Source organism: Silene latifolia, chromosome 8 (assembly GCF_048544455.1).
Source record: "Silene latifolia isolate original U9 population chromosome 8, ASM4854445v1, whole genome shotgun sequence".
NCBI classification, from domain to species: Eukaryota; Viridiplantae; Streptophyta; class Magnoliopsida; order Caryophyllales; family Caryophyllaceae; genus Silene; species Silene latifolia.
Genome location: NC_133533.1, coordinates 68,011,001 through 68,083,089, shown reverse-complemented (window position 1 = coordinate 68,083,089; position 72,089 = coordinate 68,011,001). Strand labels below are relative to the sequence as shown.

Sequence of the window (72,089 nt, the reverse complement as noted above, 5' to 3'; positions counted from 1 at the left end):
ATTCCTATGGGAATAAAACCATGCTGCTCAAAATTCAATACAACGCCACCACCATCTAAACCATATTGAACCATATGTACACAAAATCTAATTACCAAAACGATGTCGCAAATAAGGAAACCATCCCAAACTTTCAAGTAACAAACGTCCCACCTCACAGATAATAAGTTATTAACATAAAATATAGAAATTTTAATATAAGTAATAACGTCCAACACAATTTATCACGAATTAAATTAAAACGCAGGTAGAATAACATAGCACGAAATCAAACAACCTCGAACGATAATAATAATATTAGGATTGGTAGAATCGTGTTACCTTAAACGCCCCTTATTCTTCGAATAAATGGTCCACAAGGCACGAGCCTCACCCCGGGTCTTCGAATCCTTCATAAAAGGGCAAGAAAACGGAATAAAGAAGCTAAAAGACGACACTTTTATAAGACGGCGAAAGACGAAACCACTACAAAAAGGAGATTTTCTTACCTTAAAAGGAGGAGGAAGGAAAGGGGAAGAGAATGGTACAAAAATTACGGAATTTGGTCGAGAAATGGGCCGGGATCTGGGTTTTGAGTTGACGGAAAAATTGGTGATGGAGCTGTTGATTGTTGTTGCTGCTGTTGATTGAAAAAGAGAAAAAAAAAAAATAAAAAAAATGGAAGGGGGAAAGTGACGGGTAGGTTAGTAATAATAATAATAATAATGAAACACCAGCTAGCTTGCTAGCTACTAATTATACGTACGTTTCTTCATCGTTAAGTAATTTCGCTCGTTTTTAAAACCGTCTTGAGTTAATAAAATCGGTTTTTAGTAAAAGTTTCAGTAATAAAACGGAATCAATAATAAATAAATTTAATGAGTGAAAATAAAATAAACTCAACCAGCTAACGGAAATAATAGGAATTTGATTCGAATCGGAGTTATTAACGATTTTTACGAAACTAACGGATAATAATAAAAATTGCTAATTTAGTGAAATAAGCTCAAAATAGCTAATTGGACGGTTTTGTTCCCAAAATCCATCTCGGGTTCACTTAAAACAACTTTCATAAGGACTCGTAAAGAAACGGAAATTATTAAATAAATAAACTCGAACTAACTTCAATAAACTCGAACTAACTTTAAATAAACTTATTAATGATTATTAAAATTAACGTATCGAATTATGATGAAATTAATTAATTAGCTAAGCATATATATATAAATCGTTAAATGATGTAATTAAATTCAAAATAGCAATTAAAAGAATTTTATCCAACTTAATAAAATACGGGGTGTTACAAATTGGGCATGGAATATGAGAAAATACATGCTTGTCCCAATGACTGCATATTGTACCGTAAAGATTATGAGAAATTATCATATTGTCCGTACTGCTCTGTATGGCGTTATAAGACTAAGGAAGGGATCCCAGCTAAGGTGTTGTGGTATTTTCCAATAATACCAAGATTCATAAGGATTTATTTGAATGAAGAAGATGCAAAAATATTAACTTGGCATAATAGTGGAAGGATGGAAGATGGAAAGTTAAGACACCCAGCTGATGGTCAACAGTGGAAAGAGTTTGACGCTAAATATCCTGACTTCGCCAAAGAAGTAAGAAACTTGCGTCTAGCGCTCTCCACATATGGAATGAACCCTCATGGAAACATGAGTACCCAACACAGTACTTGGCAAGTTGTGTTGACCATCTATAATTTGCGCTTATGGGTTTGCATGAAAAAAGAAGTATCTGATGTTGTCTTTGTTGATATCTGGCCCTCGACAAACTGGAAATGACATCGATGTGTATTTGAAACAACTTCTAGATGATCTGAACATTATGTGGGAAAGAGGGATACCAATGTTCGATGGTTATAAGAAGTAAAGTTTTAATCTGAGAGCTATGTTATTGTGTATAATAACTGACTTTCCGGCGTACGGTGATCTTTCTGGACGTATTGTACATGAAAAAAAGGCTTACCCATTATGTGTGTGTGGGGGGGGGGGGGTGGGGGGAGTTTAATCCGAATATATGAAGCATTCTCGCAAGTATGTGTACAGGGGAAATCGTCGATGGTTATGCCCTAATCATTTTTATCGTAAGCTTCACAAGGCGTTTAATGGGTGTCCTGAGCAACGTGGGAGTCCTCAGATTTTGAATAGTCATGAAGTGTATGAGAAAGTGAAAGATATTGAGATAACGTATGGGAAGAAGGGACCTAAGTCAACTCGTGGTTATAAAAAAAACCATATTTTTTTACCAAACTTCCATATTGGCGTGATCTTCCGGTTAGACATTGCCTAGATTTTATGCACATTGAAAAGAACGTTAGTGATAATATAATCAATACTCTGCTGAAAGTTCCGGGTAGGACAAAAGACAACAAGGAAGCTAGGGATGATATGGTTGAGATGGGTATTAGGCCCGAGCTGGCAGCTAAAATAAAAGGAAATCGGACTTTTTTGCCGCCTGTAGATCATACTCTTTCAAAAAAGGGGAAAAAAGAATTTTGTGAATGCTTGCATGGTATTAAGGTGCCAGAGGGCTATTCGTCTAATATTATAAGCCTTGTTTCATTGCAGGACCTAAAACTTACTGGTTTAAAATCACCTGACTGTCATATATTGATGCAACAACTACTAGCTATGACCGCTCGTTCCATTCTACCTCCAAAGGTTCGACATGCTATAATTAGATTTTGCTATTTCTTCAAATCAATCAACAGTAAAGTCATTGATTCCGATGAAGCGAAAACTTTGCAGGATATCCTCGTCACCAATCTTTATCAGTTTGAAATGTATTTTCCTCCCTCGTTTTTCACTATCATGGTTCATTTGACTGTCCACCTAGTCCAGGAGGTTTTGTATCTCGGGCTAGTGTATTTGAGATATCAGTACCCATTCGAACGATTGATGAAAGTTTACAAGGATTACACATCTAATAGGTATCGTCCAGAGGGGTGTATTGCTGAGCGAGCAATTATCAATGAAGCTCTTTCGTATTGTTACGCGTACCTCTCCTTGGATGAGTTAATTGGAGCTCCTACAAATCGTCATAGTGACTGGATGAATGGAAAAGGTATAAGGGGTCGTGTTTCCAAGGATATGTCATCTGACATGCGACATAGAGCTCATACATACGTTCTTTTTAATGATGATCATGTCCAGCCTTACAGTATGGAACACCAGACTTAACTTAAGGGAAAACACCCTCATAAAAACGAAAGGAGGTATGCAAATGAGCATTACAAGCAATTTAGTGACTGGTTTAAGGATACTATTTACGATGATGACAACCCAATTGATGATTGCGCAACCAGCCTATGACATCTCGCTTTCGGTCCTGATGCTCGTGCAACTTTTTATAGCGAGCATGCGATCAATGGGTACACTTTCTACACCCGCATTCAAGATGAGGCGAGCACAATGCAAAACAGTGGAGTTTGCGTAGATTTTGAGGCAATATACTTTGCTAGTTCAAAGGATAAAAATCATATTTTGGGTACAATGCAATATTATGGAGTTATTCAAGAAATATTGATTTTAGACTACATGAATTTTGAGATACCTCTATTTCGGTGCAAGTGGGTTGACAACAACAATGATGTTAGAAAGGATGATTTAGGATTCACATTAGTAAATTTTGACAAGGTTGGAAACAAGGACGAACCCTTTATATTAGCGTCACAAGCAAAACAAGTGTTTTATGTTACCGATCCTAAGGATAAGAAGTGGTCAGTTGTTCTATGTTGCCATCACCGAATTCCAGATGATGAAGACGTCAAATTTGAAGGACTTGATCAAAGTGCTATATTGAAAATTGGTAATGATGTTGAAAATGTTAACATTCCAAACATATATACATGGGATGATCATGATGAAGGTATTTGGGTTAATGAAGAGACTAGCAAATCCAAAAAACGTTCCTGGCAGCCGTGAAAATATCAGCAATCCAATCAAGATATCTTACGTCATGTGTAATTATTGTCTTGCTGTTATATATCAAACTGCTATTGTAAACTTTTTCTGCTATTGCAGCGGCCGAGCTAGGGAAAAATCATACCAAATGGTGCTTTATTTCTTGGCGGTAAAATCAAACAAAATGCATTATTAATACAACGATTATACCTATACCGTTGTTCAGAACGTGTACAGTTATAATGGTTCAGGCCGTTGTTATCCTATATAAAAATGATGCTTCATTTCATGGTGGTAAAATCAAACAAAATAAAATATAAAATAAAATGGTTCGGGCCGTTGACACGGCTGTCGCAACCCTATCAAAAATAAAACCAACCGGCTCTAACTAATGCAATAGAGGCAAGTCGGGTATTGTATCCACAGGGAGGCGGTCACTATCTACTCATTATCTAGTCTGTCTATGGTCAAGAAATAGAGGGGTTTGAGTTGTTTAAACTAAACTAATGAACTAAATTAAAAGCAAGAATTGAGAGAAAATAGAAAGAGAGATGCTAGGATGTCTGTTCACCATGATATTACACAAATCAGATAAAGGTAGGTCAGTCGGTCTGATGTAAAAAGGGCAATGGAAAGGTTCTCTCGGTCCGCTATCTGCCCTAAAATACCACTAACTTAGCTTACACCCTGATTAGTGTAGTCTATTGTTCATAGTAGGTCTATTCATTCTAATATCTCGATCTAGGTCTGAATTTAACCAGTTTAATTAAATCAGTAGCATGCATTCAACCTAATAATTACAGTTATAATGCTAATAAATCAATTCTCACAACAAAACCTCATAAACCAAATTATCGCGTCATTGCTATACTATCGTGGTTCCCCTAATCCTAACACTAGAGAATTAGCTACGCATAACAATGAATAAAACAAGAACGAAAGATGGAACAATAGTAAGCATGGTATAAAGATGATAAAAGAGGAATAAAAGTTAGAGTAAAAGGGAAGAAAGAATTAAAAAAGTTTGAGATCCGGGAAAGAGAAGCAAGCCACATTCAACAAGACAAATGGTTCAAGATATATAAAAGAGATCCCCTAAACCTAATTATGTCTATCCTATTTATAGGAAAGGCAATTATTAAACCTAAGATATGATAACAAGATATAAAAATCTTGCGTCAGATAGAAAATTACTCGATCGAGGACTTTAGAACTCCTCGATCGAGTAACTCCTAGCAAAAACCTCTCGATCGAGGACATTAAGTACTCGATCGAGCACTATAGTACTCGATCAAGTGGTTTTCAGGGCACAATTTCTGCTTCGCTCACTGAACGTCAAACGGCCGATGGCTCTTCGTTACTTGGGCAAACAGAGCGTTTTCGGTGGCATTGCTAACAGGATAAGCTTTCATCTCTAACTTGAATCACTTGAGTATCAGTTTTAGAACTCGAGATATGGCTCTTCAAATTAGGCACTAGTTATATGAAGCTCTTCCTTTGCTCGCCTAGCTTCTTTACTTCTACGCGCATCACCAAATAGTAGTTTCCAAGCTCCGACTCACTTCATCTCCTAAATGCATTCATGGGACATGTTCTAAGCCTGATTCTGCTTCTCTTTGGTTCATTCCTGCAAATAGGACAAGAGAAACCAAAGTAGACAATTCGGGGGGCATTTGTAGCTTAATACTACGAAATATGCATAGAAATGCGTGCAAATACGGTACAAAAAGTCTATATAAAATGCACGCATCAAATCTTCCAAACCAAACCTTTGCTTGTCCCCGAGAAAACTATATGCAAAACTAATGGAACAAAAAAGAAAACTCAGAGCTAGCTACAAATTGTCCACTTAAACCGATTTAATGAAAGCACTAATACTTATAGCAAAACAGTCAATTGCAAACGACTTATGAGATGTTTATAATAAAGCTGGACCATTAACCTTGTAAGACCTTTGATAATGGACTCTCACGGGTCACTCTTCTCTCATGAAGCAAAGGGTAAGCATATGAATTGTCAGAGAAAAAGAAAAATAGTCGCTCACCTAAACTACGACCGACATAAACATGCATGCAGCGAATATGATAGACAATTCTAGCTACCATACATACATTCCAACCAAACAAGGTCTGTCACAGCCGAGGGCTTACAAACGTATGGTAAAGTGAGGTAATGGGTAAGAAGAGCAAAACATTTTTGGGAATGTGAGTTAATGAGCCAAAATAGTAACCTAACACAACCAAATAAAACCGCATCCGCTTCTAAACCATCTCAAAATTTGAACAAAATGCCCTTGAATCGGCATATCAGCTCACTCAACCAAAAACATACTCCTCATAAGATCAAAATAAAACATAGGAGCAAAACCGAAATTAACCAAACTCGTTTTTTTTTTTTCATTTTCATTTCCTTTCTTTTTCTCACGGTTGGTTCTTCTTTTCCTTTTTTCTTTTTCAGATTTTCTTCTTTTTTCATCATTTCATCCTCCTTCTTCTTCATAAATTACCAACTCCGATAATCAAATACAGACCAAATTCGGATCAATAGACAAAACACCGCAAAAAACATACACTAAACTAGCTTGAAAGGGCAAGCTAAATTTGGATGTAGTTAAGGGTCAGAAGGCAAATTTGACTAAATGTGGAGTTTAATGGGTAAAAATGAAAGAAAAGGGAATGTAAGCACCTCCCTGCATGTAACCAACCACTAACCCGAACGTATGTAGGCAAAAAGTAATTGAATTTCATATACGTGCAAATTGATGATACATGTTATGCAAGGAGTGACTACTCACAATTCTACATGAATTGGTCATAAATGACACCAGTTTATAAGGCTCTAAAACTTAGAATTTATAAGTAGGTTGGCAAAATTTCAGGTCAAGTCTATTCGTTCAGCTAAATTTTAACATAAACTCGTAGATATGCAATAAGACAATGCTAAAAGAACATTTGTTATTGCAAGGCTTAAGGAAAAAGTCTAAATGTAGTGCAATTTCATCATCAAAAACTACCGTTCCGACTCAACCTATATGTAAAAATAAACGTGGAAGTTTTTTTATTTTTCCGAATATTCTATTTTTATGAGATTTTTGAATGGAAATTAAAAAAACAACAATGCATTCGAAAATAAAACGTGCAAACTGAAATGCAATAAAAACAGTATGGAGACACAGATATGGATGCATATACCCTCCCCAAACCAAACCGTACAATGCCCTCATTGTACTTCAAAAATAGGGAAAGGAAATGCAAACTGGAAAGAAGAATGAAGCTCGGAAAACTTACAAGATAACGCGAAGTAGGGACCTCCCCAAACAAGCCAGCAACAAGGGAGGTCGCTAACAGCTCCATAACAGCGTCACAGGAAGCGAATCAAAACAAGCCTACTCTATCGAGAGGTCATGGTACTCGATCGAGTAAAATGGGCTACAAAAATGTTCGATCGAGAAGCTCAGGCACTCGATCCAGTGAAACGAGTACTCGATCGAGAGGTACCTGCAGAAAATCCAAAAAACTGACAAAACAAATCCAAACGTTCAAGTCTATCGTCTGAAAACCAATTATTACATGTCCAACAAAAACTTAAATGTTTGAAAATCAACTAAAAAGTTTTAAACTCCGGGTTGCCTTCCGGACAGCACTAGCTTCAGATAGGTCCCAGCTCGACCTTCTTTTTGTCTTTACCTCAGTTGATCACAATCAAAGCAACTCAAAGCTCTTAGCAACCGATCATAAATCTGCGCATGTGCTACACAAAAGCATAAGTAGCACCAAAATATAAAAAGAGCATATAAAAGCAACCTGAAGTACCGCCTCAACTTAACAAATTTCCGATGACAAGTACGCTGAAATATTATTAAAGTATTCGTCCAACCGGGAAAGGGTGGAGCATCAAAACAGAAAGCAGAAGTCACGTGAGGTGGTTTACTATCAGCCATACCAATAATAATGAAGTTATCGTTAACTACCTCAGGTCGGTCGTTCCTAACGTCGGAATCATTGACAAACGAGTATATTACCTCTACCGTGCTAGGAACATTCACTGACTCAGCTACCTTCTCGTTCCCCTCCTTTTTGGGTTTTGTCCCATATATTGCAGCCTCTAAAGCATCCAGCTCGGCATTCCAAATGGGAGATTCACCATAACCATTGTCTTCTTTCATATCATTATCCGAAACGAACCTAAATGACATAGCACAGCTCTTCATGACCAGTGTACTCGATCGAGCAAAAATGGTAATCGATCAAGAACTTTGGTGGTGAATAGTGCTCGATCGATCACATATAACTGCTCGATCGTGTGACTCCTTGTGCAAAGTGGTCGATCGAATGTTGAATTTTGTTTGATCGAGCTCTCCCTCATAAAATTCATTCGATTGAACACTGTAGCCAGTTCGATCGAATTTTTGTTGTTGTACAGTGCATAAGTCTTCGTATGATGCTTTGTTTTCAGATAAATCTTCGGAGTCCAAGTCATACATATCATCATCGTCAATAGGCAACTTAGGTCCTTCGTAGGAAAGACCACTTTCGGTATAGGTAACGTATGTTGTCTCTGAGTGCCTAAAGTCCAACTCGGCAGCTAATTGAGCTAGTTGAGACTCAAATTCCTTGATATGAGCCTCTCTATATTTATCATTTTCTTGCATTTGAAGTGCAAGTGTCTTCACCAAAGACTTCAATTCAACAAGCTCTTCTGTCTTTTTATCAGGAGGAGGAGCTTGTTGTTGCGGTGGCCAAACAAATAGAGGCTTTTGATAGCCTCGTTGCTGAAGCGGATGTGGTGGCACATATGCAGAGAAATAACTAGGTTGTCTACACTGCCTAAACGCATAGACTTCGTCGTTCTCCGCCAAGAAAATAACAGCACTGTGCCCAGCAGCAGCACATCTCTCACAGTAAACCACCTATTGTGCCATAGGATGGAACATAGGTGGAAGATCAAAGGTACTCAAGCCTTCCCTTTGATGATCTTTTACCTAGACCTGTCTAGGGAAGACCTGTAGGACTTATCAAAACAAAACTGGGAGAAAATATAAGAACTGCCTCAAGGAATAAATTCCTCGAGGCTAAAGACAGACTAAAATAGACAAGTAAATAAAATAGTTACCTCCCCGACAACGGCGCCAAAAATTGACACGGTTGTCGCAACCCTATCAAAATAAAACCAACCGGCTCTAACTAATGCAGTAGAGGCAAGTCGGGTATCGTATCCACATAGAGGCGGTCACTATCTACTCATTATCTAGTTTGTCTATGGTCACGAAACAGGGGAGTTTGAATTGTTTAAATTAAACTAATGAACTAAATTAAAAGCAAGGATTGAGAGAAAATAGAAAGAGAGATGCTAGGATGTCAGTTCACCATGATATTATACAAATCAGCTAAAGGTAGTTCAGTTGGTCTGATGTGAGAAGGGTAACGGAAAGGTCCTCTCGGTCTGCTATCCACCCTAAAATACCACTAACTTAACTTTCACCCTCATTAGTGTAGTCTATTGTTCATAGCAGGTCTATTCATTTTAATCTCTCGAACTAGGTCTGAATTTAACCAGTTTAATTACTTCAGTTGCATGCATTCAACCTAGTAATTACAGTTATAATGCTAATAAATCAATTCTCACAACAAAACCTCCTAAACCAAATCATCGCGTCATTGCTATACTATCATGGTTTCCCTAATCCTAGCATTAGAGAATTAGCTACGCATAACAATGAATAAAACAAGAACGAAATATGGAACAATAGTAAGCATGGTATAAAGATGATAAAAGAGGAATAAAACTTAGAGTAAAAGGGAAAAAAGAATTACAAAAGTCTGACATCCGGGAAAGAGAAGCAAGCCACGTTCATCAGGACAAAGAGTTCAAGCTATATAAAAGAGATCCTCTAAACCTAATTATGTTTATCCTATTTATAGGAAAGACAATTGTTAAACCTAAGATACGATAGCAAGATATTAAAATCTTGCGTCAGAGAGAAATGTACTTGATCGAGGACTTTATAACTCCTCGATCGAGTAACTCCTAGCAAAAACCTCTCGATCGAGGACATTAGGTACTCAATCAAAGACATTAAGTACTCGATCGAGCATTATAGTACTCGATCGGGTGGTTTCAAGCGCACAATTCCTGCTTCGCGCACTGAACTTCAAATGACCGCCATTTCTTCGTTACTTGGGAAAACAGAGCGTTTTTGGTGGCGTTGGAAAGATAACAGGACAGGCTTTCATCTCCAATTTGAATCATTTGAGTATCACTTGTAGAACTCGATATATGGCTCTTCAATGTAGGCATTAGTTATATAAAGCTCTTCCTTTACTCGCCTAGCTTCTTTACTTCTACGTGCATCACCAGATAGTAGTTTCCAAACTCCAACTCAACTCATCTTCTAAATGAATGCATAGGGACATGTTCTAAGCTTGATTCCGCTTTTCTTTGGTTCATTCCTGCAAATAAAATAAGAGAAACCAAAGTAGACAATTTGGGTGGCATTTGTACCTTAATACTATGAAATATGCATAGAAATGCGTGCAAATACGGTACAAAAAGTCTTTATAAAATACACGCATCAGCCATTGTTATGTATATAAATATGATGCTTTATTTCTTGGCGGCAAAATCAAACAAAATGAAAATATTTAAGACAACGGTTATTTCTAACCCGTTGTAGATAGTACTAGTCAATTACGGTTTCAAACAAAACCGTAGTCTGTTTGGAAACAAAATATAATGGTTTTTCTTATACCGTGTTTATTATTCCAATAAACAAGGTCTTGTAAGTGTTGTATTATTCACACATATATACTCTGAGCTTTCCCTCCCCCACATAATATCCTCAAACATTGAGTTTCCCCTCAACCACCAGCCTACCCCATCGTCGTCGCAATCATCGTCATCATCGCCATTGTCGCTGCCAGATCAATCTGGATTCTTCTCTTTAAAGAAGTAATAAACCATCCTCTCTAGAGATTTGTTTGTTATTTTAAGTATGCATTGTTATTATTTATTTATTAATTTCTGCTTTAGATATTGTCGAAAAGTAGAAAAGAAATGGTGGAAATGCGTCAGGCGACGACTCAGGTAATGAGAATAATTTGCAATACACCGCGGGTCGAATGCGCCACAGGGTTTCCCTAGAAGCAATAAATTCAAAGATACCTAATCCTTTACAGTGGGATAATGATACGGGGCTGCCATATGGTGAGAATATCGGGTATTTTGCGAGTTGGATTGGTTATTGTGTAAGACAGTATGTGCCTCTCGGTACGTCACGTATCAGTGAACCGAGTAAAATATGGAACGCCATGCTAATAAACAGAATAAAGGTATGTACATACAATAATAAATGTTTAGCTGAAATTCAGTTACTACTTGATATGTATTAGCCGAAACACTTGTACCAACTATGCTCATCATATATGCAGTTAGCTTACGTTGTCCCCGAAAAGTATGATAAGTACCTATAAAAAAGACAAGAGAAGCCCTCAGATCTAGGAAGTTAAAGATTGCTGAGAACCACTTGTTCAACAAGGAAACCGGGGAGATGAACAAGAAACCACCAAAAAAGAAGTATCTGTATGTCAGTCAGGACCATTGGGATAGCTATATCGCTTATAGACAATCTGACAAGTTTAAGGTAACTTAATAATAATAAGTAAAGAAGTATACTTAGTTTAGTGTTTGATCATGCTTACGTTTCTTGATACAATTTATTTGATTAAGGCTATGAGTGAGAGGAACAAGACGAACATTTCAAAGAAAAAGACCATCTTTTATGGCTCCCGAGGTGGTTATAGATTGATTAAGACGAAACTTGTAAGTACAAAATTCTTATAGTATTAGACTCTTAGGTGTTTTAGTCGGATGTTATATATGTTCATAGTAATCATACATATTTTGAGAGGATATCAATGCGATGAATGAATTGTAGGAAAAGCTTGAAAAATTCAGTCGTCACGACGTTTGGGTGAAAGGTCACACTCCTAAGAATGGAAGACGGAAACTGAATATGATAAGGACATCAAAGAGAAAATTGTAAGTTTGAATAAATATGTCACTCCTACCACTAGTGGTCGGAGTTATATAATTGTGAGTTGTTTAATGGTTTTATGTGTATGTAGAGGATCTGTAAGAAGGAGGTACATGAAGGAAAATGGAAGCCTGAAGGACGTGATGACATTCTTGCTAGGGCAATCGGCAAAGCAGAACATCCAGGTCGTGTGAGAGGGGTATCGACGCATATTAGTATCATTAAGTATTTTGGGAAAAATACTCGAAGGAAATTGAGTGGTGATGATTCCAAGAAGGTAACCGTATAAATATTTTATTTGAACTAACGTAATAAATAACTATATATGCTGACATTAATTTCTACTACACAGGTACGAAAAATAGCCAGGTTGATGTTGAGAATGTTGGAAACTGGGGAAAAGCCATCAGAAAAAGAGTTGGATATGGTTCAAGAAGTCATAAAGGAAGCAGAGGAGTAGTAGTAGTAGTAGTAGTAGTAGTAGTAGTAGTAGTAGTAGTAGTAGTAGTAGTAGTAGTAGTAGTAGTAGTAGTAGTAGGAGGAGGAGGAGGAGGAGGAGGAGGAGGAGGAGGAAAAAGAGGTAATATTATTTATTTCTTATATACAGTGTGTTATATGATTTGGAAAATCAGTATGTGTTATATGGACAAGTGTTAATGTACAGAAGGAAGCCGAGGATGACATGTCAAGGGAGAAGGAAATGGCAAAGGAGACTGGGGTGGGAGCTGAGGATCGATGTCAGGCAGTTGAAGAGGAAGCCAGGAAGGTCGTGACACAGAATGAGGTGGAGGTAGTTGATGATCAGATGTTCTTCTCAACACCGGAAAAGGTAATAGCTGCTAGTTTATAATTATTCATATCATACATGTTTTTTACTTATGAAATTTATTAAAGGTAGTGAATGTAGTATGTGTACTAATTGATTAAAGCTGACGTAAAGGGCCATTGCAAGGTGGTTTGTCGTCTGTTCTATTTACAGGGTAAACAGAAAGTTGTTGTTGTCAGGGGATACGTGTTCAATTACGACCGGTTTCAGCAAGTTAAGGTTCATGGTATACCCCTTTGTGACAAATGCAGGAAAGTGGAAGTGTCCCAATTATATAAAGACGAGTATGGGGAAGTAAAAGTACCATTTCCTAATGAGGAGGTCACTTACTTGAAAGAATCCCTAAGCTCTTATGTGCAATGGCCTGATAACCTCATCAATGTTGTCATCCCCGAGGTACCTATATGCAGACATTAATTATTACTTGTTCTATAAATATATTAGGGTACGAATATTAACATATCGTAAGTAATTTAATCTTTATATTTGTAGAAGTTAGGCAATGCGATGATGGCAGCTAAAGCAATTACTACTGCATCAACGAAAGTTGTTGCAGTCAAGCTTGCTTATGATTCTTATTATGAATCTTGTGAATATAAGAAAAAAATGAAAACTGCTTGGCTGAAGGCTTTGCACAACCTAGCTGTAAAGAGGTCACTTAGAGGGGATGTAGTCATAATTAACATTGAAAAGGAAATTATGGGCACAACTGATATAGCTATACTGGACCCGAAGCAACTGATGGAATTTGTCGACCTTGACAATTTAGATGTTGTTCACATTTTGATTTGGATGAAGTAAGTTTTATTTATAAAACTATTTAGTCATTTCCATTTACGAATAATGATGTTTGTTTAAATTATCAATTACAATAACAATCTTCGTTCCATGTGGCGTAATAGGTACCTCAATAATCAGTTCGTTGAGTTGAAGGTCCCAATTCACACCTTCGTATTCTTGAGTCCTAAGGCGTTCTCTGTGCACAGAATTTCATACGAAGAACAAATCAATAGTATTGCTCGTCAGTTGATGTCGTCCAACAAACTATGGTTTGCCCCCTACAATGAGAATATGTATGTATAGTACGTGATTATTGTAATGAATCATGGGTATGTATAGTATGTGATTATTGTAATGAATCACGGGTCTATAAATTTATTATTAACATGCTTAAATGCGTGTAAATCAACTAACAGTTCAATATCCCAAATTGAATAGAAAGCATTGGATGCTACTGGCAATCCAAGTGGAAACAAAAACACTATACTGGATTGACTCTCGCGAAGGCAAACTCTCTGATAGTTGTGTAAGGATGATAACTGAGTAAGTTTACAACCTTCAATAATGTCATTTGTTATTGTATGACTTGAGGCATATATATGCAAATAATATTGGCATGTGTGCATATTTATAAATTAGTGTTTTTGAAGCAAAAAAAAAAAGATTATGTCCACTTGGGAAATATGAAAGTAACACTGTTCCCAATTTTATCACGCCATTAGTAAGTGTATTATCTAATTCAGCTGATTTTTGTGTGATTTATACAATAGTCTCATAAAGCACCAGACGACAAATAATGCGCCTTTTACGTTTGTCAGTCCATGTGGAAGGTTATCAATGGAAAACTTTCTGCCATTCCGATATTGGTTGGTGTGATTTAAAAACTATTTCAGACGTAAATTGAGTTCAATTCTGTATACTTCCATGTATTATATCTATTTTGATTATGTATATTTCGAATTGTAGTTTCCACTAATACTCAACAAAGCCCTGGAATATTCGTCAGAGGACATCAACCAGATGAGAAATGTGTGGGCCAGTTATGTTGTTTCATTAGCGGAGTCTCAATAGTTTGCTCATGCTTTATGTACGTGTGTGTGTATATATAGAGCCATTGTGTATTGACTTCTTTTGTTTTTTTGAGGAAGTTGTGTTTTGGCTTTTGATCATCCTGTTTGTACTGTTTTAAAACCAGGTTTAATTAATCACGGGGTGTAATATTTTGATGCAAGGTTAAATTTTTGCAGTGCACGGCTGCTGGAATGCTATTTTCAGCAGCAGTTGAAAAATAGCATTCCAGCAGCTGCTACAAACGCTGCTAAAAAAATAGCATTTCAGCAGCTGCTAGAACAAGCTAAAATCATGTTTTAAAAAAAAAATTAAAAACGATAACGGTTAAAAACAACCCGTTGCAAACAATTATTTGACAACGGTTTAGCACGCAATAAAACCGTTGTCAAAGTTTCATCAATAAAAATAGAAAATGGTTAAATACCGTTGTCAATTGATAAATATAAAAACGGTTTAGCACGCAATAAAACCGTTGTTAAATATTGACTTTAATTAAATAAGATAACGAAATGAACCGTTATCATATAATATTTAACAACGGTTTTGGAACCACTAAACTGTTGTCAATAGTAAACTAGGACAACGAGTTTGAAACCGTTATTAATATTTAATAACGTATCTTAAAAGTATACCCGTTGCCATAAACACATTTAACAGTTTTATAACGGGTCTTGAGTTGTGATAATGGTATTATATATCGTTATTGGTGTTATATAACTGTAACACCCCCATATTCTGAGGAGCTTTAACTAGGCCTTCCTTAGCATATAAGGGCGTTACCATCTCGATTGCCCGAGGTAAGTAATCATCAAAAGTCGATAAAAGAACAATTATAGTTATATTACAAGCATTACAACCAACTTAACAAAATAAAGATACAACTCGTCAGCTACACACTATCTCTATCAAAACTCGTGAGGACTCATCCCTGCCAGGACTCCAGCTATCAATGATATCAACACCTGCTAAGACTGACTGCTCACCATAAGGGATCACGGGCTCACGGCAGACACATAAACAAACAAGACAACCACACAAGGTCAGTAACCGAGGCAAGACTCAACCTGAATCAACAACAATTATCAACACATTACAAACATAACCAGTCACATACAATCACACCCACCCCAATCAATCTCTATCACCGACTGTCCACTGGACCAGCCCTGCCAGTGGGGGACCGCAACCGTACCCACCAAATCCCCGCTCATCATACCGAGCGATAACCCTGTCCCATTAATGTGCACATCCCCTCTCGTGGCGGGTTCCACGGAGGGCGAAACTAGGGCGTGAAGCCACTCCCGCAAGTGAATCCACTCAGCCGAGGACACACCTCGAGAACCAGAGACAAACAATCACAGACAGCTGCAATACAACAACAACCAACAAACTGTATACACGAACCGACTACCGCATATACGCTGCCACACAAACACAACTACAACACAACAACCACGACACAACAACCGACACACTAGACCATCCACAGAAACTGAGTAGGCGAACCTACCTTTAAGCAACTGCAACCATTCGATGTCCACACATGCAATATCCAGCAACCAAGCAACACCTAAATATACAACACAACCATTTATCACTACCAAGCAAACCCTAACTGCAAAGACAAGGATACGGATGATGATGACGACATACCTACAAGAGGAAACCTGGCAAAAGACCGCTACCCGACTCAAGCTATGCTCTCCTAAGGCACAGGAACCTTCAAAGGCTTCCATGAAGGTTATATGGTGAAGGGAAGAAAAGGAGGCGACCTAAGGATCTGAAGAAATGAGGTGGAAATGATTTGCGGATTTAACAAAACACGATTATAAACCCTCGCTGAAAACCCGTTACTCGATCGAGTGGCCCCTACTCGATCGAGTACCACCCCTAACTCAAAACACATGATAACTTTGGTACGCACTTCTAAGGACTATTACCGCTCCCAAGGTCAGTCAACGCTGGTCAACGGGTCTCTAAAAGGGCGGGTATTACAGTCTACCCCCCTTAAAAAGAACTTTGTCCCCGAAGTTCAACTCACCTATCTCAAAGCACAAGACACGGGACAAAACGACATCACTACTCTTTCGACATAGGTCACTACTCCCCGGAAATACCATCCCCCATGTCATCATCATCAACTGTCTAACGCTCCATATAGATCGACCTCTACAAGCTACCAATTGAAATACCAACCTCACAACACGAACCGGCACAACCAACGATTACCCAAGACATTACGAGATTACACTTTCACTACCAACAACCATCAACATGAAACATGTCATATATCAACACACATCATGACTATACCACCATGTTACTCAACAACGCAATTCTATTCCAACACATGACATCATAACTATCTCTTTATGACCGTCTTTTAAAACATACTATCAACTTTTACTTCGACACACGAATCACTCAACGAACCAATGCAAACAATTACAACTTCATACAAGAAATGTAACCAAAGTAATAGAAAACCTTATAAACAAACAACAAAATAATTGCAATATCGGCCTTTTTATTTTGCGACATTACTCTTCCCCTCTAAAAGGAACTTAGTCCCCAAAATTCACCACCAAATCACTACACATGTTATGTACTACTTACGTCTTGACACATATATCTAAACCATATCATTCATTATTGACATTACTCATTAATTAGACAACCATTAAACCATAAAAACGTATGCAACCATATTCGAATAACTAGCCACCGTCAAGAATACATGTATATACCATATGCATTTGTATATGGAAGGACACAGCTCCGGTGAAATATAATTAGCAGACATTACGGATGTAAAATGAATGCAATAAGAAACAATTACTACTTCACTATTCATTACAAATACGCATCTAAAATCCAAACACGACTTCCAACATATGAAATTAACGGTTCAAACATGTTACTAATCATCAATAACCATGTTAAACACCAAACATGTAATTTATATAACCATTAAACAATTTTAATTTTAGGAAAAGTTCATGTAACAATGCTACTCGATCGAGTATATAGGGTACTCGATCGAGTGCCAGCTACTCGATCGAGTGTCTTGGCTACTCGATCGAGTAGCCCTGAGATCAGAATACCCCATTCCTGTCACACCTGCAGCTACTCGACCGAGTGTGGGGCACTCTGTCGAGTAACCACAGTCAAGACCTTAGAAATTCTGTCATAACACCATATATATATATATATATATATATATATATATATATATATATATATATATATATATATATATATATATATATATATATATATATATATATATATATAACGTCACATACGCGCGAGTCGGGATGACAACCCGACCCCCAAAATCCTGTAAACAAACTCAAACTAAGCAAATCCGGCCTTATGGCCATCCATACAACCCAAAATAAAAGTTCCAACTAAGAACGACTACCATCATCCAACATCATCAACCATAAACAAAAGAAGGAAAAAGGAGTATCACTCATGCTGCTGCTGCTCATCCATCATCTCATCTCCACCACCATCTCCTCCCGAGGTGCCTGCTCCCGATGACCCAATACCCGCATCAACCCCTGCCCCAGCTCCAGGACTTACATACCATGGGGTCAAGCCACCAAAAGCAAAGGACTGAGGTGTCCCCCAAGCTGTCTGGTCCACCCCGTAAGAGTGGAAAACCCCACTATAGTCCCCAACTCCGCTCCACCACACTGAATGTGGTCCCTCGGTCCCAATCCCCTGAGCATACGCCATCTCATGCATGTTCCTGAGTGTCAAAGTAGATGACACTCTCTCTGCCAAGTAGCTCGAATGCGTCTCTGGGGTGTCGAGGTAGGGGTAACAAGGAAAAGGGTGTTGCTGCGGTGGTGCTGCTGGCCGTGGTCTAGTCTCAGCTGTCCTCTCCCTCACTCGACGAGGTCCTCTCCCCAACCTGGGTCTCTCCTCCACCGCTGCCACGTTCTCCCCCTTCTTCGGCTCTAGCATCACCTGAAGGATCGTGTCATCAATGAGGTATGTCTGCAACTGCCGAGGTACGTCATCATCCTCCTCCTCCTCATCGGAGTCAACAACTACCACCACCGAGTCTAACAGCTCTGTCGGTGGGAGGTGCTCAGGAGCCGGAATCCTCATCCAGCTCATACCCTACACTCTCCAAGCTAGGCCACCATCAGCTAAGGTTCTCAACCACTTCAGGTCGAGGTAGTAGTCTCTGTCCATAGTAGGCACCGGCATGGCTAGGGGAACGTACTCAGAAGAAGCCTCAAAGGAGGCTAACTTTTCAGCTAGCCGGGTGGCAAGAGCACCACAACTCAAGTGCCGAGTGGTAGAAGTAGCCGTCAAGGCCAGGCTAGCGCAGACCATGGCAGGAGCATTGAAGACCACCCTCTCGGTCCGCTCCGGGTTCAGATAAGACATCAAAAGCAACAGTTCATGATTGTTCAGCTTACTCATACCCGGCCTCTCATAAAGAAGGTTCGAAATAGAACGAAGAAAGATCCTCAAGGTAACATGTTGAACATCATTAATCAACATGTTGCTGGAGGTGTGAGCTGATTTTCCGGAAAGACAGGGCATAAGGCGGCAAACACCGCACTCAGAAGGAATCTCACTGATGGAATCCTTGGGAGGCTTGGCCAACCCAAGGTGAGAAGCAATGAGATCCATGGTCAACACAAAACTCGTGTTCATAAAACGGAACTCAACAGTTTGTGCAGCTGGCTCGTAATTAAACGAGCTCATAAACTCCAAAGTCAGAAAAGGGTAGGAATGCTTCCTCAACCGATACAACCCCATAAATCCCAAAGTTTCAAAGATATGACGGACATCCGTCTCAATTCCCAAGTCATCAAGAAGTGTGGTATCCACACAACGGGTGGGTCTCATCTTGCATTTTTGCAACGCCACAAATCTCTCTCTCTGTTTAAAGTCCACAAACACCACCGAAGGGTATTCCGGTACAGCGGGTACCACGGGTCCACTACCTTCCCCAACTTCGGGATGTGAAGCCCTCCCCCTCTTACTCTAACGGGTCCCTATGTTTAGTCTCGGCATCTGTTTTAACATACGGTTTAAACAAACTTGCATAGGCACTTAAAACATAGAATTTACACAACTGAACATTGAATAATCATCTAGGTACACACTTTCACCAACAAATTCCCAATTGATACATAAATTCAGTTTATAGTAACTCAGACGATCTCTATTGCTGTGAAAAGTTTAACATGATAAACATGATCTACTCGACCAATTCGGCTATCATGGCATGGCTCAAATGCTAACCCATATAAATACTTGATAACATGTGAAATATTCATATATGTTCATAGAAAGGCAACTTAAAACATGTCATCATCAACCTTTAACATTAGAAGCAAACAACTCAATTAGACTAGTCAGACGGTCTCTACAGCGGTAACGATTTTGACACATTCATCGACAATTAACATCACCATTACCATATTAAAAGTTTAACTCCTGCGTATACTTTCATATCCAACACAAAATCTTAGTCATAGAAAACGAATTTCAATTTGGGGCACTTTTAAGACAGAGTTTTAAGGCAAGTTTTAAGGTGAAAATTACCAAAATCCAACTTCTAACATAACATATGTAACCTACAGTACTCAATTTCATCATCCAACATGTAGAAAACAACCAAAAATCAATTTTGATTTTGCAAACCCTAGAAAATTCGCCCCCAATTTTGCAATTTCTACTCTATTTTTAGCACAATTAACATCAATAATCATGAAAGGGAAGCATATGAATCACATTACAACAATTACAAGCAATTGTTGTCCATATGAATCGAAATTTTCGGACTATTCTATCATTCTAATAGGTTCAAAGTGATAAAACATGTAAATAGGGAAGAAATTCATACCTTGATTAGATGGAAAGAAAAAGGATGCAATTAAACAAGGAAAACAACCCAAATTAATCACCACCACCACAATATTATGAGAGTTTTTGAGGGATTTAGGAGGTTAGGGTTCTAATAAAGAAGAAAGAATGAGAAGAATGAGGAAAAACAAGGGTTTTATGAAACCCGTAAGAGCCTCTGTACTGTATCCTACTCGATCGAGTGCCTAGGGTACTCGATCGAGTGCCCTCTACTCGATCGAGTATGTGCTATTTCGTCAAGTATCTGCAGAAAATTTCTACATTCCGACGTCATAGCTTCCTAACTAGATCGAGTGAGGTCTACTCGGTCTAGTAAGCACTCGCACTCGGTCAAGTAAGGTTGAGTACTCGGTCAGAAATACGAAATTAATTGAAGATTCCTGCAAAAACAATATCGCGTGTCGATTCCCAACTAAGTTCGGAATTTATCACAGGTTATCGTACTCACTTCTATATCGCCATTATTATTCAAACATATCATACCGTCTCATCAGACAAGGTTCATATCATATCTCGCTGCAACAACTGCACACTACATGGTTTACCTGCTACTGAGTCATTCATATACACAATTATGTCATTGTATCATATCTAAACTCGTCTTACCACATGGCTATCAACTTATTCTCACGTTAATAAAAGCATCTAATTAACAATAAATCCCCACATGTCATCCAAGTGTATCACTATCATGTTCCAGTTCAACATGAACAAGCCATTCTACACAAATTAATCACCACGTAAGCGGAAACTTTCAGCCATTAAACATTGCACAAATGCATCATTATTGGCTATTTCTCGTATCATAACTCAACATTTCTTTAAATATCATCATTATAGCTATGGCGGGACTTATAAACTTATATGGGATCACCATTTCTAACAACCTTAAGCAAATACCAACATGATCACTTTCATATTACAGCATACACTCCCACACTTTTCACGCATTTCTATTAAATAAAACCTTTTACGTCTTTCATAATCATCGCATAAGCCCACTAATTCTACCCAGTGACTGGCTTAAGTATAATCAGGCCAAGATTTTGAAATGAGGGCGCCTACTCACCCAAAACCTAGCATCAGCTGGGGCTCCCATCACACATACACCAGGTTCATTTTATTAGACTCACTACGTTCATTATGTTCATTGGTTACAGGTTCCAAAATCGCCGCTCTGATACCACTTTGTAACACCCCCATATTCTGAGGAGCCTTAACTAGGCCTTCCTTAGCATATAAGGGCGTTACCATCTCGGTTGCCCGAGGTAAGTAATCATCAAAAGTCGATAAAAGAACAATTATAGTTATATTACAAGCATTACAACCGACTTAATAAAATAAAGATACAACTCGTCAGCTACACACTATCTCTATCAAAACTCGTGAGGACTCATCCCGGCCAGGACTCCAGCTATCAATGATATCAACACCTGCTAAGACTAACTGCTCACCATAAGGGATCACGGCAAACACATAAACAAACAAGACAACCACACAAGGTCAGTAACCGAGGCAAGACTCAACCTGAATCAACAACAATTATCAACACATTACAAACACAACCAGTCATATATAATCACACCCACCCCAATCAATCTTCGTCACCGACTGTCCACTGGACCAGCCCTGCCAGTGGGGGACCGCAGCCGTACTCACCAAATCCCCGCTCATCATACCGAGCGATAACCCTGTCCTATTAATGTGCACATTCCCTCCCATGGCGGGTTCCACAGAGGGCGAAACTAGGGCGTGAAGCCACTCCCGCAAGTGACTCCACTCAGTCGAGGACGCACCTCGAGAACCAGAGACAAACAATCACAGACAGCTGCAATACAACAACAACCAACAAATTGTATAAACCAACCGACTACCGCATATACGCTGCCACACAAACACAACTACAACACAACAACCACGACACAACAACCGACACACTAGACCATGCACAGAAACTGAGTAGGCGAACCTACCTTTAAGCAACTGCAACCATTCCATGTCCACACACGCAATATCTAGCAACCAAGCAACACCTAAATATACAACACAACCATCTATCACTACCAAGCAAACCCTAACTGCAAAGACAAGGATACGGATGATGATGACGACATACCTACAAGAGAAAACCTGGCAAAAGACCGCTACCCGACTCAACCTATGCTCTCCTAAAGCACAAGAACCTTCAAAGGCTTCCATGGAGGTTATATGGTGAAGGGAAGGGAAGGAGGCGACCTAAGGATCTGAAGAAATGAGGCGGAAATAATTTGCGGATTTAACAAAACACGATTATAAACCCTCGCTGAAAACCCGTTACTCGATCGAGTGGCCCACCTACTCGATCGAGTGGCCCCTACTCGATCGAGTATCTAAGCTACTCGATCGAGTAGCCTCTACTCTATCGAGTACCACCCCTAACTCAAAACACAGGATAACTTTGGTACGCACTTCTAAGGACTATTACCGCTCCCAAGGTCAGTCAACGCTGGTCAACGGGTCTCTAAAAGGGCGGGTATTACAATAAAGATCGCGTGTTTGTATACAAATGTGGTATATATTTAACAACAGCCGTTGCAATAACGGTTCCGTGTTTCTATTTAATAACGGTAATTGCATTATCGGACCGTTATTGAAGGTCTTATTTGGCTTAGTGTAAACTTGTCAATCTAATCCGTCATGTATTTGGGTTAATCGTAATCGGGATCGTCCTAGACAAGTACCAAAATGAGACAGAACAGTGCCAGGCAACCCCATTAGGGCGCGAGTCTATTGGAAAGGGAACAGGACTTGTCTAGGTTTTGAAAGATGAAAATAGGCAGACTCTTGGGGCGCGAGCCAAGAGGTGCCTCCTTGTTGTTAAAAAGGTTGTTTAAAACCGTATTTGTGTTGAATGATTTGCAAGGTTGAAAAGTATGGTTTACAAATAAAAATGTAAAACGTGTATGCTTCACCGTTTTATCACCGTAATCGAATTAAATCGACATGGTATTTATTTTAACCAAGGGTGATATCCATTATGGTCAAGACAAAGATGAAAATAAAATAAAATAAAGAGAAAGTAAAATGTTTGATTTGAACTAATTATGTTAAGTTCATTTATTTTTAATTAGTCAATATTTATCATCGTATTCAGATTAAAGCGACATGGTATAAAGAACCAAGGATGATTATGAATCATGACTAATATGTTTGCAAATGTAAATAAATGAGAAAAATGGTAAATAAAAAAATCCTTTTAAAATGTAATTAACCAATTAATATCACCGACTCACGGATTAAACCGTCATGGTATATGGAACCAAGGGTGGTTACGATTTATGGTTAAAAAGTTTGTCATAAAATTGATTTGAAACATTTAAAATGGTAAAAATCGGTTACAAATAAGAAATAAAATAGAGGAAGGACGAGCACAAACACGTTTGGATTCTGACCAGAGACCCCATAAGAGGGGCGAGGTTGGTAGTTATGACTACCAGCCCCTGTCTCCAGTCAAAATACGGTTTTGGCCCGATCTTTCGTGTTTTGAATCGTGTTATGCATTTTTCATGCTTATAAACTAATAAAACTATTAAAGACGTGAAATAAGTGGAATATTTACACCCTCAAACTTACGTGTTATGATGTTTGCGAGGTAGACGACTTTAGAGCCGATTTTCTCGTATGCGACTACTCGCGATTAAGGAAGTTTAAAAAGGGTTTTAAAAAATGATTTTGTTTTGAAAATATGTTGTTGAAAAACATATTGATTAATGTTGAGTTGGTCGAATGCACGACGACGGTACCAAACAAAATGTGTAAGGCTTTTGTTTTCGATCGGTAGGTCGAAAACACGTGTCGATTTTTTGACTTAAGTAGTCGAGTATAGAAGTTTAAGGGGGATGTGAGGGGGCGGACTCTCACGTAAATATTATGGTGTGTGAAGGTGGATATTTATAGAGGAATGTGGGGTGGTAGGTCGGTTGAGTTTGCTTGGAGGCTAAGGAGGACGCCTATAGAGGCGCGAGCCACCCAGTGATACAAAGAGGTGTCTTGTCTCTTTGAATTAGGACGTGGCCTTTGCTCCATCCATTGTTTGGTTGGTTTGATTTGTGGTATTCAAATAAGATGTCGTGTAACAATATGGGCATCTAATAAGATGATTTTTGGGTGTTATTTGGGGTAGGTATCTTGTGTGCTTGACTGGGGTTTGACCCGTGTTGAGTCGGAATTTGAATTTGGAGTTGATTTTTGGCACGGTATCGGTTTTGACTGTAAATACTGTCATTTTAATGAAAATGGAATGATAAATCCATTCATGGCATTATTTTTGACATTTGAGACTTGGGTTGACTCGAGTTGACTGACATTGACTCGGGTTGCGGGTTTCTAAGTCAGTTTTGGATTCGAAGACGGTTTTAACTCTAAAAAGTGTTGTTTTAATGCAAATGAAGTTACAAAACCATTTATGAAATATTTTTTCATATCGGAGTAATGCATTAAACCGTCTCATGTATAACCAATCCACACACGCATATCAAAAAATACGTGGTAGTCCTATCATCGGGTGGTTTTTGGAAGGTGCAGATATTGGGTATCTATATATAGGTTCAATTTATATATAGTTTAACCTCCTATTTTATCTTGGTTCATTTGATTATTGCACTTCTATTAGTATGTTTGTGAGCTAATTCCGTATTCTAGGTGTTTTTGCTCTTATTCATGTTAGTAAATGTTGCTCTCTTTGGGTGGTTATCAGTCCCCTCATTCCCGAGACTCTGATACCATGTTGCAATTAAGAGCTATGAGGAGGCAGAGGACATTACAATAAGTGAGAGCAAATTTGGTTGAAGTTTTTCATTAATTGTGTATCTGAAAACTGAGTAATTCTACCGTCCTCCTGGAGGACGGTACTCCTCACACACACGTCATTATAATATTCCACTTACGTGGATTGTGTTTGTATGTGAGGAGTACTGTCCTCCGGGATGATGATAGAATTTTTGCTGAAAACTAGTACAATGCAGAGTATATTTCAAAGTTATGCTTAGTTGTACTTTGAGTAATGTCCAAAGGATAATAGTTTAAACTAGGTAAAAGAGTAACTTGTGTAAGGTTTAGCTGACTCAATTGCTAACTAGTCAATTACTAGGGAATTATGGTGGATCTCTATGCTTTTGCTATGAAAGTTCATCTGTCCTTTTCTGCTTTCTTGCTTGGTCATGTGTCATCACTACTTTCTTCTTTACAAGACTACCAAACCATCGGTGAAATAGAGACATCATTTTCTCAACTACAAAACGTGAATAACGAATTGGTCGGGAAAATCTCAACTATATCTGAAGAGATCATCAGTGCTGGAAAAGCGGGATATATCCGCTTGCAGGCTGACTTCGATAACTTTAGAAGGAGATCAGAAAAAGAGAGGGTTTCGGTTATCGAGAGTCTTTTTACAATGATGGACAATTTTGAAAGAGCAAAGCTGCAAATCAAACCAGAAACAGCTAGGGAAAACAGATTGATACAACTTATCAAAGTATGTACAAGCAATTTTTTGAAATGATGAGTTTACGGGTTTCTATTATAGCTACAGTGGGGAAGCCTTTTTATCCATCAGTAAGTTCTTATACTCCCCCGTAGTTTATTGTTTACAATATTACTTTTGTGCATTCATATCTGATTTGTTTAAATATAGTTTATCATGTGAATCAAATTACTTCTGTCTTGTGCAACAGTGAAATTGTGGTCTGAACTTTCAGTAGAAAAAGTTGTTGAAACTGTAGTTTGGGACTGAGTGGTTGTTTATTACGAAGTACACGTAATTCTTTAGCTACAAATTTGCAGTTCATTCATGAAGCGACAGATCAACCACTATGGGGTTCTCTATTTCAAAAGTCGTTTTCTAAGTGGATAGTAAGCTTGGTAGCCATATTGAATATCGCCTTTGGGCTTTGGCATGTGTCTACTTTTGTGGTAGACAAAGCTACGTTAATCTGAATTTTTACATTTACTCTCATACCTATTGGACCTGCATTTGTGCCACTTACTTTTGTGAATTTTGTCTTGGCTTAAGTAACATAAATTATGCGTGCTAAATTAAAATGGATAGTAAATCCTTTTGACTCCTACATGTAATGGATACATATAGAGACACTTGAAACATATTGATGTGTTCAGTATCTCACTTCACCCATACAGAGGAACTAGGTCATTAGATGTTTAATACTTTGATGACATAAATGTTTTTTTAATGCAAGAAATGTACTATGATGATATTTATTCTTCTAGTGTATGTACTTTCACTTCATGGTTTCAAATTTATTCCGTTGTAGCTCCATGAGGAAATTGCAAGAGAGGACTGAAAAGAATATAAAGAAGGCATTGTAAGTCAAGAATTGAGGCGTGGTTTTATCCTCGGTGACCGGCTTTTGAGATCAGCAATGGTTAAGGTGTCTTCTGGTCCTTCGAGCCTCTAAGGAAACTGCTTTACCGGTCGCCCCTGGCTTCATATGTGAGATTTTTCACTCCTGGTTATCGTATTAACTCTTATTAGCCAAATTATCAATTATTAAATGACAATTTTCGTATTTTTGTACCTACTTAGTAATGACATACTCCGATATAGTTTTACCTTGTTAAAACTTCCCATGAAGTAACAGTAAACAGTAGAAAATCTAATAATATATAGATAACTTGACACACAATCCTGGCTTTTAGCATGAAACACGCAAGTCCATAGGAAATCACCTCTTGCTGAACACAAAATGAGAATGTATGTTCTTATAGTACACCTTGCCCTTTTGTATTAGTTGCCCCCTGCATTATTTCCTTTTTAGGCCTTCATTAGAATATCTGTTTATCCTCTTCATCCTGATTCGTAGGTATACTTGACGACTGGGTTGCTCGAGTTGGGTACATAGTGTGGTCACTTCGAGTTTAAGCACGTCTTTGCCCGCTTTGCGGGTTTTATTTTCTTGAACGTTTTTTGGAAGATAGGTAAATCAACATATAAGACTATAAGAGTAAAAAAGTTGAGATTAGTAGATTATAACGGGGCTAGTACTCAGGTAGTTTATAAGCGCATATTGCCATGTCCGAACTACACAAAAAAGGTGGCAAACTCCTTTACCAAGTCGTTAAAACAGTACAAGTGAATCGATAATCACATTGACCGACCTTTTCCCGAGTATTATCACCAAAGTACTAAGAGTATACTACTATCAAAGAACGATGTTAGTATTTTCTTGTACAATAAGGTCTTATGGAATTATGTATTTGGAGAAAGAAACAATGTCCATACAAATAGTATTGCGAAATCAAGTTAAACCTTAAAAACAAATGGGTCGAGAATTGGGTTTGGGTTAAGTCTGATCAGTTTCTATCACCTTTATGCATAAGCTGTGAACGTTATTTCCAACTAAGTGGTATATCCAAAGCATATTTCTTCAAGAAAAGACAACTTTGCCATGTAATACAAGTTATCAACCAAAAGCACAGTTTAATTCTATCACCAAACGTGCACAAAACTGGATTGAGCAGAAAGCAAGGGAAGAACAATATATTATACCTCTTTATAGCCAACATCAAATTTTTTACTCATTTAAACAATTTACCAACACTACTACAAATCCAGGCAACTACAATACCCCTTTAACAACGCTTATTCATGAAAATCACAATAGACGTTGTAGAATGTATGGCGCGAATTTTACTAAAATTAATTACAACGGGTATGGTTATATAACCGTTGTTATAAGTTTTAATAACGGGTCAAACATGCACAACCGTTGTTAATAAATTGGCGCAAAATTGGCGCAAAGTTAGTGAAAAGTAATCACAACGGTTATTTTTGAAACTCGTTGTTAAAACTTATTTAACAACGGTTTTTGTTTTACAACCGTTGTTAAAACGTTTTAACAATGGTTTTTGTTTAACAACCGTTGTCAATACTTTCCATACTATAAACCACACAAACACAAATCTGCTACAGCCACAAAACACAAACCTTAACACAAACACAGACAAACACAAACACAAAACACACACTTTCTCATCGTCTCTTTCTCTCTTTCTCATCGTCGCTTTATCATCTCGCCATCACTATTGATTTCATCGTCTCTTACTTTCTCTAATTATCAGGTAAATCTCGCCGTCACTGTTGGTTTCATCGTCTTTCATCGTCATTATTTTCTTTTTCTAATTATTTCATTTGCAAGTATGTGTTTTTATGGATCATTATGTTATTTCTCTAAGTATTATTCGCTTAATTAGCTAGTAAAACAAATTAAATAAAATAAAACAAAGAAGAAGCAAGTTGATAGAGAGGATTGCATGATAAACTTAACTAATATATATATATATATATATATATATATATATATATATATATATATATATATATATATATATATATATAGAGAGAGAGAGAGAGAGAGAGAGAGAGAGAGAGAAGAGATCAAGTGAGTCCACCCAATTTCATTGAGTCCCTAAGTCCTCTTTAGGGCCATTGAAAAGATGAGATGAGGGGTTGAGATTGAAAGGAAAAAGAGAGGGATTAGTGCTAAAATTAGGGGATCAATCCTAATTAATCCCTTTCCCTCACTACCTTAACTAATCAAACCCTAATTTCACTATAAAACCCTTCTTTTTCCACCCACTTCTCTCTCATCTCACAATTATCCTCCCCCTAATCTCTCTAAAAACCAAAAAAACTCAAATCCTCTCAAAAATCCAACAAAATTCAAAAACCAAATAATTCAAAAAAAATTTCCCACTCTTCCTCACCTACCCGACCCCACGACCACCTCCACCGCCACCTACCCACGCCCACCACACAGCCCCACCACACAGCCCCACCGCCACCACGCACCTCTCCTGCTGGCCACTCACACACCACCATACACCCACACACCCGTCACCACCACTCCCCGCACACCCGTCAACACCACTCACACGACCCGACCAAAAACGCCACCACCCACACCGACACACACACCACGCCCAAACCCACGACCACCACACATCACTCACAAAAACCTCCTTCACTCACCCCTGCCCGTCACAGCCACGACCCCTCGACAACCACCACCACCAAATACAAAAAAAAAAACGGCGGCTCTCATTCTCTGACCACCGCACTCAAAACGGCGTTTGCTTTTCCTCTTTCTCTGACCACCGCACTCAAAACGGCGGCTCTGATTCTCACCTTCCACCACCAACCTTATCACCGCACCCCCACGTACACCACCACCGCCACCACGATGAAACCGACCACCACAATCACTAGATCTGAAAAAAAACAAATCTAAAAACCCTTTCCTCCCTTCCTCTGCCGCCTTCTCCCTCCTCCCTCCCCCTCTCCTTCTTCACTTCGCTTCTTGTTCCAGATCTGAGCCCCACCGCCCGCCACCACGCGCATCTCGGCCTCTTCTCCCTTCAAACTCGTTTTTTTTTTTTCCTTTTTTTTAGACAAAAGCCGGTACTAGTGATTTTGTGAATGTGGTTTTTTGATTTTGTGAAGGTGGGTTTTTTTGGCTTGTTATACGTGAAGCCGTGAAGGTGGTTCTCCTTTGTATTCCTTGATTTTGTTTTCAAATTTAAACGTTTTTTTTTTAAAATTTATTTATGGTCTTGTTTTATATTTTTTAAATCTCGTCTTTTAAAAACTCGTCTTCTTTTATATTGTGAGATACAAAACGCTTTTTTAAAATTTTTAGATCTACTTTTATTCTTAGATCTATAAAATAGATAATTAGTCTTTTTAAGATCTGTTTTTTTTTTCTAAGTTTCATAATAAAGTTAGTTGTTAATATCGTTAGTGTTGGTGTTATTGTTATTGTTCCACATTTATACTCGTATTTTTTTTACATTTACACTCGTATTTCTTGACATTTACACTCATATTTCTTTACATTTACACAATTTTTAGATTTATACTCATATTTCTTTACATTTACACTCATATTTCTTTACATTTACACTCATAATTCTTTACATTTACACTTGTATTTCCTCACATTTACACTCATATTTTTTTACATTTACACTTGTATTTCCTCACATTTACACTCGTATTTCTTTGCATTTACACTTATATTTCTTTACATTTACACGCATTTTTCAGATTTACACTCATATTTCTTTAGAATTACACTCGTACTTCTTTACATTTACACTCATAATTTTACATTTACACTCATATTTCTTTACATTTACACTCATATATTTGTACATTTACACTTGTTAAATTTATATAGATTTGCACTAATATATGTGTGGATATGAGTTGGTGGTGGAGGGCGACGGTGGTGGTGTTTGTTGGTAGTCGGACTAAAGTTTTACTCGTAAAGGACCAAAGTTACACTTATAAAGGACCAAAGTCACACTCAAAGGACCAAATTTACACTCTTAAACCTTCAAATTTACACTTAAAATACTACATTTACACTCGGAAAACATCACATTTACACTTGTAAAATGTTAAAGTTATATAAATTCAAAATTTCCGTCACAAAAAATCAATTTTACACTCTTAAAATGTTACATTTACACTCGTAAAACATCACATTTACACTTGTAAAATGTTGAAATTATATAAATTCAAAATTTCCGTCACAAAAAATCAAATTTATACTCTTAAAATGTTACATTTACACTCGTAAAACATCACATTTACACTTGTAAAATGTTAAAATTATATAAATTCAAAATTTCCGTCACAAAAAATCAAATTTATACTCTTAAAATGTTACATTTACACTCGTAAAACATCACATTTACACTTGTAAAATGTTAAAATTATATAAATTCAAAATTTCCGTCACAAAAATCAAATTTACACTCTTAAAATGTTACATTTACACTCGTAAACATCACATTTACACTTGTAAAATGTTAAAATTATATAAATTCAAAATTTCCGTCACAAAAAAACAAATTTACACTCTTAAAATGTTACATTTACACTCGTAAAACATCACATTTACACTTGTAAAATGTTAAAATTATATAAATTCAAAATTTCCGTCACAAAAAATTAAATTTACACTCTTAAAATGTTACATTTACACTCGTAAAACTTCACATTTACACTTGTAAAATGTTAAAATTATATAAATTCAAAATTTCCACACAAAAATTAAATTTACACTCTTAAAATGTTACATTTACACTCGTAAAACATCACATTTACACTTGTAAAATGTTAAAATTATATTTCCGTCACATTTACACTTGTAAAACTCATACAACATTACATTTACACTTCTGAAATCTAAAACTCAAAACTGATTAATTAGGGGCTAGAGAGAGAAAGAAAAATTAATTAGTGTATAGAAATTTGATTAGTGGTAATTGTTTTTGGTAATTTTCAATCTCAACCACCCATCTCAATCCAACCATCCACATTTTTTACCTTTTCTTTTTAATAGCCTTTAATCAAATTCATCTCAACCATCCATTGAGTCCATCCAATGGCCCTTAGAGGGACTTATGGACTCAATTTGAGAGGAGGACTCATTAGATCTTACCTCTATATATATATATATATATATATATATATATATATATATATATATATATATATATATATATATATATATATATATATATATATATATACATAAATTAAAAAAAATTACATTAATAAAAATGCAATTCTTATATTTTCATAAAGAGTCTTATTCTCTTCTATGATATCCGTCCTCTCCTCCTTAGCTATTTGGAGGTTTCGTTCAGCAGTTGCTATATCATCATATAGCTGCAACAACTGCTGCTCTGTCAAGCCATCTTTTTTGGCGTCCTTGAGTACGGATCGAGCATCCACAAGGTAGCTCCTGAAACTGTCCTCAATGTGGAGCAACCGGCGGATGAAACTGTTGTTGTTCTCGATCATAGTAGGAGTCTTAAGGATGGTATCATTCATTTTGTTGATGAAGTTTGGAGTTTGTTTGAAAGATTAATTAGGGTTTGGAGTTTGTTTTAGCAGTTAGGGTTTGGAGATAGTGATATAATGGAATAGTAGTTGAGATAATGCATGTATTTATACTAAGTAATGTGTGGTTTGAGTTATTTTTTAATTAATATATGTTAGAAAGTTGTGCCATAATCATCATCATATGTCTCTCTGCTGCTTCAAATCTTATTATAACCCTTCTCATTCCATATTGTCCATTCATATGCACAGGGATGGCAGTAATAATGCATGCATCGGAATTATAACGGGCCATAATTATGCATGCATCTAGTAATATTTAATTTAATTTTTTTTTAAAAAAAAAACAAACAACAACGCTTATTGAGAAACAACCCGTTGTCTTTAGTTATAACAACGGTTTTTTATATTACAACCGTTGTTATAACTTTCCCACCAAAATTGAGTCACACTTTCCACAACGGGTTTTTATACTTAAAACCGTTGTTAATAGTTTTAACAACGGGTTCCTTAAAAAAACCAACCGTTGTTAAAACCTTTTACAACGGACGCTTTAACAACGTCCGCTTTTTTATATAACAACGGTTTTTAACCGTTGTTATAGCATGTATCTGTAGTAGTGCAATAATTCACAAAACACAAAATCTCCATAAAACGATCTGCTAATTATCACAGACAGACGGTGAATGGATGACTCGATCAACACACATCTTCTTGATACAATTGAATCTCAAAACACCAGTTACTTGAAGGATGACGATACAGATGAAGCACATTGCATGTACATAATAAATGTCATTTTTAGTGGCACAACGCGACTCCACATTTTTTTGCCGAGCCCCCTCCCCCCCCTCCTTATTAATGAGGGAAAGTGAAGTAATCTCGATCGATGGCTAATGGGTGGTTTCTGGGCGGTCTTTGCTGTTTCATGCATTTTCTTCTTCATCACGGATAGCTTTCGAGGTATGAAGGACCGGTTGTATAACGGTGTGGCCACTTTTAGGGGAATATGGGTTTTCAATGATGGACGGAAAAGGCCACTAGTACCATCAGATTATAAGCTCCTAAAATCGGATCTCTTCCATACATTATTTTCTGTAATTGCATTCTTGACTTTTGCAGCATTACACAATGATGTTCAGGAGTGTTACTACCCTGGAATTCCAAGAAAGGTTACCAACACTTCTCCTTTGGTGGTTGGATTTGTTATGAGTGTTGTATTTGTTGTGTTTCCTTCTAAAAGAAGATGAATAGCTCACCCATTCCTACTACAGCGAGATCCTCTCTATTCTAGTTCTAGGGCTTAAGTGTACATAATCACAAATGTTTATGCACTACTACAAGAACCCTTTACTACATCGGAGTTTTAGGGTCATGGACATGGGATAGTGCTCCGATGTAGAGTTCGGTCATGTCCTTATGGTAGTAATGCACATCGGATTTACAACCGATGTCCATTTTTGGATGGACATCGGATTTCTTATATATCCCATGTCCATTATTGTTGATACACATCAGATTTTACTCATAATCCCATGTCCTTTACTTGGATGGACATCGGATTTCTTATATATCCCATGTCCATTATTATTGATACACATCAGATTTTACTCATAATCCCATGTCCTTTACAATCTTGTACATCAGTTACTTTCCAAATCCGATGTCCTTTAGTACCCATACACATCAGAGTTTTTCCAAAACTTCATGTGTTTTAGAAACGGTTTACATCCAATTTTCTGCTGAACCGATGTCCATTATTTTGTCAATTTTTTAAAAAAAAAAAATTGGAAATGGTACTTCTAATGCAAATGAACTGTACGTTAATCCAAAACAGAGGCCATTCATAAATGGCAAACCATATTCCATTCATAGATGGCTTACCCAAATTGGAGGCCATTCAACCAAACATATCAAATTCATACCAAATTTTGACAAACGTTGTTCGTCATACATTGTTTGAATTCAAGCGACTAATTTAAACAATCCAACAAAGGTTTCGTAATACGTTTCTTACGACAACAAAACATGGCCTTCAAGATCCCGAGACAAACAGAGTTTTCTAATCAAACTAATAGATTACTACTACAACTAGGCATTCAGAAAATAGTTCGCCCACAAGTCCCGAACTTCATCGATTTCATCTTGTGAATATGCAATTTTGTCTTGAAAAACCTGAAAATCATGCACATGACGACGTCTTATATAATACCACAAATACTAAAACAAATTTGAAGCTCAATAATGGGATTTTATGGTAGTAAAACTTGGCAAGGCGACAACAAGCGAGGCCATCATAGGCTATCATAGTTCTTGTTGATCGGGCAAGGGGGTAAACATTACTTGAAAACATTATACAAGAGTTTTAAAATTTCGGGTAATCCGACCTCATCGATAGCTTTCGTCGGGTCCGAACGAGTCACAATTTCCAGATGTACCTCATTATGTAGTACCCGTTCTGTATCACCTTCTTGACGAGCACACTAAAACAAAGATGTTGGCAAATTAAAGCAACCATTTTTTGCTATTTAAACGTAATAAAACAAGTAGACATCTGATATAGTAATGAACTTACATTAATTTTCAGCCATTGCGGTGTTTGAGAACTCTTTCTTGCCCCACCGTTGTAGCCGTACACTCGTATAGCTCTATATAAGGTTTCCAATAAATAATTGTCGTGAATATAGTTCGAAATGGACATTCAAATAACATTGTGCATGCATAATAACTATCAAGTTCAACTTACGTATTAATGTAGGTTCTTAACTTTGAAGGCACTGAATTTCCCGTTGAATCAAACCAAAGTACTTGATTACGATCAACAACGTCAAATACAAGGAGCATCCAATGATCCCTGTGAATAATTTGTAATTTATTACATAATAATCAATAATCAAACTGTTGATACATTTTTTAATACGAGGCGGTAAGGCTGAGTACTTACTTAGCACCATATGGAGCGAAGTAAATTTTTTTTTTCAAGGCTTGCATCCTTGTAGAGATAAGTGTTATTGCATCATCTTGAGCATGGCCTAATAATGAAGTCACTTCTGGACATAAGAACCCATACATTTTGATGTCACAGACGCTAAACAAGTACCTATAACAATAAACATACAAGTATAACCAAAATTGTAAGATAAAATCAATGACCAATGTCAAACTAAATATATGAGATGCAATTTTAAATCCGAGTCATTACATACCCAAGAAAAGTCCAATGACTGGAAGGAAAGCTTCTCCATGTTCAATAGTGCGATATTGTCGTCCTTGGCTAGGCGCAGCCTTCGCTTAGATCCTAAGACATCCTCGGTCAAGTAGACATCGCTTTTGAGTATCGCCCATCATACTGACTACCTTGGACATTAATCGTCTGGACTCAAATTTTTGGTCCAAAAGAGTTTTCAAGTTGTTGTTTGATCTTGCCACCGACGATCAATTGTTCTACTCTTACCACTTTCTACCTTTTTTGACTTAGGACTCTCAATTGTCTTTCGCTTTTTGCATTTTGAGTTTGTGTCGACTTTGCCTCTGTCTCGCCTCACGTTTCTTCCGAGATTCTCAAGAAAAATGGAGAAGCTATAATTACCACTTTCATATCTTTGAAATACTTATGCAATTTTCAATTAAGTATGACTTTCATACCTGGCAGCGCAAAGTGATTAAATTCTTCGGCCAAAGAAGAAATGAACCAATTGCATCACCAACAAAGAGCAAAATCATCGGTTAGTACGGTAATGGTATGTCGTCCATATCTTCCATGATAACGTAAACGCATACCCTTAAATTTTCTACTCCAATTGGTTTACCGTGACATACGATGCCTTCTCGGTGGTCTTGAATACTCGTCCATTTGCCACCTTCTTCAAGTCAAGATTATCTTGCACAGATAGCTCGCACTCAAATCCCCGAGGAACAATAACGGACAAACAAATGAGCATTACTACAATATTAACTACTCTAAGCGGTGCGGGTGACTTGTTTCTTATTTATTTACCTTCTCGGTATATATCATCAAATGATGAGGCAGATTATCAAGAAATTCATCGTGCACACACTCGTTATCAATGTACTCGACCTCATCAACATCTTTTTCATTATGGACGGAGTAACTGATATTCTCGTTACTCCGTTTCTCTCCCATCATTTCCATTTTCTTATAAACATCGGCTGTACTTTTTCAAAGTGATCTGCTTGGTCAACTTCCCGAGAAACTCCGGCGATAATCCTCCCTCACTTTTTGCTTTGTTGCAGGCTTTTCTGGGGCATGTGCCAAAGTATTGCTTATGCCCCACTCGACCCCAACACCTCTTACACGACCATAATGCTCAAGCCAGTTCCAAGTACCTTAGTTAATTCATCAACCTTCCCACTCGGTACAAATTCCTTTTTCTTGACCATTTCCTTCACCAGTTTCGATTGGAAGTTATGAGCCACAACAAATTTAATTTCGTGCAATATATATAACATTAATAAATCAAGTATAGTCAGAAAGTGTGACACTCACATATTCTTCAACTTTTTTTTTAGTCTCCGGATTTAGACATTCACCATCTTTCCCTATTCTTCCCTCTATCCACAAGTCACCCCGTTTTATCACAGTTGGGGTTTCATCAGATAATTCTCCCGACTCATCGTTGCCCGCTTCTTCTTTTTCCTTTTCTTTCTCTTTCAATTTTGCTTCCAATTTCTGCCTTGTTTTCCGATAACCCCCACGAGACATTCTGTGGGGGTACTTGTTCTTCTTCTGCCTATCAGAAGCCGTCCTGATAGCCTGCAAAAAATATGTTACTTAAAAGCATGATAGTTATTTTCAGAACAGAAATTAAAATATATACTGAATGGTGACTACTCACTAGAAATTCTTCAGTCAAGCGCGACTCCTTAAACCTCTGCCATACCTCAGTTTTTAAGTAAGGATATTTCTTTACCGGATCAGTCTCAACAGGCAACTTTCGACCTTTAGGGGGTTTTCTGAACACGTAAAGCGCAGTCAACTTTGCCTTAAAGTTGGTCCATGTAGTATTTGCAATGCTGATAACTTGCTTCAACTTTGTCTCTGGAATGTCAAAGATCGTCTACAAATACAAAATTGGTAAATAACTTGTACAGTCAAAGTTTTTATAGCTACATATTTGTTAAGATACAGTCATTAGCAAGGACTTCTGATCTTACCAAAACATCTTCCCAAATCTTCACCTTAAGGTCCTCTTCAACATCCTTCCATGTTTTAATAGTGATTGGCACTTTCGCGCGTCCAAGTAGACCAACATAGCTAGTATACTTAGCACCATTCTTTCCAATAGGCTCACCATCGTCATCAAAATCTCACTTGTCGACTTTATACCTTGATCACGTAATAATGTCAACTCCTTCATAAGGACTACGCTCTTGCTTTTTCTCTTAGAAACTGAACTAGTAGATGGTAAAGAAGACATGATGACCTGCATCAACATTTATAGTAAAGGGAACAGAGGGGCATAAAATAATTAATAAAAACAAGCTAATATAATAGAGTACAGAATACATACAATAATTATTGGGGAAACAATAAACAACAGTTAGAATTTAGAGATTAAAATGCTGATGAAATTGTCTTAAGAATAGAACATAAGCAAGACTATTAATATTGATAGTAAAAGAAACTACCTACTGTTTTAATCCAAAGAATAATCAAGATTGCAGTTATGAGATAGTCTTTAAAAAAACATAAGTAGGTAAATTACAGATTGTAACAATAACTAGCTAATCGTCAACCCATAACCCTTCTTGATGATCATCTCATAGATAAAAGTCATCTACGTCTTCAAGATTTGTAGAAGTAGGCAATCCAGAAGAAAAAGGGGGCAATTCGTCATCAACTTCATCCATGATTTCCTTACCCAGAAATTTCTTCTTACCATGAAGAACAACCGACCACTTTCCATGCGCTGGATCTGTAACATAAAAGATTTGTCTTGCCTGATTAGCCATAATGAATGGCTCTGATTTGTAGCCTTCACGTGAAAAATCAACCAGCGTGAAGCCCATTTCATCAACTCGAACACCCTTACTATGTTCAACCCACATACAACGAAAAACAGGTATCCTAAACCAACATAGTCTAGCTCCCAAATTTCTTTAATGACACCAAAATATGGTGAGCATCATAAGCGTGTCTACTATCTTTAGCACTAGCAACACTCATTGACATAGCCATCAAAGCTATTCCACTATTTTGCATAGTACTTCTATCATCTTGATCCTTAGTGTAAAACGAATACCCATTGATGTCATAACCTTGATAAGTTAACACATGCATCCCAGTCCATGGGCTAACCACCTTACCTCATCGCTTACTTTCTCACGGTCGTTTATCAGCTCAATATCTACTTCATTTGTGAACCATTTTACGAATGACCGATTATGCTCCATGGTTAACCACCTTTCTCCTTTATCCGGATTTTCCGCACTTAGAAGGGTTTGATGCTTCTCTAAATATGGATGCACATCGACCATGTGTTGGAGAATATAAAAGTGTGCCTGAGCAAGGGTTTTGGATTAACAAAGGTGACTACATTTCTTCCCAGGGTACCTTGTCCCTCTATTCTTCCTTCATGTCGAGACGTTGGAAGCCCAATAGACTCAACATCGGACATGTAGTCATTGGTAAAGTCCAGCGCCTCTTCCGCCACATACCCTTGAATCATACATCCTTCTGGCCTGTTTTGGTTTCTTACATAGCCGGCTAAGGGTTTCATATATCGCTCAAATGGATACATATTTCTTAAAAAAACTGGTCCACAAATCTTAATTTCCCTCACTAAATGTACAATTATGTGTTGCATTATATCGAAGAAGGAAGGGGGAAAAAACATCTCAAGTTGACACATAGTAGTAATAACATCTCGTTGTAAAGAATTCAATGTATCTGAGTCAACGACTTTGCTAAATATTGCATTGAAAAAATAGCAAAGTCTAATAATAGCTCCCCGAACAGAGTAGGCGTAACTCCACGAAGCGCTACTGGAAGCAATTGTTGCATTAAAGTGTGACAATCATGTGATTTCAAGCCTACAAGTTTTAACTCACAAAGACACAAGATTTTTATGTTGGATGAATAGCCTTGCGGTACCTTCACCCCATGTAAACATTCACGTACACTTCTTTTTTTTCGTTCGTGACAAAGTAAAACAAGTCAGGGGTAAATAGGTTCTTGAACCTCTAAGTTGTGGTGCTAATTCTGGTCGTATCTTTTGAGCAACCATATCTTGTCTAGCTTTGAGACCATCTTTGGTTTTACCAAAGATGTTGAGGAGTGTGCCAATAATGCTATCACACACATTTTTCTCCACGTGCATGACATCAATACAATGTCTCACGGACAAATGTTTCCAATATGGTAAATCCCAAAATATAGACTTCTTTTTGTATAAGGTCCCATTATTTGTCCTCTTATATGGTTTTCCAAAATTATTTTCAATGTTTTTGACTTTTTCATAAACCTCTTTCCCACTTAAAATTTTTGGAGGGTTTCTAAGTTCTTGTTTCCCATTAAATGGCTTCATTTTTTTTCCTATAAGGGTGTGAGCGGTGGAGCATTCTTCGGTTACACAGGTAAACATTCTTTCCACCATGAACTAAACGATCGAAATCGTATCCTCCTCACAACCGGGCACGCTTTAGCACCTTTCACAAAAGATAACCCGATAGGTTGCCATAAGCCGGGAAATCATTAATGGTGCAAAATATCATGGCACGTAGATTAAACGTCTCACGACGATAAGCATCATATACCTCTACCCCTTCATCCCATAATAACTTCAAGTCATCAATCAAAGGTTCTAGGTAAACATCTATATCATTTCCAGGTTGCCTAGGCCCCGAAATCAGTAGTGACATCATTAGATATTTACGCTTCATGCATAACCAAGGAGGCAGATTATAAATTGTTAGCAAAACAGGCCATGTACTCCACTGACTACTTAGATTACCAAGCGGATTCATACCATCAGTACATAGCCCAAGCCTTAAATTTCTATCCTCGGATCCAAATTCAGAAACAAATGATCAATGGTTTTCCACGTGTTGAATCAAAGGGATGGCGAATTTTGTCATCTGAAATTCTACCATCAGCGTGCCATATTAAGTTCTTCGCATCTTTTAAATTTGAAAACATTCTTTTAAATCTAGGGATAATGGGAAGATACCACAAAACTTTAACAGGGACCCCTATATTTTTTTGGGAATTTTTTTTTGGCAACTTGTAACGTGAAGCACCACACTTTGGACATTTGTCTAAATCTTTATAATCTTTTCGAAACAAAATGCAGTCGTTACGACATGCATGTATCTTAACATAATCAACTCCCATTGGACACAAAATTTTCTTAGCATCATAGGTACGTCTAGGGAGTTCATTGCCATCGGGTAAAATCTTCCCCAACAATTCAAGCAAACTTGTGAAACTTTTATCACTCCATCCATTTTTCGCCTTTAAACTATATAATTTTAAAGTTGCAGATAGGCGTGTGAAACTTGAACCAGGATATACGGGTTTCATTGCATCACCAAACAGCCTATCAAACCTCTCAATTTCAGTTGGGTCTTCAGTGGATTGCTTTAAATCATTAATAAGATCGTCTACTCGATCGTAATTTTCATCAAAATCATCTCCCTCAAAGTTGCTATCATCCTCTAAATTACTACACATAGTAGGCAACACATCCTCCCCATGCCAAATCCACCTTGTATAACTTTTGTCAATACCATTACATAAGAGGTGACTTTTCAATTCTACAAAGATCTACATACTCATTATTTCCACATTTAACACATGGACAAAAAATCTGTTCCACATTCTCTGCATTATTGATAGCATGACTAACAAAATCCTCTACCCCTTTCCTATATATAGGATCCAACCGATCAACCAACATCCATTCGCGATCCATATTCCTAATCTCCATAATTAACAATCCACCTTGGTTATTTTGAGGATTCACCGCAAAAAGTATACGATATTATTGTACAAATTCGGGACGAGTAATTAAAAAATCGAAAACCTAAACACTACATACTTAACATCTACCCCATAACTAACAATCCACTAAAGACCCAAATACATACTGCAAGTATAATCAGGATCCCAAATTTGTTTCTTATTCTACCTTTCACTCACTCAACCTCCGTCCCCGCCTCTACACTCAACGAGTCTCGAGATTACTAACTAAACACAACAGTTGTAGACATAGTATAGAATAAAAAAAACAACCTAATTCACACTCACACATTTGTTATTCGTTATTAAGCAAGCAAATCAAAATCTTACAATATTAACCAGGAATGCATGCAGTAAATAGGTATTAGCAAAAACCCCCAATTTGATTATCAAAACAACAATTTATTATGAGCCCATAATTCATTATTCAAACAAAACTGGAAATAGAACAAATAAAATAACACAATACAGTAAAACAATCAAATTAACCCTAAATTAAAAACATTAAGAAGAAAAATACCTAATCTGAGATGATGGTAAGACGATGATCTTGCCGCCGACAATACGCCTGATGATGGTTGCTGATGAAGACGATGAAGAATAATGACGGAGTGAATGAATGAATGAATATATGAATGAATGAATGCAGAACGAAGGTGGAGTGATTAATTAGGTTAGGTTTTTATTATTAAGGAAACAAAATGACGAATAAGTAGGAGGTGCATGGGGGGGTTAATTATATTAGATTAGGGGAATTTGTGGAGTCAGTTTTTTTGCGCGCAAAATGGAGATTGGGTTAACATCAGACTTATGTAAGCCCGATGTAATTGTCCACTAAATAGACATGGGTTCTATTAGAAACGACATGTCCATTAATGTCAGAAATAATGGGCATGGGTTTAAAAACACACCCGATGTACATAGGTTTATATGAACATCGGTTTTTTGAAAAAATATGATGTGCATAATTATTACATCATATTTTTAAAAAATCAGATGTCCACCCACTGATGTCCTTGACAGGTTTTGTAGTAGTGATGATTGTAAATCAGTAGCCGATCTACTTTTTTTATGTAAAAGGTGACACCTTTCGAAACTGGGAGCATCTTTCTGGCTCTCTTACCTTGACCAGTTGATCTAGCTAACATCCATGGCGTGCAACATAGAAACTATTACACCACAGGTTCGTTCTGTGAACAAGATAGTCTTGCGCAATAAAAAATGGTTATATATCTATAAAACTATATTAAAAGGGTAACCTTAAAAGGCCACGTAGACAAAGTCACATAGGCGAAGAAAAAGCCACGCGTGCATTAGGAATGCCACATCTATAAATCTATATAATTTATACTATATAGTTAAAAGGCAACTTAATACATTTAATTTTTTTCCATGTAGGATTATCATAATTAAATTTTATTAATTTATATTGTTAATATTAAGGCTACTTTATTAAATTTATTAAAATTCATTATAAGGTTTAGTAATATTTTTTTGTGTGGAAACCATAAGGTCATGATTTAAATTATAAAGATAAATTAAAAATTTAGTCCCATCATTTAAATCATTCAATTTGTTCATCTAATTCCTCCTTAACCATAAATATAGTAGCTAAAAGGTCTTATATAGTAAATAAAAAATATAATAATTTGGATTATAAAGCTACTAATATCTATAAATTTATAAATATATTTAAAAGGAAAACCAAAATATCTATCATCATCAATATGTCATATATATTTTAACTATATAGTTAAAAGGCAACTTAATACATTTAATTTTTTTGCTATGTAGGATTATCATAATTAAATTCTATTAATTTATATTGTTAATATTAAGGCTACTTTAATAAATTTATTAAAACTCATTATAAGGTTTAGTATAATATTTATTTTTGTGTGGAAACCATAAGATCATGATTTAAATTATAAAAATAAAATAAGAAGTTACTCTCATCATTTAAATCATTCAATTTGTTCATCTAACTCCTCCTTAACCATAAAGATAGTAGCTAAAAGATCTGATATGTAGTAAATAAAAATTCTAATAATTTGGATTATAAAGCTACTAATATCTACAATTTATAAATATAATTAAAAGAAAAACCAAAATATCTATCATCGTCAATATGTCATATTTTAATTACATATGCAAGATAACTTTTTAAACGACTTTCATGCAAAGTGGAGTTTGTAAGAAAAAAAAATTAATAATGATAATAATAATAATGATAATAATAATAATGATAATAATAATAATAATAATAATAATAATAATAATAATAATAATAATAATAATAATAATAATAATAATAATAATAATAATAATAATAATGCAAACCTTTTACATATCATTTCTCATTTTCCCATATTTATATTTATATTAAACTTCATAATAATGAAAAATGGATGCTCAAAAGTCATAAACTTGATCTTTATTTATACCTATATTAAATTTGATAATAATGAAAAAATAATATTTAATAGCCATAAAACGCATCCGTAATTGTTTTTTTTTTTTTTGGAAGGCAAAATTTGTAAGCAAAAAATTTCTTATCTCTATCGTTAATAGAATGGTATGTGTCACCGATATTATTAACTAATTTTTTTTATTTTTTTATTGGAAGTTTCATTGGGTTATGAAGTGTTCATCACATTTTCAATTTCGCGTATGTGTTTGTTTTGTTCTCATTTAGGTGTTATCAAGAATATTTATTGTGTTAACCTCTTCCAAGGTAAATATACTTACATCTCTACGATTTTATTATCATTCCCTCTTTTTTTCATTACTTAAGGTGAAACTAAGTTAATAACGATAATATTGCATAAAACAAATTCCACTATTATTGTGTTACTTTTTTTTAATAGGTATGATTTATTGAAGAAAGAAGATTATAAGGAGAAGTGAAATACTAAGATTGCTTAAATAACTATATTTTACATACTAACTAAAGATTGGTGACATCAACGTGGAATCGTGGATGATTAATAATTTTTTGAGCATTTATTCTATATATTTTGAAATATCACAAAAACTCCGGAGAGTCGGTCTCTCAATAGCGTTATTGAGAGACCTCTCACATGATGGGGTGAGGGACCCACTGAATTTCTTTTTTCTCTATTATGTCTCTCACTAAGTTAGTGGGAGACGGTCTCTCATGAGACCTACTGAATATCTATACGGCTAAAAGGTGGAAAATTTTAGGGGATGACATAGCATTTTTTGTATAATATTGTTTAATAGGTGAAGTATTAGAAAATAATGATCCAATTGTTGTTCAAGTTGTTGCTGCTTTAAAATTTTTAGTTCCGCAATTTATTATTGTATTAGCTTCAATTTTATGGGGGTATGAAATGTTAGTTTTGTCATAACATTTCTAATTGTGTGTTTTATGTTATTTTCAGAATTGTTGATAAAATTTTGATATCTAATTTGTGAGAGTGCTCTATTTTTGGAGATCTTTGTTTGATAATATAGTTTTGTTTAATTTAATTATATATATGAATACTTATAATATTAATTCCTAACAAACCCCAACAAATCACACCCAAACCCCAAACCCCAAACCCGCATGACACAACCAAGTACCCAATCCACTTAGTAGTTACTATTCATTCTCCAAGTTACCATTCAAATAAAGGTGAATAGTAACTCTCCCCTCACACTTTTATTAAATAAATAAAGGTGTAAGATAAGGAGTAAGATGTCTCATGCCAGAATGACACATCTTGAAAAACTTTCATCCGTAAACCGCGAGAAGGTGTGGTCCAAAACTCATTTGTAATTGCAACATCACTTCATAATAATACTTATTTTAATCACTTCACCCATAATAATATTCCACGATACCTTTGCTCTCTCCAATTATTTTAGCTCACCATAATATTTTACATTATTTAATTCACTTTCTTAATTCATGTGTCATTTCAACAATAAGATAATTATCGGGAATAGAAGGGAGTATCTATTTCAACAATAAGAGTCTAACCGCACTCTTTTCGCTATCTTTGGTCACAAATTCTCCCTTATGACGGAGGGTATCCGTCACAAACTTGTGACGGGTACCATATTGTCTCACAAAAAACCCATAGGGGTGAGAGAAGGAGCACATGGGGTGAGTGCCCATCTTATCCCCTCTACCCATTTCCACTCACAAAATAACCGTCGCAAGATCCGACCCGTCACAAGATCTATTCATCTTTGGTAACCTGAAGTCCTGAACAATGATTCTGAAGGAGGTAATGACATTGTGATGCGTGGAAGAAGGGCCCCCCGTCTGGTCAGTGTTGCCTTAAAAGTCAAAAAGTGATAGAGGAATTACGGGTCCGCGTGTTGTCCTCCTTGATACTACCCTTCGCTTCCCTACTTACTGCCTTCCCAAGATTTTAAAAACTCAGTACACTCCCAACTCAAAAAATGCATCTCTACCACTTCACTCTGCACACCCTAACCTTCCTCTTCCTCCTACCCATCTGTCCCTCCGCAACAACATGTCGCGACGAATGCGGCACGCTCCATATCCATTACCCATTCGGCGTGGACGACGGTTGTGGTGCCCCCCAGTTCCGCAACATGTTTACGTGCAACACCTCATCCCAATCCCTTTTCTTCATCACTCCCAACGGTAACTTCAAAGTCCAATCCATTGACTACAACTCCCAAACCGTAACCGTATACGACCCTGACATGTCCACTTGTACCATCCTACAACCTCACCATGACCTTCGCCTCTCTGACATCCAATACGCCATCATTCCCCCTTCACCTGATACAGTCTTTGCCCTTCTTAACTGTTCTGTTGACTCTCCCGTTCTTAACCGATACCGGTCACTATGTTTCGACGTGGCGGGACATAAATGTGACGAACTCTATTCCAGCTGTAACTCGTTTAGAGTCTTCACTAGTCCCGACCTGTTAACCCCTGGCATAACTAATAATAATACCGGTCCTAATGGTTATTTTTACGCCGGGGGTAACAATTTTAATTATAATAACAATAATAATGTTACTGGGGGTGGTTTTGGTACTGGCACAGGTGCAGGTGGAGGTGTAAGTGGGGGTGGTATTGGTACTGGCACCGGAGGAGGTGTAAGTGGGGGTGGCATCGGTACAGGGGGAGGCATTGGTACTGGGGGAGGTGTAAGCGAGGGTGGTATTGGTACTGGTACTGGGGGCGGTGGGAGTATAGCACCGCCCCCGTGCTGTTTTACGGGTTATAGCACGGTGAAGGTTATGAGTATGGATATATTAGATTGTACGCATTTTACGAGTTTTTACAATGCCGATAAACTGAGAGGAGTTGGGCCGATGGATTGGTCGTATGGGTTGAAATTTAGTTACAGTGTGCCGGATATGGGGTGTGAGAGGTGTGCTAAATCGGGTGGGAGTTGTGGATTTGATGCTGAAACTGAAGCTTTGATGTGTCTTTGTTCTGCTGCTGTCAATTCCACTAGACAATGTGGTATGTTTTATTTCCTTCTTTACTTAATACTTCTCCGTAGTATCTTCCCAAGCCCCAACTATGGGCTTATACACTTCAAAGGTTACACAGTAAGTCTCTCCTAGGACCATAGTAAAATGAAAATGGCATAAATAATATTCTCACATTTATTTGTATCTATAGGTCGAACCTTTTATTAGTCCCTATACATCTTCATTTTATCCCTTTATAATACTAGGCGTTTTAAGTTTAAGACTGATATTCCCGCCTTAAATAAGAATTTGTGAAAGCTTTTTAATGTGCACACATTTTTATTTGTGCATGCATTCTAGAGAGGGTAAAACACAACCAAGATCATGAGACCAATCTTTGCACATTAATTTCTAAACTTGAATAACTGATTTAGGTCATGGCCGAGAACCTTCTGAGATCCGAAACATTGTAATCCTAATTGTAGTCTGTATTAGAGTAATGTGGTTATTCCCCTATTGGCGTTTCAATGTTATGTTGACAAATGACAAGAGTAAGAATTGTTTTTTTTTTTGGTCTAAACCATCCGGTAATCCAAACCACATTGGGCCGACTAATCTGGATTTCGGGGCGTGTCCAAGGATTACGGTATTTAAACACCTCCCAATCGCAGTTGTGGGGGATCGATCCGCAGACCTCTCTACCAAGCGCAGCCCTCATGCTACCACTGCGCCAACTAACGATTGGCCTTTTCTACAAGTCATGTAGCATTTGTATCCTGTGTATTCTTTACTACAGAATTCATCATATTATCATACGATTATACGAAAATGAGTGTTGTATACATTGCACCCCACTAAAAACGCCATTGTGTAGGACACTTTACAATACACGAGCGTATATTAGATCAATGAGGAGTGCAACCGACCTTCTCCTACCAATCTTCTCTAACGTTCTCCAATCTCCGCTCATAACGGCTTAGAAATATTGCTAATATGGGTCAACAATTTTGGTTTCCAGGTGTAGGAACTGATATGGATGCTGCTCAACATCGGATACCCTCAACTTTTACCCAAGCACTTATTATAGGATTGGGATTCCTTTTTCTTTCAAGATGAGGCTTTGAGGCATAGACCTACCCAATTAGTACTAATGTGTTCGATTAACGATTATATATCTGCATTTATAAGACTTGATGTTTTAACTTAATCTGTGTTAATATAGAACCGAGTATCAGTTAATTGTTTTGCTAAAACTTGTTTGAATTGGCATAAGTATTATGGCGTACTCGAGAGGAATGCAAACGGAAATATCAGGAAACATCGGTAGTAGTTAATAGTGATAGCCTATTTATATAATACAGGAAGTTGTGACTTGTATTTACACAGCAAGAATGAGTAACATAGGCACATAGCAAGGAAAGGTTCGGCTTTTAGCCTTCAATGAGTGACCAAGTGTTGGAGATTTGTGACTACAGATATGTTCAGCCGGATTGGTATTGGTATCGGTGATGGTGCTGGAGACATGATAATTGGCTCTGGTAACAACAGTGACTGAACAGCCAGATTTCTCCCGCTGACTTCTTCCAAAAATACCAGCATTCTCCTGGCTTTCAATAGTCCTTCATCACTTGCTTTATCTGAAATATTAAAACCAACATGCTCTGTAATTGAGAGATTTTATATATACAAAGGAAACCAAATGAAATTTCTTCTTAGTTACTCGAAATGTGAAAGCATCTCTCTTTCATACACTTTCACTGTGAAATACACACATTTCACGCATGGTTTACTCGTTAACCGAAACATTAGCATGAAGCTAGTTCGTACCTTGTAATAAGCTAGTTTGATGAGCCTGAGCCGCGGCAAAGGACCATTGAATGAGCGTCGGGGTGATGATTGTGATGAGAGCCCAGAAGACGAATATCAATACAAATGCACCCTTTCTCATTAGCTTATATTACTAGTTACAGCAAATAAAGAAGAAAATAGGTTCAATGTGTGTGCCCTTATGCTTATAAAACAAAAGTATTTAAGGGTTTTAGTTGAGAAATTATCAAATGTATTACACTGTATTAAGGACAAAGAGGGATGTTAAAAAGTGTCTTAGCTGGCCATGTTTAGGAGGATGTGTGCTTTAAAAAATTCCAATACCATACCCACATCAGAATATTAGAATAAAACACATATTCTCATCACAAACTTGTAACGGGTACCGTTTCCTTTCACATAATGTCCATAAGAGCCTAAGAGGTGAGTGGGGAAGTACATGGGGGTGCCACACCTTGTCCCCTCTTCCTTTTTTGTGAGAAATTACAAGTTAATCCCGTCACAAGCAAGACTAGCTGAGAATAAAATTGTTAATTACTTTTTCTATTTGACTTCTATTGTTCCATCTTTTTCTAAAATTTATTCCAAATTAATTGTCCTCTCTTAAATATGATATGATAATTGAGTGAGAAATAAAACATACATCGGATGTATTACCTCAGACCTCATTAGTTTTTGAGCTTATGTGTATTTTTTCTGAGCTTTTTAAAGTTTATAAGTTACATTTTAATTTTTTGCCATTAAAACTCAAATTTAACTCAATTTATATGTAATGTTTTTGAGTTATATTGTAATTTTTTGGGTTTAAGGTTTAATTGAATTAACTCAAAAACTTTATAGTAAAACTCAAAAACTTTAAAACAAAACTCGAAAACTTTATTGTAATGCTCAAAAACTAGGCAATTGGTGGTAATACATCGGATGTATAATCCACTTACTGTTGAGTCAACCCTCTAAAAAATAGCATTATCCCTATTTTCTTTATTTCAAGGAATCTGATTGTTATTTTACGGCTATTTTTTAACGTAGTTGCTCATTCATGTACGGAATTTACTTATTCATGTACTTTTTTTTCATTAGTTTTCCATTGCATACCCTTTGCCTAGAAACAAAAGAAAAAAAACTCTCTCTAATTCTCTCCCTCACAAAATTAATCAAATTTATCAAATCCGCAAATTACAATTATGGATGTTAATTCTCGTATCAAGTAATAATTTTAATTCGTAATTTTATTATTTATTTTATATCAAATTACGGAATTGATTTCGACTAACTAAATTAGGGTTTGTTTAAACCGTCGCCGGCGTTGGGGTGAGGGAAGGCGTTCGTCGCCGGCGTTGGGGTGAGGCACGGCGTTCATCGCCTGTTGTGGCGGTGACGCTGGTGGCAGGGTATGGGGTAGAGAGGGTGTCCGTTGTTGTCCTGAGCTGCTCATACTGTTATTGTTTTCTCACCGATGCAAAATCGTTGCCTTAAAATGTACAATTTGTTGAACTGATCAAGTCAAATTAGCTTGTGAATACGCTCCAATGAATTTTTTAGCTATTATGAGTGCAGATTTGTAAGATTATGGTACACTTTAATTCACAATTTTGTTGAATATATGCAAAAGTACTCCGTACCAAATTCAGTAATGCCGAGGAGAAAACAGACTTTAGACAATCAATACACTTGAAAATAATTAGACATAAATCAGAATTAATTATTGATTGTAAGTATACAGTTAAATCCTTCTCCCAATAGATAATAGTAAGTTGAATAAGTACAATGCCCATAAAAAAAGTGCATATCTTCAACATGATGCAACTCTGGACTCTTGTTCCGTAAATAATGTGAACTGTGGAACCAAAGAAAGAGGAATACCAATCTTGAAACTATTGATAAGTTACTGCAATGGGGCTTCTCACATTATGTTTTCCACCGACCCAAACCAAAGATCCGAATGATGAAGCGCCCCTGGTAGTTACTTTCGCTCCTGACCCAGTGAAAGTAACCTTGTAAGGCAGTTTCTCACCCTACGCTTTAAAATTCAAAACCTTAGGTTTGACAACCACCTTAACATCCTTAGGCTTCTTTACAGATACCTTGTACTTAATTTTGGAAGCTCCTACATTAGTTTAGATCACCCGGCTGAAGTCTTACACCCTTTGCTGGACTTGGGCAGGTGTAGTTCTTCCTAGCCAAAATAGAGACCTGGTCATTAGTGTAACTAATACTGCACAAGTACTGCAGTATCCAAATGCAAACGGGGTTGCAAACTAGAGCGCGGTTGGATATAAATGCATCTGAAATAAGGTGAACCGATTTTATCAGTGCCGCATTGCCACTTAGATGAGGACAAGACATTGAAGTTCCTAAAATTATATCTAAGAACAAGCAAATTTTATCAGTGCCGCAATTTTATCAGTGTCGCAATGTCAGCGAAAAGCTCTTCCCCTTCATTAAATCGAATCGAATTGATTCGAACCGAATTAAATAAGCAAATAAAGAACAACAAATAATTCATATACCTAAGAACAACAATAACTGGAATTAAATCGAATCGAATTGATTCGAACCGAATTGAATAAACAAGTGACGAGAAATATACCTGATCAAGATCATCGTTGGGAGCCGGATGGTGGGTGGCGCAAGGGAGAAGGCGGTGAGGGTGGTGGATGGTGGCTGCCGAGAGGTGGTTGAATGGTTCTAATTAGAGCAGTAAAGAGTAAAGAAGATGAGAGAGATTGAAAAGGGTATTAAGATAAAATAATTAAAATAAAAGGGGTATTATTGTCATTTACGTCCATGAATGAGTAAAACTCGTACATGAATGAGCACCACCCTTTTTTAAATCCTTTTTTAAAATAGAAAACGAACAATTAAACTGAAATGCGATTGTTATATTCATAACCGGATTTTAGTTGTTGAGAGTAGTTGTAGCGTAGGGAATGTTGAGATTCCATTTCGTTGTTGCAATTAATGGGCTAAGCCACTTTATCAGCTGGACTTTTGGCTTAATGACACCCTTTTGTTAAGGAAGCAAGCATAATCAATTCTATGATAATATGATGCTAATCATGTACTCTCTCCGTCCGAGTGAATTGTTGTCCTTTGGTTTGGCACAAACACTAAGAAAAGAGGAGCAGACCAATAACTAAACGACAAGTGAAACAAATTAAATGTGAATGATCAAATTACTCATCAAGTTCATTGTTAAAATAGAAAGAACAACAAATAACTGAAACACCCCAAAGTGAAAAAAAAAAACAAATAACCGGAACAGAGAGAGTACAATTAATACTGATCAATGATTCATTCCAGAGTACAATTTGTAGTATATTATTAAGGTATTCATTACTTCTAAGTAGGGGTGGCAATGAGATCCAGATCCTGCCCATATCCTTGGATCCAGATCTTACGGACCGGATATGGATCGCAATATCTTAGATCCAGTGGATAAGGATACGGATATGGATGGTATGGTCGAGATCCATATCCTACCCTTAGATCCATTTTTATTTTATTTTATTAATCAATAAGTTAAGTTAAAAAAATAATAAAACTATATACTGTGGTTTTTTAAAAAAAATTCATACATCAAATCATGATTTTTTCTGATTAACATTTTTCGGTTAAAATAATAGTTTTTTTAGTGTTATTGTAATTTTATAAGACTTTATTTTTATCTTATTAAAATTTTTGCTTTATTATTTGTATCTAATATATAAAACTATTATGTCACAATAAAATCCAAAAATTAATATTTTCATTTTTTAAAAGGGAGTTTTCCTTTACTATCAAAAGGATATGGATAGATCCTGATCCGGTCCAGATCATGTGAATCGGATATAGATATGAGAATTTCAGATCCTGTAAATATGGACCGGATCTGAATCTTATAGGATCATATCCATTGCCATCCCTACTTCTAAGTATATGGTCGGTTTCATCTTTTAGTTAAAATGGTTCACTCAAATGACATCGAAGTCTCAATGGCGTCGAATCGGATGAGTCTTTCTTGTCATAAAACGAAGCAAGTCCATGAAATGACCGGACTTCCGTGATGGACTTAGGAGTAGGCCACGACTTGATTGCCTCAATTTTGGTTTGATCGACCGAAACCCCGTCTTTAGATACCATATAGTCGAGAAAGATGACACTCTCGACCAACAACGAACACTTCTCCCTCTTTCCATAGAGTTTCTGCCCTCGAAGTGTGTCGAACACCTCTCGAAGGTGTTTGAAATGTTCTTTCTCAGTTCGACTGTACCCCAAAATGTCATTCAAATAGACGACAACAAATCTGCTCAAGAAAGGTTTGAGTACCTCGTTCATGAGTCGCATAAAAGTACTCAGAGCATTGGTTAATCCGAATGGCATGACGGTCCACTCGTATAACCCATGTCTAGTCTTGAACGCGGTTTTCCACTTGTCCCCTTATCTTATTCGTATTTGGTGATAACCACTCCTCAAGTCGATCTTAGAAAAGATCTCGGACCCATGTAACTCATCAAGCATGTCGTCAAGCCTTGGGATAGGAAAACGATACTTGATAGTTATGTTGTCACGGCTCGACTATCAATGCACATTTGCCACGTCCCATCCTTCTTTGGAACAAGTAGAGTAGGGACGGCACATGTCGGAATTGGAGGAACAAGGGAGGATCGAAAGGGAGTCCGACGAGTAGTGTTGGCGAACCCAAGTCGGCTGCCACCCCTAGTTCCACGGCAAGAACGCCCGCTTCTAAGGAAACATGTCTCTCCAAAGTACGATGTTTAAAGTGTCAGGGGTTTGGGCACTATCAAAGCACGTGTTCAAATAAACGATTGATTACCTTGAGAGACGTTGTTGCTTGTCGGGATGAGTTATTTGATGAGGAGGAATGATTGGGTGATGTGTTCAATTTCGAAGAAAGAGAAGAGGAGGAAGACGTCGAGAATGTCGAGTCCTACGCTGCTCCTAGTTACGATTGTGCTTTGGTTCTTCAAACCCAACAAGTTGAATCTACACCCATTGAATCGGAGCAAAGAGATCAAATATTTCACACTAAATGTCAAGTAAAGAACAAGTGGTGTAGCCTAATCATCGATGGAGGCAGTTATACTAATGCGGCCTCGCTCAAAAGCTATTCGCTCTATGAGTACCGAACGTGGGAAAGCTTCTAACATGTCCATGTTTGCTAGCGAACAAGAGGTTGATGAAACTATTGCCGAGGGTGATTATGTTTACTTAATGGTGGTCAACGAGGCGCCTAGTGTTGGAGTGAAAAACGCCCAATTGGTAGCGCTCTTAAAGGAATTCGAAGATGTTTTCCCCGATGATCTACCACCTGATTTACCACCTATTCGTGAGATCGAACACCAAATTGATCTCATTCCCGGAGCTTCATTGCCAAACAAAGCGGCCTATCACCACATTGTCAAACACTAACCAATCAACCTTCCCCATCTTATGTCCCATCAAATTCAATAAATGGCAACTGAATTCCAAAACGGGAACTTTGACAAAAATGTCGTGGTACCATATGGGATGTGGCTCTCTATCTTTTTTATGAATAAATAATTGGTCATGAAAGGTAGCCCCACCATTGAAAAATTAAGCGATGAAATGACTTCGGGTCTCCTCTCTCGGATGAATATGGAAATTAGAAATGAGAAATTATTGAGGAAAAATTAAGGTGGAGGTTATGGAACAGTTGGGTTCACTGTTGATCAGGGTGTGGTTATTGCCAAGTTGAATCAACTTGTTGGGCTTGTGAATTACTTAATCAAGGAAAATGCAAAGCTTAGGGATGAAGTGACAGATCTCCGTACCATGAATGAGGACATCTTCGAACACCTTGATGAAAAGAAGCCGAAAGAAAAGGCTTAAACCCTTGCCCTCCTAATCCTTTTATCCTTCATTCCCTTGGCTTAATGTTTGTTAAACTCTCTTGCAAGTTTGGATGTTTTATTTTTTATTTTTGCTTGAACAATATTTGCATGTGGTTTGAATCGTGTAGCTAGTATGAACTTGTTTTATCCCTCCTAGATGATGTCAAGAGGGGACAGTAGTTCTAACGTGCTTATGTGTGATCTCGTAACACTTAGGCTAACGTTCACTGTAACTATGTCTTAGCTTCAATGATTAGATGTTCTACCTAGCCACGCATATTGACCCTTTCGCATACCTTGATCATGTTTTTTTATGAATTATGTTGAAATGACCAAAGACCGACTAACCATCGGTTAAGGGGAAATATCACACATATATGAACTTGTCATCATCAAACGGGGAATTTGTTAGAACACACTTGGTTGATGATGTCAAGTCTCCTTGCTATTTGATTTGTTGTTCTTAGTTACAAATGCTTAGTGATTGAAGCAATCAAATGGACTCTCAAGGAGGTATAACATAATCAAGATTAAGCCAACAAGAAATCAAGACAATGATATGATCCTAGCCTTAGTCGAAAATTGTAAGAGTAAGTGTAACATTCTCATTTTCATCAAGTGGCTGCAAAACCATGCAACAGTGCACTGCACTGTGGTTTCTGATACTACCATATGGAGGAATGTTTATACGAAAAGTTTAAGTGTTAAAATTTGTACAAATTTCATATTCTTAAAGCTTTTACATTTGAATATTCAAAGTTTGAAAACAAATCTGAAATTTTAAGTCACTAATCTACATTGATAAAACCTCTAAATTTGTGCATTTACCTTTTACCAAAATGTTAATTGGAACTTGTCAAAGTTCTAAAACTAGAAAAGTTTTTTGCGAATTTGGTAAAGTGTCACATGTTGGGTGTTTTGGGAAGAGTTTTCTGATTTTGATCAAAGACTTGTGCCCCAAGCCTAAAGCCTAACACTTACCATCTTTCAAAGGCTACCTATTTTATATTGGATTCAATTAAATTGAGTTGTACTTCTTAGTGATCAAATCCATTATAAATAGTGTGCCTTAGCTTCATTTATTTCTTAAAACTTTCCAAAGCATTTATTGTAAAACATTGCAAATCATTTGTGCATTTAAAGCTTCGTTCTTCAAGTATTTGCAAAACGTTTTTCAGATTTTAAATGTCTTCATTTGTTTTCGAAAAGCTGTAAACCTCCAAGTATCAGTTCGCTGCACTATAACATAATGAGTTTGTTCCATGATTCTCGTGTTTAAGTCTTAATCATGATCTCCATGTTCATTAAGTGAACCCTTGAGATTCAAAGACTTTGTAAACCTGTGAGATAGAACATATAAACTATTGAAACGGAGTAGCTTTAAGTTTGAGTGCAATCGGGGTAGATTGGCGAGTTATTTTCATTGTAGGGGTTTAGTTGTTTGAGTAAATTTCTAAACAAGCAATAAAATAACAGTTGGACAAAGGCCTCGGAGTAGAGGTTGAACCAATTTTTAAATGTCGTTTGTTTGTTCATTTACTCTTATGTTCTTTCACTTTGCTATCTCTCGTTCATTCTTATTTAAGTTCTGTGTCACAGGCAGCTATATTGTGACATAAACGGCTGTACCTTCTTGTGAACTTACATTCTATTAAATTTTTTAAGGTTTGTGCTTTAAGGTTCTTTACTTAAGTTACCAATTCACTAAGTTAAGAACAAATTTTAAAAAGGTACACCTAATTCACCCCCTCCCCCTCTTAGGTGTGTATCGTTCCTAACTCTACACAATGTTTTTGAGGAAGCATTACGTATCTTATTGTCCTCAATGTGTCAACTCCTCACATTACAAAACCATGCCTATCATATATGAATTTATATCTACGTATAAAAAAATATTATATTTAAATATTTTGATCATGAAAATAGAAAAAAGGGCATTATAAACTTTTTCCTACCTGTAAACTAAAACAACTTTTGGCCCTATAATTTGACCTGTATTTGACCCGACTCCAATTCTATCCCAATCCGTTGAAGCCTGGCGCATTCACAAGTTTAGTTATTGTTGTTCATCTCTACGAGATGTAGCCAAAATATGTATATGCACAGTGCACCATGTATATTAAGTAGGGAAGTGGTAGGGCGACACCAGGTGTTACTGATTTCAATAACACCATAATTAAAATAATAAATGAAAAATGACTTTATTTTTTTCATTTTTGCGCCAAAACAAAAAGGATAGAAAAGTAATTCCAATCAAAATTATAAACTAGATCCCTAATTACTAATCTGAAGAACTTTAAGCCACCAAAAACTTGCAAATCTCAAACTCCGAACCATTTGGTATTGAGACGATAGTGGTTGAAGACAACTTATCAATTGCGGAATTAATTTTTATATTGTCCATAGTTTGATAAGGAAATATTGTCTAACACAATCGGAAACGCAAACCATTTTTACACATGAATGCATCTATGTTATCCGACGCCAAACTTGTAATTGTGTTTTAGGTAACAAAATTACTTTTTCACATACGAATTTTATTCTTTCGCACACATTTTTTTCATTAACTTTTCATGTCATACCCATTTTTTCTAAACCTAACAAATTAACTTACCCTTCTAATACGAATATGGTCTCGAGTATTATTATTGGAAGAGAAGTTAGCTCGTGTCCACAGTTCGTTAGTTTGCTCTCACACTTGGAGGGAGTCGGATCATTCATGTAATACTCCGTATTTATATGTCTTGGGGTACTCTATCGAGTAGCCCTTACTCTGTCGAGTAAGGGTAAGTTGCGAAATAAAATAGTTTCTGACCTGTTGGGTACTCGATCGAGTAGCTGGGGTACTCGATCGAGTAAGGGGGTACTCGACCGAGTATACCTTGGGTACTCGATCGAGTGTCCGGTTTTACGGGGAGTTTTCTCGGGTTTTGTTAATTATGCGATTAAGGTATTTAAACATAATCGTCATTGTTTTAAATCACTTTTACAAAACCTAAAACCCTGTTTAAGAGAGAAAGCAGCCACTTCATCTTCCTAATCGCATTCTTAGCAATTCCGAGTTCGACGACGGTCGATTCTTGTCGTAATTCGTATCGTTGAGTTCCTTGCGTCAAGGGTAAGCTTTTAACATAATTTTTATAATGCTTTGTTAAGATTGGTTAAACCCTAATTTAGGGATTGGGGGTTTTGTGTGTAGTATGTGATGTGTAGTCTCTATGTGTTATGTGATAGGAGGAGGATTCGTAGAAGAGGCGTTTTGATACAATTTGTAGATACCGTCTGCTTGTTGTGCTTTCCGGGTAGGATTTCCTACTCGTATTAGTCCCATAATGGGATATTGGTGATGTCTTTGTAGTTAGTTGTTTGATGTGATGATTGTATTGTGTTTGTGGTTGTGATTGCTGTTGATGGTTCTCGAGATGCGTTCTCGGCTGAGTGGGGTCACTTGCGGGAGTGACTTCACGCCCTAGTTTCGCCCTTCGTGGAACCCGCCACGGAAGGGGATGTGCACATTAATGGGACAGGGTTATCGCTCGGTATGATGAGCGGGGCTTAGGTGGAACGGGTCAGTGCGGTCCCCACTGGCGGGCTGGTCCAGTGGACAGTCAGTATTGAGATGATGGGAGTTGGTGGTGTGTGTGTGTGTGTGTGTGTGTGTGTGTGACAGTTCAGCTGTCTGTTTATCTTATTATTGTTATCTATATTGATTGTGTGATTAGTACTGACCCCGGTGTTGTTTTGTAAACCTGCGGTGATCCATTCGGGGATGGTGAGCAGATATTGAGCAGGTATTGAGATAAGTACTGGGATAGCTGGGATGCCACGACATGACGATAGGAGTCTTCCGCTGTAGCCTTAGTTTATTTACCTTTCAGTTAAACAGTCATTTGAGAATAATGTATCACACTTTTAGTTGGTTTCATGGATTGTAACTATTCGTTAAACTATTTATAATAAATGTTGTTTCTTTATTGTTGTTTGATTATCATTGCCTCGGGTGACCGAGATGGTAATGTCTTCATACCTGAGTGGTCCTGGTAAGGCACTTGGAGTATGGGGGTGTTACAAATGGCATCAGAGCGACGATCCTGAAACCTGTAACCAATGAACTTAATGAACATAGGGTGTCAATTAAAATGAACCCGGGGTAAAAGTTGTAGGAGCTAGTGCAAAGGCTTGGGAGACGTCCTAAAGTCGCGGGGGTCGCCCTACAACTTTGAACCGGTCACATGGGGGAAGTGTTTGTCGAGTTGTATGTGTGTTTGGTTAACTTGTTTACAAATGTGATGGAATGTGTTGATTGATGGATGTTCGGATTGGAAGTTGAGAGGTGAAAGAAAAGTGATGATATATAAAAACTGTTGATGAAATGATAACATGTTGAATGTTTTACAACGTGGCAATTAATAGCATGATTGTTATGATATAATATGTGATTTATAAAGTTTAACATGTTAGCATATGACGTAACATGCGGGTAGCTTTGACGAATTAGTGTTACTCGATCGAGTGAGACTGACTCGATCGGGTGGGTTTTTGACGATTTTGAGTCCAGAATCGAGTTTTGGGGCACTCGATCGAGTAACTAGGGGTACTCGATCGAGTAGGGGGTCACTCGATCGAGTAGCCTAGATACTCGATCGAGTAGGAAAGAGATCAGAAGGTCTGTTTGGTTCTGGAGTTTGGGTACTCGATCGAGTACGTGGGGCACTCGATCGAGTAGCCCGTTACTCGATCGAGTGGGTTTGGGAACTCGATCGAGTAGGTTCTGGGGGTCGCGTCTTCGTGTTTTGAAGTTTAGTACGTATGTTCATATCTACCCCTTTTCTTATATATGTATAGTTCAAGATGCCGCCCAAGAAAACTGCTTTGTACGCGAGAGCTGAGCTTATGACCGTGGATGACATCGTTAAGATGTTAGAGCACCAGGATGCTCTTACTGAGACCCCGAAGAGAGTGAATGAGGACAAGGATAAGAGTAAGGAGAAGGAGGTTGATCATTCTAAAATCAGCCTCTACATTGCGAGGTTTAACCCGAAGGAATACAAGGGGGTTGGGGAACCTAACCTTCTTGATAGTTGGCTGAGAGAGATGGAGAACATCTTAGACTTGGTTCATTGTCCTGATGAGATGAGAGTGGAACAGTGCGTTCTATCCGAGGGAGGCGGAGACAGTGGTGGGATTCGGTGAAGGTGAGTGCTAAGGAGATATACACCAACCAAGGCTTACCCGCTATACCTTGGGAGGAGTTTCGTAGGGTTTGTGAGGAAGGAGTTCGTACTGAGCATGTAAAGAGTAAGTTGAGGGAAGAGTTTGATAAGTTTAAGATGACCGCCGAGATGTCGGTGAGCCGAGTACTACGAGACGATTCAATGAGAAGTCCAGGTATGCTGAGGATATGGGTTTGAGTGAGGAGAACCTGGCATTGAGGTTTGAAAGAGGGTTGACTACCACGATTATGGATAAGTTACCCATGGGGATCCTTACCGATGTTAAGGAAGCTTATGAGAGGACTGGAAGAGCTGAGAGGTTGGTGGAGATGGCTCAGGAGAGGTCAGGTGGTGAGAAGAGGAAGTCTGAGAGCGAGGGTGGTGGCCAATCGAATCACAAGAAAGGCAACCACAATCAGTCTAAGGGATTTTCTGCTGGGTCTGGGTTTAGTGCTGGGGCTTCCTTTGGGCGTGGCCGTGGGAGTGTGAGTAATAGTTGGGGAGTGACCTGCTTTGGTTGTGGTGGTGTGGGCCACAAGAGACATGAGTGCACGAGCGCACCGGGATCTTTTCAGAGACCTGCACAGAGCTTCGCAAGCAACAGACCGGCTGGATCATGGCCAAACCGGGGAAGTCAGAGTTACCAGAGTGGAGGCAACCGCAACGGCGGTAATTCTTATCAGAAGACACCGACGAACAACAACAACAATCAAGGGTCGGGTGCTAAGCCGACCGCATCAGCCAGTACTGTCCAGGGAGGTGGGCAGAAGACCAGTGGCAAGTTGTTCATGATGGAGAAGAAGGCAGCTGAGGAGGATGCGCACGTTATCACCGGTACATTCCTTGTTAACGGTATTCCTACGTTTGTTTTGTTTGATTCGGGGGCTTCTCAGTCGTTTGTGTCTTCGAGTCATGTTAAACAGTTGGGTTTGAGAGTATATGAGTCTGTTAGTGAGCAAGTTTTCATACCTTCGGGTGAGTCTGTATCGTGTGGGAGGTTGTTTAGGGATGTATCTTTGATAGTTGGGCAAGTTGATTTCCCTATAGACTTGCTAGAGTTTCCTTTTAATGGTTTTGAGATGATAGTTGGGATGGATTGGTTAGGAAAGTATAAAGCTAAGATAGACTGTCATCAAAAGAAAGTATCCTTACGAGGTCCTAAGGGTGTTAGTGTGTCTTATCGTGGGTTTCTAGTCAAACCCAAAGTTAAGTTGATTGCAGCTGTCACCTTGAAGTCTTATCTGAGGAAGGGATGTCCGTTGATCTTGTGTCATGTGAGAGATGACCGGATAGAGAGTCCGACAGTTGATGAGATACCAGTGGTGGGAGAGTTTGCAGATGTTTTTCCAGAGGAGATTCCGGGGTTGCCACCGAAGAGGGAGATAGATTTGACCGTAGAGTTGAAGCCAGGGACGGGGCCAATCTCTAAGGCACCGTACCGTATGGGTCCTAAGGAGATGGAGGAGCTTAGGAAGCAGTTGGATGATTTGATAGAGAAGGGATACATTAGACCAAGTGTATCGCCTTGGGGAGCACCAGTTCTTTTCGTAAAGAAGAAAGATGGGAGTTTGAGGCTATGCATAGATTACAGGAGCCGAACTGCAGTGTGACGATAAAGAACAAGTATCCTTTGCCAAGGATAGATGACCTGTTTGATCACCGAGCGGTGCAAAATGTCTTTTCTAAGATTGATTTGAGGTCAGGGTACCATCAGGTGAAGATTAGAGAGATGGATATACCAAAGACAACTTTCACGTCAAGGTATGGCCATTATGAGTATGTGGTGATGCCGTTTGGGTTGTCTAATGCGCCAGTGTTTATGGATTTGATGAATAGAATCTTCGACGCTTCTTGGACCAGGTTTGTAGTAGTGTTTATCGATGATATCTTAGTCTACTCTAAGACTAAGGAGGAGCATGAGGAGCATCTGAGGATCGTATTGCAGACTTTGAGGGATCATGAGTTGTATGCTAAGTCAAGTCCAAGTGTGAGTTCTCGTTAGAGAAAGTTGCTTTTCCCGGGGCATGTAATCTCTAAAGATGGGGTAGTCAGTGGATCCGGCGAAGATTGAGGCGGTGACAAAGTGGGAAGCACCAAGAATGTTCTTGAGGTTAGGAGATTCTTGGGTTTAGCCGGATACTACAGACGGTTCGTGAAAGATTTCTCCAAGATAGCTAGACCGATGACAGCGTTGATGAGGAAAGAGAACAGGTTTCGTTGGGATGAGAGTTGTGAGACGGCGTTCCAAACATTAAAGGAGCGTTTGACCACAGCTCCTGTCCTCGCATTGCCTGAAGGGAGCGAGAATTGAGGTTTATACGGATGCCTCGAAGAATGGGTTGGGATGTGTGTTAATGCAGAATGGTAAAGTGATTGCCTATGCTTCTAGGCAATTGAAGCCTTATGAGGAGAACTACCCTACCCATGATCTGGAGTTTGGTGCAGTGGTGTTTGCTCTCAAGATTTGGAGACATTACCTTTATGGAGCAATCTTTAAGGTATTTTCTGATCACAAGAGTCTTAAGTACATCTTCACGCAGAAGGAGTTGAACATGAGACAGAGGAGGTGGATGGAGTTGATTGGCGACTACGACATGGAAATCATCTACCATGAAGGGAAGGCCAACGTTGTAGCTGATGCTTTGGGTAGGAAGAGTGTACATTCCTCGTGTACAGCTCTATCTTTGATGAGGCTGAGGGATGAGGTAGCGAGCTTTGGGATACATATGATGCAGAAAGGAGATGCCATGGGCGATATGACAGTACAGCTTGAGTTTTATGATGATATTCGGGATAAACAGGCTTTGGATCCTAAGATAGTGGAGTGGAGAGCTGGAGTAGAGAAAGGGACAGTGTCCCGGTATTCTATTCATACAGATGGTAGTTTGAGGTTTGATGGTAGGTGGTGTGTTCCTAATGATGAGGAGTTGAAAAAGACGATCATGACAGAAGCGCATTGCACAATTGGCTATGGCCTATCGAAAGAACGTGCTTAAGTTACATGGAGTCCCTAAGGACATAGTGTCTGACAGAGATTCGAGGTTTATATCGAGGTTTTGGAAGGAGTTGCAGGAATCGTTGGGAACAACTTTGAAGATGAGTACATTTCATCCGGCGATGACGTGACGGGCAGATCGAGAGAGCAATCAAGACTCTTGAGGATATGTTGCGAGCTTGTGTGATGGATTTTGGTGATAGGCGGGAGCAGAGGTTGGACTTGATAGAGTTTTCTTACAACAACAGCTATCACACCAAAAGATTGGTATGACACCGTTTGAGGCTTTGTACGGGAGGAGATGTAGGAGTCCAATCTGTTGGGACGATAGTCTTTGAGGCAAAGGTGGTTTTAGGACCAGAGATGGTGCATGAGATGGTGGAACAGTTAAGATGATCGGGGAACGGATGAGAGCAGCCCAAGATCGACAAAAGAGTTATGCAGATCTACATCGTCGGGACATAGAGTTTCAAGTTGGGGACAAGGTTCTTCCGAAAGTGTCTCCGATGCGTGGAGTTATGAGATTTGGGAAGAAAGGCAAGTTAAGTCAGAAGTTTATAGGGCCTTATGAGATCTTAGAGCGAGTTGGGGAAGTTGCTTATCGTTTGGCTTTACCAGCTGCGTTGGAGAGAGTGCATAATGTGTTTCATGTATCGCAGCTGCGGAAGTATGTGAGTGACCCGTCACATGTGTTGGAGGCAGAGAGCTTAGAGCTAGATGAGTCTTTATCATATCTGGAAGTGCCTAAGCAGATTCTAGACCGAAAGGTTAGGAAGACTAGGAGTGGTGAGACAGTTTTGCTTAAGATCCTTTGGTCTAACCACGAGACTGAGGAAGCTACATGGGAGGCAGAGGATATCATGAAAGAGCGTTACCCTTTCCTTTTGATCAGGTATGTATGGTTACGGGGACGTAACCTTGTTTCTTTTAGGGGTAGGAGATGATCGCGAGCGCTTTTAAGAGTTTTATACACCTGTTATAGGTAGTGTCGGTATGTTTGTCGGGATGAGTTGGGTTAGTATCATGTTTTATGTTATGTTAAAATTTTGTTTGGCTTTTGAGTCGGGAATGTTGTGGGAGTACCTCTGTTTGGTAGTGGTTTGAACTTCGGGGACGAAGTTCCTTTTAAGGAGGGAAGACTGTAATACTCCGTATTTATATGTCTTGGGGTACTCTATCGAGTAGCCCTTACTCTGTCGAGTAAGGGTAAGTTGCGAAATAAAATAGTTTCTGACCTGTTGGGTACTCGATCGAGTAGCTGGGGTACTCGATCGAGTAAGGGGGTACTCGATCGAGTACCTTGGGTACTCGATCGAGTGTCCGGTTTTACGGGGAGTTTTCTCGGGTTTTGTTAATTATGCGATTAAGGTATTTAAACATAATCGTCATTGTTTTAAATCACTTTTACAAAACCTAAAACCCTGTTTAAGAGAGAAAGCAACCAGTTCATCTTCCTAATCGCATTCTTAGCAATTCCGGAGTTCGACGGTCAGTTCTTGTCGTAATTCGTATCGTTGAGTTCCTTGCGTCAAGGGTAAGCTTTTAACATAATTTTTATAATGCTTTGTTAAGATTGGTTAAACCCTAATTTAGGGATTGGGGGTTTTGTGTGTAGTATGTGATGTGTAGTCTCTATGTGTTATGTGATAGGAGGAGGATTCGTAGAAGAGGCGTTTTGATACAGCTGTAGATACCGTCTGCTTGTTGTGCTTTCCAGGTAGGATTTCCTACTCAGTATTAGTCCCATAATGGGATATTGGTGATGTGCTGTAGTTAGTTGTTTGATGTGATGATTGTATTGTGTTTGTGGTTGTGATTGCTGTTGATGGTTCTCGAGATGCGTTCTCGGCTGAGTGGGGTCACTTGCGGGAGTGACTTCACGCCCTAGTTTCGCCCTTCGTGGAACCCGCCACGGAAGGGGATGTGCACATTAATGGGACAGGGTTATCGCTCGGTATGATGAGCGGGGCTTAGGTGGGAACGACTGCGGTCCCCCTCGGCGGGGTCCCCAAAGGGACGTCGATATTGAGATGATGGGAGTTGGTGGTGTGTGTGTGTGTGTGTGTGTGTGTGACAGTTCAAAAATCTGTTTATCTTATTATTGTTATCTATATTGATTGTGTGATTAGTCGACCCGGTGTTGTTTTGTAAACCTGCGGTGATCCATTCGGGGATGGTGAGCAGATATTGAGCAGGTATTGAGATGAGTACTGGGATAGCTGGGATGCCACGACATGACGATAGGAGTCTTCCGCTGTAGCCTTAGTTTATTTACCTTTCAGTTAAACAGTCATTTGAGAATAATGTATCGCACTTTTAGTTGGTTTCATGGATTTTAACTATTCGTTAAACTATTTATAATAAATGTTGTTTCTTTATTGTTGTTTGATTATCATTGCCTCGGGTGACCGAGATGGTAATGTCTTCATACCTGAGTGGTCCTGGTAAGGCACTTGGAGTATGGGGGTGTTACAATTCATTTCAAGTGTCTTTATTTCTCTTTTAATATTTAGACAAAGTTGTAAATGTAGAATAAGAGTCTAAGAGTTTAGCTTTTATTCCTCCTAAATAGGTGCTCTTATTAGAGACCTTTCGTTTGTAATCAGGATTGCTAGTCTCGGCTATTTAAGCTAGCAATTTGGTTGAATAAAATAGACATTGAAGAGAGAATTGAGATGAAAATATAAAAGATCGATGAGTTCGATAAAAAAATGTTAGAGTTTGACGCAATCATGCTTTAGCCCGAGAAATATTCAATAGGTCTTGAGTATTCTCACCATTACTCGTGTTATAGGTCTAGCACCACGATCGTCAAAAGATTCAATAGGTCTTGAGTATTCTCACCATTATCAATTCATAACAATCTCTATACCCTCAAAAGATGAACACCACGATCGTCAACATGGTCGTTCACTAAGTCAACGCTAGAACACTTTAATCATTAACATCTCACAAGTCCATAAATTATAGTTCGTCTCTTTCAAACAACCCATTAAACGTATGATCATTAAATAACTCCTCAACGGATAAATCATAAAATCTTTTATAACTCACTAACTACCATAAACAGTTCTTACTCCTCAAATATGGCATTCCAATTATTACAGACGTGTATAGTCTCCAAAATTCCCAACATGCTCAATATAAATTCCACGATAACATTCAATTCATTCCCCTTAATACTCTCGATCCTTAAATAACTCGCATAACCTTTTCTTTAACACAAGACAAAAATCCAATAATTCTAACCATTAAAAGCACAACCCACGATATTCCCAAATATTACCACAAGATAGATCCACCTATCATGTCTCTCACATCTAGTGAAACTATGAAACCACAATCATACATCTCATGCTACATATCATCACTCTTTATTATCAATAAGGATTTCCGCAAGTACATAAAAGACATAACACCTATAATCCCAAATAATTCATGGTCAAAACAACCTCTATTCCCAAAGTAAACTTCATCTCAAAAATCTCTAATCCCAAAGTAAACTTATTCGTTACCAAACTCATAATAATAATAAACGCTCTTTTCATTCATACTTGAACATCCAACCTGTCAATAAATCCTAACTTGATGCCCTAGTAAACCACAAGGGGATCAACCTCGAAATCACCTCAAACAAGGATAACTCAACCAAAAAGATCCAAAAGGATGAAACTACGATAAGAGTAAATCTCGGGTTATCAAGGGTTAAAAGTTTTGATCGACATATAACCAAAATGCACGCCACGTAACATGCAAAGGACATTTTCAAAATTGACCGTCTTTAAAATCAACATAGCATGCTCGAAAAAGTCATACATGAACACACATTTTATACAAATAATGACGAAACAAAACATCAAGTCATAATGACACAATACATAAATAAAACATTTAATACAACTAATAACAATATAAAATATTAAGGAACGAAAAGCAAGTATAAAAATAACTCATGTAAAACAATTGATAACGATCCAAAACATTAAGTCATAAACAAGTAAGTACATGAACAACACATGTAACACAATTAATAACGATATGAAAGATTAAGGCATAAACAAACAAGTGGATGAACAAAACATGCAATACAATTAATAACCATGCTAAACATTAAGGCGTAAACAAAGAAGTCCTTAATTGTTTCTACCCCATTTACTCTCACTCATTAACTAGGTAATTTATTTTAGTCATCAACTAAGCGAGAGTTGGGAGCGTGTTCGCTCTGATACCAACTGTAACAACCCGGATTATAAAACAAAGGAAAAACTTATATAAAGTAAATATCAGAGTACGATACTGATGAAAGGGTCAAGGTGGCGGAAACACCTGACCAATCCGGTTCGCTACTAAACAAAAACCAAACTAATACATTATTCATAGGTTCTCAAAACATAAAGCAAACTCCTAATTTATTATTCGGCTCGCCCCTCGATGCATCCCAAACAACATCATCCAAACAACGACGAGCATTCAACTTGAGAATGGGGGTCGACAATCAGTCGGGAGTAACTAGATGCTCTCCCAGTCATGTTTACAACAATTGAATATAATCAACAATCATTAACAAATGAAATGTAAAACCAGTAAACATGTGAGATCATCTATACTCATGAAAAACCCAACGTAAACTTATTATTAAATGAAGGCATATTAAGACAATCCCTTAAAAATGATATCTCAAATGAAACCACATATTACGAGACATAAACTTTACCAATCAACAATAGCAACATAAGGCATAAAGCTAGCAACAAAGCATAGCGAATAGGGTGAACACCACACATCATACCAATTAGAGTATATAACCAATACTTCCACACAATACGCATAGGGTATAAAACGAACACCGGCTCGAGCGTATAACTGACACTCTAACCTGTCAGAGCATATAACTGATACTATGGCTGACAGATCGTATAACTGACTCCCCGTCGGTGTGAAGTATATAACTGATACTCCACGGTACTATGTATAGCGTATCACCACTGCCTATGTGCCTAAGACCTGGACAGACCCCTCGATGCAATAACTGTACACCGAACGACACTCGGGACCCAGAGCGTATAACTGACGACTCTGGCCACCCCCGAACATAGACCAAATAAATCCCATAATGGGTGGCGTTAGTTCATTCTGTTTGGTATATGACTGATACCGCACGTCATCTATACCACTAGCTAACAAACAAATGCACAGTATAACCGACTGTACCAACATGCATGAACAACGTCACGACTCAACTCATAGGATAGTATAACTGACTACCCTACTTATCATGTGAATAAGAGTAACCAAAGACACAAGCAAACACAATGACATAACACGTTGAATACGATACAACATATGAAACAAGTATAAGTAACCAATGTTATAGTAACTTCAGCTATAACTTTAACATTAACCACTCAATGTTATGGTAACCCTAACCATAACATGAACTCTGGATGCGAGGTTATAGTAACCTCGACTATAACTTCAACATATATAACTTGAAGTTATACTTACCTCAACCATAACCTTGGCACGTAACTCAAAGTTATACTAGTTCCAACCATAACCTTGAGCCATAAATCTCAGGGTATGTTAGTTTCAGCTATAACCTTAACTCGTATCCAATGTTATAGTAGATTCAGCTATAACCTAGATTTATATTTCCAAGGTTATACCTATTTCAGCCATAACTAGAGTAACTACCCAAAATTGTATGAACTGTAGCTATAACACTTGAATCATCATCAAGGTTACAGTAGTTTTAGCTATAACTTTGGAGAGAACTCTTGGCCGCCTATCATGCCGCCACTAGGGTTTGATTCGTAAACTCTAATTGCGCCCCTGACACCCATAATAAACATGTAAACAATATACGAGACATAATTAAACATTAAATCATATACGAACATGCGAAAACATAATTAACATGATAATAAACAATCAAAACATGTACTAATCATGCAAATCAATCATTAAATCACATTAATTACATCAATTGGCATAAAGACAATTAAAGGAAAACACCTAGTTACCTTATTAGCAATTAATGAAAACCTACATAAAGAACTCGACCAACAAAACCTTGTCTCCAACACGTGTCAACGTCCCCAAAATTAACATTAAGAAAACCCGAATCCAAATCCATGAATTCACCATGAAAGACCCTTCTTCTTCCTTACCCATTAAAATAAGAGACATTAAAGGTAGGTCTAAAGGTCCATATAAATAATTCTCATAAAAATATTTAGAGATGAATATATTGTAGAGGTAGGAGCAAGGATTGCGAAAATATAATTTGTGTATGAGTTTGGAAAAAGGAAAGATATTCAACAATGGAGTCAAAGGGAGAAAAGAAGAACAAAAGAGGGAAAAGGGAAGAAGAGGTGTGCGGCAGGGAGTACGTAGGTTTTGTATGAACAGCTTAGGTTTAGGGTTTGTATTTATATAAGATTATAAGAGGGTTAACAAGTGGGCTTTGGGTCCATTAGCTCATACAATGAGTTATCTGATTACAAATCAGATTGGATATTATTAAAACACTTGGAGAACTCATATAAGAAAAGTAATTATTAAATTAAAATAGTAAAATCGTGCACGGATATTTTAACCCATTCAAAAGTAGGTCAAAACGAGAAATAATAAAATATAGAACGGAAGGTATTAATATAAATATTTCCTAAAGACATTAATAAACTTCGAAATAATTAATTTAATAAAATATTTTTATAATAAAATATTATTATAAAATACGGGGTGTTACATGAGGAAATTGAAAATGAAAATGTAGAAGCTTCGGGGGGAGATGATAACCCTGAAGATGACTCTTTTGAGGAAAAATCTCCTCGACGGGCTAAATGGTGACATGATTACGTGGTTCTTAAGGCCAAAAAGAAAAGCACAATGTAAGTATTGTAAAATTAAACTTTCTTATAGGAAGAATAGCCCTACAACTCATTTATCTCGTCATATAGACAAATATTTTCGATTAAAACATATTCATGTGAAAAAACAAAGCAAGTTAAATTTTTTGCCAATTGAGTCTGATGGTGTCGGTTGTATCAATACAACTCTTCCATAACTTCACGATGGAAAATTTGACATGTTAAGAATGAGAGAGGCTGCATTGGATACTTATGCATGAACATCCATTTTCGATACTTCAAGAAGAAGGTTTTAATTTGATGATGAAGAGGGCCAGACCCGAGTGGACAAAGATTTCACGTGTTACTGGAAGAAATAATTATTTTAAGGTATATGAGAAAGAAAAGAGAAAATTGAAAATTCTTTTAGGACAAGTTGGGAAGATTTGTTTGACAACTGATTTGTGGAATTCGTCCCCTCAAAATATGGAATACATGGTTATTACGACCCATTTTGTTGATTCTAAATGGAAGTTGCAAAAGCGTGTCTTAAATTTCTTTCATCTACCTCCCCCTCGTAAAGGTGTTCAGTTATCAAATGCTTTATACAAATGCTTGCAGGAGTGGAACATAGAAAACAAGGTAAACTAACTAAACTTTAATATTGATTGTTTTATAGTAAACTTTCATTCATATTAAATGGTATCTATAAATAATTGTTCTATATGTGACATGTTGCAGATTTTTACAATTTCTGTAGACAATGCTTCAGCTAATGATTCATGCATCAAAAATTTGAAGGAAACATTCTCAAGAACAAATAGATTGGTTTGTGATGGTAAACTCTTCCATGTTCGTTGTTGTGCTCATATTTAAAATATTATGGTTCAATTGGGTCTAGAATCCATTCAACATGTTGTTGAGAAAGTTTATGAAAGTGTGGATTACATTCGATCAAGTGAACAAAGGCGTTTATTATTTGCTGAAAAAGTAAAACAGTTGCGATTGCCGCACAAAAAACTGGTTCTAGAGAATAAAACTAGATGGAATTTTACTTATGAATTGTTGATCATGGCTCTCAGATTCAAGGATGTTTTCCATTATATACTGAAGAAGATTCATTCTATACTACTTGCTCTGAGGAATGGACTAGAGTTGAAAAGGTGTCAGAGGTGTTGAAAGTTTTCAAAAGTGTTACTAATATAATTTCTGGTTCTGAATATCCAACTTCAAATTTATTTCTTATGGAGGTAGACAGAGTTAAAATTGTGTTAGATAAAAATCAGAATGATCCGGAAGAATGGATGTGAAAACTCATTAAAAATATGAAACAACGATTTGACAAGTATTGGGGTGAATGTAATTTGTTGATGGCTTTGGGTGCTATATTAGATCCTAGGTATAAATTGAGAGGAGTTGAATATGTTTTTACTAAAATGTATAAAAATGAAGCTAGAGGACATATTTCACAAATAAAATAGGCTTTGTATTCTCTTTACCTTGAGTATGTTTCTAATTTCAAAGCTTCTAGTGAGGGTGGATATCAAGAAAATGAAGCACCTCCTGATTCTGGTTGTGGCATCTCAAATGAGGCTGATGATGACTTTGGTTGTTATGATGTCTTTAACTTTTTGAGGTCTACTTCCAATCATGATTGTGAGAAGTCCGAGCTTGATATATATCTCGAGGAAGGAACTTATTCTTGTGAAGGGCAAGGAGAGTTAATGAATTTCGATGTTTTGAAGTGGTGGAGCACCGAGACTTTAAAGTATCGCATTTTATCCAAAATGGCTTGTGATGTTTTGTCCATTCCAATTACTACAGTTGCATCTAAAGCAACTTTTAGTGCTGGTGGTAGAGTAATTGATCCTTATCGTGCATCTCTAGCTTCGGAGACGGTTGAAGTACTGCTTTGTGCCGGTGACTGGTGTCGTGCTTCACATAGAGTAAAGAAAAATAACAAGGTACATAATACTTGTCAAGCTAAACATAATTTTTTTTTCACCTAAGCATTATACTTTAACCTATGTATTTTTATTTGTTCTTAGGTCTCCAAAGAAGATATTATAGAGGAAGTTGTTGTTGTTCCAGATAATTGACACTGCTACAATGTTGATAGAGGTGAAATGGTTCTGGAAGTAATCTCATGTACTGCTGATGGAGAGTCCCTTATTATAGTTGCTGAAATGTTATATTGATTTTCCATCTAGAGCCGCATTTTGCTAGTAGCAGCTTTTCCCTTTTTTTTTTTTTAATGTTGTAATTGCTGTTGGGCAAACTTTCTTAATTTTATTTGGTATTCATAAAAGTATTGTTTCCAAGCATTTCTTTAAAAGTTATAGATGTGAAACCTTTACAATTATGATATCAAGCCTTTATTATATCTACAAAAAAAACTCAAACAGAGCCCGAGCTCGATTTCGAGCTCTTACAAAATCAACTGATCTGAGTTCGAACTTCAAAATTCAGAGCTCGGCGAGTTCAGAGTTGAGCCCGAGTTCTGCTTATAATATACGAGCTGATTTCGAGCTTAAGTGAG

General features: G+C 37.5%; 1 protein-coding gene, 3 long non-coding RNA genes and 2 pseudogenes across 4 annotated transcripts in view; 3 read left to right on the top strand and 3 right to left on the bottom strand.

Annotated features, from left to right (window-relative positions):
• LOC141594397 (uncharacterized) overlaps positions 1–629 on the bottom strand; it is a 1,434-nt gene extending 805 nt beyond the window's left edge. Inside the window, exons 1-2 of the long non-coding RNA XR_012522175.1 lie at positions 489–629; positions 322–389 (exon numbers count right to left, since the gene is read on the bottom strand). This is a non-coding gene — a long non-coding RNA (uncharacterized LOC141594397). The remainder of the gene's footprint in view (positions 1–321; positions 390–488) is intronic.
• A 25,014-nt stretch (positions 630–25,643) lies between these two features.
• LOC141595310 (uncharacterized) lies at positions 25,644–26,961 on the top strand (annotated as a pseudogene).
• Positions 26,962–33,064: 6,103 nt separating this feature from the next.
• Positions 33,065–33,724, top strand: LOC141595309 (protein DMP2-like; annotated as a pseudogene).
• Positions 33,725–34,873: 1,149 nt separating this feature from the next.
• On the bottom strand, positions 34,874–35,435 carry LOC141594396 (uncharacterized). Its single transcript, XR_012522174.1, has 3 exons — positions 35,164–35,435; positions 34,993–35,065; positions 34,874–34,900 (listed from the first exon to the last, which is right to left on the bottom strand). It is a non-coding gene; the product is annotated as an uncharacterized LOC141594396 (long non-coding RNA).
• A 10,285-nt stretch (positions 35,436–45,720) lies between these two features.
• On the top strand, positions 45,721–48,054 carry LOC141596917 (uncharacterized). The gene is made up of 2 exons (XM_074417190.1): positions 45,721–46,858; positions 47,828–48,054. The coding sequence occupies exons 1-2, from the start codon at positions 45,814–45,816 to the stop codon at positions 47,923–47,925; spliced, it is 1,143 nt and encodes a 380-aa protein (XP_074273291.1). The 5' UTR covers positions 45,721–45,813; the 3' UTR covers positions 47,926–48,054.
• Positions 48,055–50,317: 2,263 nt separating this feature from the next.
• Positions 50,318–51,579, bottom strand: LOC141594395 (uncharacterized). Its single transcript, XR_012522173.1, has 2 exons — positions 51,227–51,579; positions 50,318–50,921 (listed from the first exon to the last, which is right to left on the bottom strand). It is a non-coding gene; the product is annotated as an uncharacterized LOC141594395 (long non-coding RNA).
• Positions 51,580–72,089: the final 20,510 nt, after the last annotated feature.

Excerpts from the sequence above, each read along its gene's own strand:
- LOC141596917 (XM_074417190.1), top strand. The coding sequence starts at position 45,814 with ATGCATCTCTACCACTTCACTCTGCACACCCTAACCTTCCTCTTCCTC. Across the intron at positions 46,859-47,827 it reads CAATTCCACTAGACAATGTG|GTGTAGGAACTGATATGGAT; the intron begins GTATGTTTTATT and ends TTTGGTTTCCAG.